Raw genomic sequence first — 72,089 nt, forward strand, 5'->3', positions numbered from 1 at the left:
AGTGTTGGATGGCGGTAAGCGCCAGGGTCCAAATCCCATTTTTTTTACCACCGGCCTGTTGGCGGTATAACTGCTGCTTTAACACCGACAGCCAGGGTGGTAATGAGGGCCATCGTCTTACTACGCCCTTTCCTCTGCATGAGCTATGAGCTGGTTGAACAATCTTTACTTTTATATGTCCCTGCAATGGATCTTTTTTTGATTATTTTATCAACATTTCTATATAAACAGAAAAATTAATGTGTTGTCATTTTTCCAGTAAAAGGTTTTAATCACTTATAAGGGAATATATACATGTATGCGCAACATTTCTTGTATTACCATTTTCTTTCAGTATGAGTAGATGTTTATTCTATTTATTCCAGGCACATTTGTTTAATCTTCTTATGTATCTGAATCTCTCTATATAACATTAATCAGGCTGGCTCTGTAGTAGCCTTCATCTTCATTTGAGATCCTTCTCAAGAACGTCTTTCCATTCTGCTTGAAAAATGTTCCTTTGGTCATTAACATTATAAATACTACTCTCATGTCCTGCTGTCACTAGCCTTTCTACCAACCATTCTGTGTTGGGGTATTACTGATGTCTTCCTTCTCCTTAAAATCTGCAGTTGATCTTTAAAGCACTTCTGAGTCCACCAAGCCTGTGGTGTACTTGTCTGTTCGTCACTAGTTGTGGTGGTGGTGGTTATACCAGGAATTGTCTATGGTCATTCTGTTGGAAGATATGCTGCACAGCATGAGGCACACTTATGCCATGTGCCCTACTTCATGCCATCCTCGGCTTCTACATATGTCCTGATGCATGCTCATTAAGCTTTGAGCGCAATGGGTTTCCTCTGTGGTTCACTGCTTGATGGTGCATCATGTGTCAATGTGTGCACGGTTGTTTTTCTTCTGTTCCTGGTTGATGTGTCTGATAATATAGCAAAAGCCATGCCACAAAAGGGCATCCGCTGTCATTTACAGGTGAGAGTGGGACTCGTGAGTAGTGAGAATATCATGCACTCAGGTGTGTAAGTACAGGATCTACTCACTAACCAATAAAGTAAAATCGTCGGTGCTACTAAATTCTCTACTGCCATTGACAGTGACAGTCCCATGCCAGGAATCGTGGTTGCATTTAGATCATGTAGTGAAGTGCAAAATGACAAGAGATGCCAACTGGATAATGAGCCTGGTAATAATATCCTCCTTCATTGAGAAGTTAGTGATGTCATAGACATCGTCATTTGTACTATATTTATCAGAGGAATGACAGTTGATGTGTAGCATGGGGCTTCAATGTTTTTTCCTTGTCCTGAAGACAAATGCAGATGCTTCTGTGATGCCAATTATGTGTTTGCTATTGGTGCCCACTGGTATAGAAATATAGGGCCTCATTATAACCCTGGTGGTCACAAGACCGCCAGGGTCAGGGTCAGACCGCGGCCAAAGTGGCGGTCCGACTGCGACATTTCTACTGTGGTAAAAGCGCCACGGTCAATCAATCAACCAATCATAGAATTTATAAAGTGCTCTACATACCTGTGAGGGTTTCAAGGCGCTGCTGCTACTGATCGAAGAGCCAGGTTTTGAGGAGTCTTCTGAAGGTGAGTAGATTTGGGTCTGCCGTAGGTTGGTCGGGAGGGTGTTCCAGGTCTTGGCGGCGAGGTCGGAGAAGGATCTGCTGCCGGAGGTCTTTCGTTGGATGCGGGGAACAACGGCGAGGGCGAGGTTTGCGGAGCAGAGCTGACAGGAGGGGGTGTAGAAGCTGAGTCTGTTGTTCACGTAGGCTGGTCCGGTGTTGTGGAGTGCCTTGTGAGCGTGGGTGAGGAGCTTGAATGTGATCCTCTTGTCTACGGGGAGCCAGTGAAGGTCTCTCAGGTGGTGGGTGATGTGCCTGCGGCGGGGTCCGTTGAGGATCAGTCGGGCAGAGGCGTTTTGGATGCGTTGGAGGCGTTGTAGGTTTTTTGCTGAGATACCTGTGTAGAGTGCGTTGCCGTAGTCTAGCCTGCTGCTGACGAGGGCCTGTGTTACTGTTCTTCTTGTTTCTGTCGGGATCCACTGGTAGATTCTACAGAGCATGGGAGGGTGTTGTAGCAGGAGGAGGAGACTGCGTTGACCTGTTTGGACATGGAGAGGGAGGAGTCAAGGACGAAGCCCAGGTTGCGTGCGTGGTCGGTCGGTGTCGGTGGGGTTCCCAGGGAGGTAGGCCACCAGGAGTCATCCCAGGCGGAGGGGGTGGGTCCGAGGATGAGGATCTCTGTCTTGTCCGAGTTCAGTTTCAGACGGCTGCTTCTCATCCATTTGGCGATGGCCTTCATTCCCTCCTGGAGGTTGGTTTTGGTGGTGCATGGGTCCTTGGTGAGGGAGAGGATGAGCTGGGTGTCGTCGGCGTAAGAGATGATGGTGAGGTCGTGTTGGCGGGCCACTTGTGTGAGGGGGCCCTTGTAGATGTTGAACAGCGTCGGGCTGAGGGATGAGCCCTGGGGATGCCTCAGATGATGTTGGTGGCTTCAGATCGGAAGGGAGGTAGGCGGACTCTCTGGGTTCTGCCGGAGAGGAAGGAGGTGATCCTGTCGAGGGCTTTTTCTTGTAGTCCGGTTTCATGGAGGCGTGTTTTCAGGATGCGGTGGCAGACTGTGTCGAAGGCGGCAGACAGGTCCAGGAGGATGAGAGCGGATGTTTCGCCGTTGTCCATTTGGCATCTGATGTCGTCTGTGGCTGCGAGGAGGGCGGTTTCAGTGCTGTGGTTTCGTCTGATGCTGGACTGGGAGGGGTCCAGGATGTCGTTGTCTTCGAAGTGAAGGGTTAGTTGCGTGTTGACGATTTTCTCGATGACCTTCGCCGGGAACAGGAGAAGGGATATGGGTCGGAAATTCTTGAGGTCCTTGGGGTCTGCCTTGGGCTTCTTGAGGAAGGCGCGGATTTCGGCGTGCTTCCAACTGTCCAGGAACGTCGCTGTTTTGAAGGAGATGTTGATGACCTTCTGCAGTTTGGGGGCAATAATAGCGTCAGCTTTGTTGTACACGTGGTGTGGGCATGGGTCTGACGGAGATCCTGAGTGGATGGAGTTCATGATCTTACATGTCTCTGTGTCGTTGACTTTGGTCCAGGAGGTCAGGCGGTTGGTGTGGGTGGTGTTTTCGGGCGTAGGGTCTGGCGTGGTCGTGGTGTTGAAGCTGTCGTGGATGTTGGTGATCTTCCGGTGGAAAAGTTGTACAGCGCGTCGCAGAGTTCTTGTGATGGAGGGATGTCGTTGACGTTGGCGCTGGGGTTGGAGAGTTCTTTCACGATGCTGAAGAGCTCTTTGCTGTCATGTGCGTTGTTATCCAGGCGCTCTTTGAAGTGTGAACTTTTGGCTAGTTTGATGAGTTGGTGATGCCTACGGGTGGCGTCTTTGTGGGCTGCAAGGCTGTCAGGTGTGCGTTCGAGGAGCCATTTTTAAAAAAGTTTCCGGCAGTGGCGCTTGGAGCTCGTCGGTGAACCAGGTGGCTTTTTTCCTGGCTTGGTTGTCGGTGGATTTCTTGAGTGGCGCGAGGGTGTTGGCGCAGTCGTTGATCCACTGTCTGAGGTTGTGGGCAGCGGCGTCTGGGCTGATGGGGTCAGAAGGAGGGTTCTGGGCGAGGGTGTTGGTTAGCTGGTCTTCAGTAGCTTTGCTCCAACAGCGACGGGATGGTTGTTGGGTGCGGTGGTGCTCGGTATGTTTCTTGAAGGTGAAGTGGATAAAGTGGTGGTCGGTCCAGTGGAGTTCGGTGGTGTGGTTGAAGGTGACGTGGGCGCTTGAGGAGAAGATGGGATCAAGCATGTGGCCGGCGATGTGGGTGTGGTGACGAGTTGTCTGAGGCCGAGGTTGGCGAGGTTGTCGATCAGAGAGGTGGAGTTGGCGTCGTTGTTGTTCTCAAGGTGGAAATTTAGGTCCTCGAGTAGGATGTAGTCCATGGAAGTGAGTGCGTGGGTGCTGGTGAGGTCGGCGATGGAGTCGCTGAAAGGTGCCCGTGTAATTCAGTTTCTAATGCATTCAATTTGTGGCACACTTTTGAGTGGCTCGTCACAGTATTCTCTTTCTGGGAGGGCCATAATCATATAAATGTGATAGTAAATGTAAGCATTTGTCTTGTGTTTCATTTGAGAAGATTGTGTAATTGACTGTAGTCTAAAAGTGCACTTTGCTTTCCATTAGTAAAGGTGACCTTCCTGCCACTTATTCTTGGGTGTTCCAACTCCTGTCTCTGCTATTTTAAAGCTATAGGTGCATGTTTATGATGCCCATAGTGCCACCTTGTGACACATTTGTGTCATTTTTGGATGTGATGTGGCGTTATGGTGGCATTTCCCACACGCCATATTTGCAAAGTGGCACCATGCAAGCATGGCGCCACTTTGTAAACCCTTGAGCCTTATTATGCCTGTGCCAGGCATAATGTATGCAAGGGGGGCGTACCCACACAGGGAGGCCCAGCCAAATGGTGCAGTGAAATTTACTAGTTTTCACTGCACCCTTTATGAATGTCTGCTTAAGGCAGGTGTTAAGATGACGCTCCCATTAAAAACAATGGGCCTCGGTGTACTTTGCTACATTTTTGCCATAATTTATGATGCTAATCTAGCAAAGCACCACATTAGCGCCATAAATTATGACGCTAATGTGGACACGCCTGCCATGATGCACTGTATTATAAATACAGCGCACACATGGTTTTGTTAGGGGGACGCAAAGGGGGTGCTAGAAAAGTGGCGCATCATGAATGATGTGCCGCTTTTCCATAAATATGCCCCATATTTGTTGTAGATATAGCCAGAGAAATCCTGAGGATAGATTTTAGATCAAAGTTTCTTGGAATATGTTGCTACCTTGAAACAAAAGGTCAAAATATAGTCAACAGTGATAAAACCTCATGGTTGCACAGGACACATTCAAGTAAAAGGTTGTGTTCGAATATCCCTCTGCACGCAAAGGAAAGGAAATAAAAATACCAGAAATTAAAAGGCAAAAAAACCTCAGGGTGCAAATACATGACTGCTTCACTTGAAAGGATAAATAGTTGGAAGGAAACAAAGATGTTCTTTGTGGTTTCTCTCCTGAAAACTACAAAAAAAAAGAGCAAATGGGGGTATTTTCCTAACATTCTAAAGTATGCATCAACAATTTTACACTGTGCTTAAAAATAAAAAAATGCAACTCAGCACACAGAAATATTTCACATACTCGTCCAGAATTCTCATTTGAAAACGAAGACTTCCCGCGCACCATTCTTAAAAGAAAAATGGTTTGTTAGGTAGAGAAATATTGACAAAGCAGCCCAGGTTACCAGTTTATTATAGTTAAAGAACTATTGCAAGCAAACTCTTCAATGCTAAATGAAATTAGGAATTTGTCATCGTCTCCTGACGCTGTTAATTCTCATTCCCCCCCGCCCAAGATTGGTGGTTTAAGGCTTAGCCACTTGCTTTATGCTGATGAGCTTGCATTGTTCAGTTATACTAAGATTGGCCTTCAACGATTGCTTAACCAACTCACATCTTATACTCCTGTGAATCAATTAGAAGCCAATTTGCTCAAAACTAAAGTGGTCTCCTTTGGAAGAAAAAAGCATTTGGAACCCAGTTGGTATTACAAGAGTAATAAACTCATTTCAGACCAGTCATAAATATTTAGGGGTGCATTTCGAATCTAGGGGTCGCTTTGTCAAGCATAAGAAGGAGATTGAATTTAAAGCTGTGGCATTGCAGGTGGCCTTTCCTAAATTTTTCAAAGTTTTAAAGGGCCTGAATCTCCTCCTTCTAATGGAAGTTATGAGAGCAAAGATTATCCCCTCATTGTCTTATGGTCAGGAACCTTTGTTGGGTAAAGGCTCTTGTTTATTAAATAGGCTGATAAACAAGATCTGTAAGAGAGTTTTCCATATATTGCATCTCGCTGCCCCCATGCAGGTGTGGTTGGAATTTGGGCTTCTGGATCAGCTGGCAGTTGGTGCTGGCACCTTTCTGAAGATTTGTCACAAGCTGCGTCGGGCCAAGGAAGGTAGCTTGTAGGCGGTTCTGTGGCAAGAATCAGTGCGTCGAACATGAAGGGGTCCCATTTAAATTGTTTGGTTGAATGTAAACGGTGATTGGAAGCGGATGACCTCTGGGTAAGCAACCCCCTATTCCTTGTTCAAACTTGGTGTCAAAAAGATCATACAGTTATACTCGTACCACTCGGATCGCTCCCTCCTTGCCAAACGTAAGCATGCCTGGTTGGTTATCAATTTCTTTAAGCCAGGCCCCCCATCTAGCTATTTCTCTTGCTCACACGGGTTTCGTTTGAATGGTGCCTTTATGGCCTTGAGGATGGGTGATTGTTTTTTTTTTAAACATTTACCCTTATGGTGGTCAACTCCGGGTGAGGGCTGATGTGCAGGGGTTGTGGTAACGTGGAAGAAACAATTGAACATGTGGTTTGTTTGTGTCCAGCTCTACTTAAGGAACATAGGGGGTTATTCCAACTTTGGAGGAAGTGGTAATCCGTCCCAAAAGTGACGGTAAAGTGACGGATATACCACCAGCCGTATTACGAGTCCATTATATCCTATGGAAGTCGTAATACGGCTGGTGGTAAATCCGTCACATTTGGGACGGATTACCACCTCCTCCAAAGTTGGAATAACCCCCATAGATCTTTGCTTTGGAGTAAGTGGAAGGAACTGGGGATCCGCTCCTATCGACAGGCCATTATTAAGTCCTTGGATCCTGCGAATTAAATGTTGAATGTGTTACTGACTAAATGTATGAAAATTTCCCAAACCAAATTTAGGGACACTGCGAGCAGTGGATAATTATGCTTGGAATTCTCACTGGCTCTTGCCTCTTTGGTTTGTAGTAATTTGTCAGGTTGCTGAGCTTCAATGTTGCACCTTGGGTTCTGATCCTTATTGATATCTAACTTAATGATCATTTAACGCACTAAAGCACTTTAGGGCTTTGAGCACTGTGAGCCCTTCTGTTTATTATGCAACATGTGGGGTTCTGGGCTGTTACAGTCCGGCCTTATTTTAAAAGGTTTGATATTTTATGTAGGAATGTTTCTTACTGTGGTATGTGCATTTAAATTATGGAGTTATTTTAGCACGCATTTAACATTCGATTGCAAATGTATTATTGACTGTTCTTCATTTAATTGTATTGGATTTTATTATCTGTACAATACATTATTCATTCACTCATTCCACTTAGGAATTCTGTTGCGCTTCAAACACTATTTCGCCCACTAGGTGATTGCAGTATCCTGTTGCCTCGTCTGGCATCTTTTTCTGCTGCAGAACATCTTCTCCTCCTCTGTTACAAAACATCAAGTTGCACTAACATGAAACTTGGTGATCGCACAACTTGAGAATTCATCAATACTGAACTCCCAAAGAAAATCATCCAAGGCTGCAAAGCCTACAGAACCGAGCTCCCAGAATGTACCTAAATTTATGAAGGAAATATCACATCAAAATGCTTTGAATTAATTGGTTTCCTTTTAGAGGCCTGGGGGTCACATGTTTTGCAGGACCTCTGATCTCAGTAAAGAAGACAAGTATGTTGTGTTCCCCTCACGCATTGGAAATTCAATCTTCCTTCTTTGTGTTTAAAGATTATGGGTCTGATTTATAGTTTGGCGGAGAGGGTAATCCATCACAGTGGTGATATAGTGTCCTCTCCTTCCAAAATGAAGTTCTGCCCACCTCGTTTGAAGTTGGGTGGAATTTATGTTAGAAATGGGGACTACTCTGTCTCCCCTGCTGATATATTCCTATGATGGCCGGATGGAGTAAGGGCTGTCCGAGTTTTATCCATTTGTCTGCCATCCTTTTAGAGTAGGCTGACAAATGGACAGCTTTTCCTTAAATGAGTTAGTAAGTGAAAGTAAAACCATTTTAATGACTCCCCAATGAGACGGTCATTGTTTTTAAAAAAAAAAAGAAAATCCTTCATTGGGATTTTGTTTTTGAAAATCAAACTGAAAGTGTGCTGTTTAAGACTATCACGTTGACAGAGTTGCATGGCACACTTTTAATGCATTGGCAGATGTAAGAGATGTCCGTTGAGCCAGCAGATAGCTCTAAATCCGGAGTGTGGATACTCTGTCAGGGTGACCGAGCATTTTACTCCATTGCCCTCATGTAATAAGCACTGCACTCAGTGATCTAAATCAGCCCCACTGTCTTCAGAATAGCATAGAGTCAGGCCACTCACATTAGCATATTAACCCCAGTGGGCAGCATTAAATGTTCCCAAAGTGCAAATGGGAGGGTGAGGTCTGTACCTTTTGTGAGGTTAATAGAAAGTAGAAAATGTAATGAAATGATAGTGGTAAAAGGCTGTTTCAACCACGGTACATGGTATGGATTCTATTTAAAGGTACATAGTAGGTGACATTTTGAAAAGTGTTAAATAGATGTGATATGCAACATCTATATCTAGAGGGACAGTGTGAGAGAATCATCTGTAACATTAATAATAAAATCACAAGCAAATCTAATTTGATTCCGGTCTAAATTATTGAATACTATATTAAAAATGTTAGGACATTTTCTGTGTCACATATGCACTAGCATTCTGTGTTCATATCTCATTAAGCAATATGCAGTCCTCAAAAATCCAGATTTTTTATTTTTCTAGAAAATGTAACAAGAGCTTTGCCATTTTTCAGTGGCATTTTTCATTATTTATCAGACATCAGAAAACTGGAGTAGCCCTAGTAACGAAAGATAGCTCAGGCATAAAAAATAGATATGCTTCTTCATTGTTTAGCCAGTTTCTACACTGGATGGGTGAGTGAAAAAATTTGAAAGTCAAGGACTGAGTGACTGAATAGATGAGATAGTGGATGAGAGCATAGATGAAACAGTGAGTTGGGCATGGATTGGAAAATGATTGGGTGAATGAATTTTGTTCGTAGACTGGAAGGTGATTTGATATTAACAGAGTAAGATGCAAGGAGTCTCTGCACCTTAGCCAGCCAACTATTGTTACAAGCCTTTATCCATATCTTTACTTGCATGTAGCTGGCAATGCATGCAAATAAATGCCCAAAATACGCCAAGAATTGTCACCACGATAGCAGGGCCACCAACATTGTAGACATAGGTTCCATCATGCATGCATAACATTACCTGCATTAATCCAGTGTTTGGAGCTCCTATGCCAAAGTCTCCCGTAGCATGCCAAGAATTCCCACCCTTGTGCTAGAGGAGGTGTTGGCTAAAAGTAGGCAACATTATGCCATGAATGCCGACGTTATTCTATGAATTAAAACCAATGAATTAAAACCATTATGTGAGGGCAAGTACTATACCACATGCAGACTCTATTATTCTCCCAGTATGCAATGGATCTACTAACATTATGCAAGTGGAAGCTTTATTCAAGAGTAGATGTGATTGTGACAAGTACCAGGAATCACCACCATTTTCACAGTGCCAGCATTTTGCTAGGAGTGGGCACCATCCTCCTGATATTTAGCCATCGATGCACACATTATGGAAACAATTATTACTATTATGTAAGAAAATGCCACCATATCACCAAGACCATGATCATGTCATGGGAATCCACAGTATGCAATGCATTAACCCCATTATTCCTGTGCCAACATTATACCTCCTTAAGAAACTTGATCATTAGTTGCCCATTAGATCTCCTGATCTGCTCCATCCCAAACTACAGTCTGTTCTGTTTATTTTTCTGATTCTTTTAGGAACTGTATACACCACTTGTATACGTCCACATGTAGGGAACTTGTATGGTGCACCTAGGCGCACTCCCGGTCCCCCTGTTTTTGTGATCTATTTAACATATATCTACATGTTCACAGAAATGGCAATGAAAAGTGACAAGTAGTACACATCATGATGTATCTGTATAGAGGACACACCCCTCTGACTTTCCCACCATCTCTCGACAGGGATCATATCATGATACAGTCCTACAAACGGATGGGTCCAAACACCTGTTTTGAATGGACTTGTGCTGTCTTCACTGGGTACACAAACTATGTAACACTCCTAGTTAGTGCATAAGCTGCACTTAAGACAGCTCAGAAACAAAGTGCAGTGCTGTTTGCATACTCTTACAGCTGATGTTGTGTGGAGCAATAAGTCACAGGTGATGAGTTATTGTCCCTTTGTTTGTATATGGATAGTATAAGGTCTGTCAAACCAAATACTATTCACATTGTAAATGGGCACTAAAGCCAATACAATTGATAAAGGAAAATTGATAAAGGCAAGATCAATTACAGTTTCAGCTATGTAAAGCAAACTCCAGTTATTCATTTAAAGACTGGTTTAAGGCCATCTCATGGACAATTGCACTGGCTCACGGTGGAGCTGAATGGCTACATTTATGCATTTGCAGTGAAAAAAGGGACATATTTATGACTTTTTGGCACAGGGCAGCACAGCTAGTCACCTTGCTATGCTGCCCTGTGTCAAAGGAAAAGGACAGGAATGTGCTGTATTTAAGCAATACTGTGCAGTCCTTTCCCACTGCTCTGGCCCCGTTTTGGCAGCCTAGTGCCAATGCAGGCACCCTTGCACCATGGTGCAAGGGTGCCTGCGTTGCATGTAGGATTGTTTTTGTGTAGGAAGGGGGCACCTTCCTGCACAAAAACAAGCCTGGGAGGCTTTTTCATCTTTCTATGGATGCAGCAGAATGCAGAACACATAGAAAGAGGAAAAAACAAGGAGAAATAAAGCTATTTCTCTTTGCTGCGCCTCCCCTGGGGAGGCATAAGGTTTTGGCACATCCTCAGGTTTATAAGGTCTTGTAAATCTGGAGATGCGTCAAAATCCATGCCATTGAAAGCCACGCAAAGTAGCTTTGTGCGACCTCATAGCTATGGGTTCAAGGTATGAGCTGCAGTTACATCACAAAAAGTGACGCATTTGCAGAGCAAAGGTCTCACATATGTATGCCCCAAAGTGTATACATTTGAGCCAGAATTTCTCTCCCTTTTACCATGGTTTTCATAAACCACAGCTCGGAAACAGAAAGGGGCAAGCCCTGCTCACTGTGTTTGATCTGAGCTGTCTGAAAAGTATGCACTAACATGGAGAAATTCTGGTGTTAATGTATGCTCTATGGACACTACAAATGCATGAAAGCAGATGGTCGGCTCTATGCTGAGCCAGAGCATCTGTGCATGATACGGCCCCTGTTGTGTGAAGTTCTGTCTGTTATTGATTGTTTTAGGGGGCTGTATCTACATGTATGGTTCACTCCATCAGAGTCACTAGAATACTGAAATTAACTAATGTTGTTTGGCAGCATTCCAAGCCCAGTGAGTCCGTGAAGAAGGGGCAGGAGCAAGCACAGATGTGTGCATGGTTAACTGCCTCTGTTGGGAGAGTTTTGAGAATGCATGGTAATAGCCTAATTCCCCACATGCTGTCGGGCATTAGCCTCTGTTATTTCACCTTCTCCTCACGGGATCACGTTTTTAGCCATGTCGAAAATTACAGTGGTGGGAATTGGCAGTGATCAGTTTCGTTAGCAGAATGTTTTAACTGCTCTTAATGCCCTCAGCAAAGGGCGATAACAATTATATGCAATACTGCTCATATATAATTCAGGTGAAAGTTGATTGATCTCTAACAGCATATTTGCCACTGAGATCCTTAGCTGCCCATCAATGTCTTCATGACTTCACCACACTTTTATCTATCCAATCACTCAAAGGTATCGATTTGAACATGAATCGTTTTTCATCATGTTCACAAACACACTTGTGATCTCCTTCGATCAAATCAACCTTGCTCTGTTTGTTCTTTGATGCTGTTGTCAGAGGTCCGCAGAGCGTTTCAAAATACGGGCTGCTTGTTTCAGTGCCGATATAATCTGCATCGAAAAAAGTGCATACCAGAGAAGTGTTGAAAAATACCAGCCATTTCAAAGAGTCGGGGTAAAGTCTCAAACACAATCAAAAATTCCATTTTAACAATTTGGAAAGATTCCATAATGCCACACACACACTGATTCCTTACAGGAGCCCAGGAACGAATTTAAACCTAGAACAAGCGCACTGATTTAGCAGGGCACATGAGAATGTTCCATGCTTGCGCATGTCACTGGGCCTCGGTTAGTTTAATCTGATGCGAGGCACAGATAACAGCGTGAGAGTAATGGAATCGTGTAGCTGGATTGCTAGAAATGGAGCCCTGGCCCTGATTAAAGGTTAGCCTTTTAAATTGCTCTTGCAAATTGAATAATTTCAGTCTCTTGAGATACGATTTTCATGTGTGGGGCCATAGTCTGCGTGCGACTCACTAAATATAGTTCTTATACTTAGATTCGGTTATTAGAGGTCCAACAACTTGCTTTTATGAAACGCACAATCGGTAATGATAGTTTGGAATATTAGCACAGAGGGACAACAATGTAAATATTGCAGACCCAACATTAGTCTTGGCATAGGGAAACGCCTCTTTTGATGGAAACTTTGGGTCTAGACTGGGTGTTGATGCAACGGGGAAGGCTCAGATTAGTTTCTGGGGGGTGTAGGTCTAGTACATGGGTACTCACAAACATTTCTTCGGGGGCCACAAAGAACTCTCTGTGGCTTGCCCGAGGGCCGCACCTATACCAGCAGGGAAGGGTTCGGGTGATGAAAGGTGGGGGGTGCCAAGCAGATGTGGACAACAAACCGAGCCGTTGCGTGACTTCTGTCTGCCACCAATGCTCTATTCTCATGCACCAAGAATTAAACTCAAAGCATAAACTTCTCATGTGAAACACAAGAGGAAAAGAGAGACTCATCTAATGGCTGAATTGCAAAATGTGAACCCAGAAAACCTGGCATCTGTCCTGGCTTCCCACTTGACCAAATTGTGTGATCCTCGGCAATTGATTAATTTCATTTTGCCTAATTTTTCTTCATTATTACATGAGAGTCCTTGAAATACACGAGTTCCAGATGTGCGCTGTACAATACCTTTTCTTGTGGTTTATTTAATAAACTATAATGTTGTTCCAGTTATATAACAACCAGGACTATGCACAAGGTGCACCTGACAAATTACTCTTCTTTTAATAATGCCATTGATTTCCGAATGTGGGCAGCATGATTGTTTTCAAGATCATATTTGAAAAATATCACTGCTAATAAATGTCTCTCAATGCAATGACATAACCTGATGTGCTAAGGAAAATCACTCGTGCATTTTAATAAAGCACACTTTTTTTAAGTTTGCAGAGAAGTTTATCATGTCTTTAAAACTAAAGGTGTTCCCAAAGATAAGTTGGCTAGGCCACCATCTTGGCTTCTTTCCTATTACTTTAGTTAACGTGTAAATAAATTAAATAAATTATGTGCATTTAACGGTTTTCTGAATGTTCCTTCTCTGTCATGTGTACAGCAGCCCAGTGCTGCCATTTACCAGGGGGCCACAATTAGAGGTCAAGAGGGCCGCATGCGGCCCCTGGGCCATACTTTGAGTATCCCTGCTCTAGTATGACAAGGAGGTAAGAGGTAGGCGAAGCCTTAAACATTCAAAAACCCGTGATGAACTGGATGTGCAGATAGCAGTTCTCCTGTCCGAAGAGGAACTCTGTGAATGGCTATATTGACTGGAGCAAATGTTTTGTGGTGCATGCAAAACTTAACATGGAAATATAGATGGTGAGGCAATGTGGAAAGAGTTATGAAAATAGGTAAATGTGACTTTAAAGCCCCGATTTAGAGATTGGTGACAGGGTACTTAGTTGCAAATGCAACAGAGTACACCGACCTGTCAAACCCTTGGTCGGCCCACATCATTTAGAGTTAGGTAGACCTTTAGTATTCCATTAATAAATATCACATTGTCTCCATTGATTGAAAGCTTCCTCTCATTGTATGAGGTCTTTAGTTTTCCATTTTTCAAAAACAAACTTCTGATAACGACCGCAGAACAAACTTTTAGTACTTTGAAAGGGACATCCATGACAGCAGTTCCTTTCAGTGAACAGAGATGATCGCTTGGGCAATGGTCATCTCTGAATTTGGAGGGTGGGTCCTTAGGATAGGGGAGGACATCACCTTCACCATCTTGACAGTTGCTACTCCACCCGCCAAACTCTAGACCAACTCTAAGTCGGATTTGCACCTATTGACTGAACACTCAACAGAGCTGAAGTTGTCAAGCATTTAATTTAATATCAATAATTACAGGACAATTGCATGCCAATGGGATGCTTTGTAACATTCTAAATTTGAAAGCTTCACCACTTTCCTTAAAGGAGAGTTGTGGAGCGTTCTGGCATCTCAATAGATGCAGTACTACCCTGTAGACTTTTTGATGGATGGATGAAGATGAATTAAGAGAATGCAAAAAACTGATAACTACATTTCACCAAGCTTCTGAGAAAACACAAGGCATGCTACTTGAGCCCATATTTATACTCTGTTTGTGCCGGATTTGCGTCATTTTGTTTTACGCAAATTCGGCGCAAGCTAAACTCCATATTTATACTTCGGCGCTAGACCCGCCCAGCGCCAAAGTTATGGAGCGTGAGTCATTTATTTGCATGTGAAAACCCATTGCGCTAATGACATGCAAGGTAGGCATTCCCGTGCAAAAAATTACTCTAAGGCATGTGCGCCTTATTTATCCTCCTGTGTCATTTTGATTCACAGGAGGAAGCGGGCCTTAAAAAATGGCGCCCAGCCAGATTTGCGCCGTTTTTTAACACCTGGTTCAGGTCAGGAGTTAAGGGACCTGTGGGCTCATTTCCATGGTCCCCGACCATGGAAGCAGTCCACAGGTGCCCTACCCTGCTCCCAGGGACAACCCCTGCCACCCTCGCCCACCCCTGGCAGACACCCATGGATGGGGGGACCCATCTACGTAAGTAGAGGTAAGTATATTTTTTTTTTAGGTGGCATGGGGGGCCTAACTTGCCCAATGGCCATGCCCAGGGGACGGAAGTCCCCTGGCATGTCCATTGGGCAGGAGGGCATGACTCCTGTCTTTGCTAAGACAGGAGTCATTTCCATGGGGGTTGTGCGGCAAAAAATGACACTAGTCAGGTTAGAGTCATTGTTTTTTACTCTAACCTGACTTGCACCATTCTTTGACGCACAACCCCCAGTCTTCCCTATGCCTCCGCTGCCCGGTTTGAGTCATTTATTTTGACGCTAACCAGGCCGCAGCGCCGGCTACCATCATTCCTTAAATGTGACGCCTGGCTGGTGCGTTGGAATGGCGGTAACCGGCGTTATACTTTTTGACGCAAACCTGCGCTCGTGCAGGTTTGCGTCAAAAAGTATAAATATGGGCCTTAGTGTTTTACCTCAAACTAAATTCTGTTGCCATTGCATCTTGCCTACTAGTAGACAAGAAAGCCAAACTGAAAGAATTGATGTCTGATGTACTCAGTGTGCTGAAATGTGAACTAAGAGTGTTAGGTTATTTAGGTAGTGGTGCCTGACAGGGCATTCTTTAGACAGATAGCCTTTGCAATGAAGGGTAGAAGTATTTTCAGATTTCCCAAGTGCTGGGGCTTTGGCGTCAACTAGGTAGGACACCCGGACAGCAAGGAAGTATAGAATAGCATTTTTTCCAGTGCTTGGTCCCATTCCTCTGAAAAGAAAGGGTGGGGACTAAATCTGTACATGTTAATAAACTTTTCACAGACCCAAAACCACAGAAACACAGAAAGAAGGCCAGACCTCAAGAGCCAAGCATAGAAGGAGCTCCCCTCTGACCTTTTGGTGGGAAGGGATCAGGTAGCTGTGTCAGCTGGGGGTGGGGCTGAGGCCCCAAGGGATTTTTTTTTATATATACTACATGCAGTCACAACCAGAATGTTGTACAGGAGGGTTGGTGCAGGAGTAGAGTGATAAGGTGGTATCTGGAATTGGGAGTCTTGGACATTTTAGCTGGCACACTGGACTAGAATGGGTCTTTCTAGGGGGAACGGTGTGGTGCTGGCTCCCTTATGCTTGTGAGGAACAGCAGAATGAATGGATCTGCTGTGGGACTATGGAGGGTTCCCCTGGGACCTTTGTGGACTAGCCTTTGACTCTTGTAACACTTTGGTGCCTTGCAAGCAACCAGGGGGCTGTGTGACCTGCAGAGTGTTGCAGGGAGGGTGCTCTGCTTGTTGACTGCGGAGGGGCAGTGGAAGACTCCCCCAAGCAGGAGGAGCCCAGGCAGAGAACAGGCTTTGATGAAGGGAGCAACAAAGATCAAGCACCCAAACAAAAGTACCATTTAGAGGTCAAGAGTCCTGAAGAAAATGCAATTAGAGAATTGAGCTGGCCTCAAGGAGAAAAATGGCACCAAGAATTAAGCTAGAGAAGACGTGTCCCCTGAAGGATCGGGCCGGAAACGAGAGCATAGAGATTTGCAGTACTTTACAAAAAAACGTCCATTGTGGGCAGGGAGCCCTGGGACTGGTGAAACCTTTGCAACCTTCTTTTTTTTAATTTACAGATATAGGGAGCTCTGTGTGGGACCCCTCCATAAATCCACTTTCAGCCCTGAGGACCCCATTGCACAGGGCCTGCCACACTAAAAAATCTGCCACAGAGACTCCATCCCACAGGACACACCACCGTACTCCCACATAGCTCCCAGTACCATTTTCTGGGGGGTGCGGGATACACTGTGTGCACAGCCCCCAGCTGCTTGAGGGCCAGGGGAAAGAATACTAGACCAGCTGTGCTATTATACACAACAGCTGTGCTGGCAGCGGGAGGCCCTGGCTGCCAGGAGTGAGCTCCCCATGTGGCTCCAGTGTGTGTACATAGTAGGTGCCTAATGAAGAAAAGGGGCACCTGGTCTTCAAAAAGCAGCAACTGCATTATAAGACCACTTAAACAAAAAAAAATGCAAAGTCAAAGCTTCCCGTCTGGGAAAATTAGGAAGAGACTAATATAATATTCATGACATCGGGCCTAGGTGAGCCATATAAGCCTCTGAGAAAGGACCTGCAGTTTGCATATTGACTGTTGTTGTGCCCCAGAAGAGTCAGGGGCACCACCAATGTTTTCAGAATGTCTTTGAGGGGGCAGCCAGACGTACAGTAGCCTCACCTAGATGTTTGTACAAAAATAACACTAAATCTCACAGGGGGAGTTTTGTGTGATCCCGGGAGATGTTTCCATTTGTTTTAGAGTGCTGTTGAAGCTTGTAGCTTGTACTTTTGCACACAGGCTCTGGAGTGCAGGGCCCCCCCAGGGGCCCCAGGACACCCGTTCCCGCCATCCTGTTCCTGGCTGTAAAAACCGCCAGAAACAGGCTGGCGGGAAGGGGGTCAGAATCACCATGGCGGCGCTGCTTGCAGCGCCGCCATGGCGGATTCGCCCAGCCGGGGGAAATCCGTCAGGAAACCGCCGGACCCGGTTTTCTGACCGCAGCGGTCAGAATGGGCAGGGAAGCACCGCCAGCCTGTTGGCGGTGCTTCCGTCACCCGCGGCCCTGTCGGTCTATGACCCCCAGGGTCGGAATGAGGGCCTTAGTCACTGCTTTTATCTTAGTCACTGTTTTACCTGGAATTGATGTAGGCTTGGTGAGGGGGTTGAATAATTTAACTGTTTACCTGATCGTAGGATGCTGTGTTTTGTTTTATTGTGGAATTCTAGTGCCTCTTTTTTTAAAATTCAGCACTGCTCATGGTGGCGGTCTACTTCCTGATATGCCTTCACTTCCCCGCTCCAGTGTTTTAGCAGTGGGCGGGGTGGTGGTTTGGTCTCTAGCTCCCTACGCTACTTATTTTGTGTAAAGGGGGTGCATGCAGTGGAGAGGAAGTTGCTCCTTTTTCGCTTTGTTTGCCAATTTTTTTAACTTTCGCTTTTTTCAAAAAACATTTAGGACCTCTGTTAGAAATGGAGTATTTGCTTGGCAGTCAGGTTACCCCCTGTCCAAGCAAGGACCCTCACTCTAGTCAGGGTAAAGGAGAATCACACTAAGTTAACCCCTGCTCACCCCCTTGGTAGCTTGGCACGCACAGGTTGGGTTAACTTCAGAGACCAGGCGAAAAGTAATTGTACCAACACACACAGTAATACAGTAAAAACCCCAGACACCAGGTGAGTATCTTAGTAAAGTGAGAATACAAGCTGATGTGCAAAGTCGGAGATTGCAGCATTACTGGATCCGAGGCGGCGTTGGTTCCGGTGCTGTAGGACAAAGGTGCAGAGGCATCACAGAGAGGCGTCGGGTCCTTGCTGCAGAGTGGTCGAGGTGAGGCGGCGGCGATGCGAAGCATTGAATCCACGCACTTCGGGTGGAAATGATATCCGGCGGTCGCGACGTGGTGCAGCGACTTCCACTAAGTCGTGAACTTCGGAAGGGCTGCAGTGATGTCGGGCCTGCGCGGGTCATCACACTCCAGCGTGGACCACAGAGTCGGTTGCAGGTAGCATCACGGGATTCAGCAGCGGCGGCGGTCTGGAGTTGTCCAAAGTAAATTTTCTTGGATTTTTGCCAGCTTCTCCTTTCAAGGGACCAGGGACTGAATGATTATATGACGGAACACCAAATTAAAAACAACTACTAACCTTAACAACGAGGTCGGAACACCGACCTCGTCCTTACTACTAATGATTTTACCACGAATGCCTTAACAACGATATTTCGTTGTAAAGGCATTCCTGATAAAATCATTAGCAATAGGCACCATTCACCCTACATCCCTCACCCCACCCCCCCAACCCCACCCCAAAACCTAAAACCCCCTGACCTCCACCCACTCCCCAAAATCAAAAACGCCCCACCCCCCCCAACCCCACCCCAAAACCTAAAACCCCCTGACCCCCCACCCCCTCCCCAAAACCAAAAACACCACACCCCCCCAACCCCACCCCAAAACCTAAAACCCCCTAACCCCCCACCCACTCCCCAAAACCAAAAACGCCCCAACCCCACCCCAAAACCTAAAACCCCCTGACCACCCACCCACTCCCCAAAACCAAAAACGCCCCACCCCCCCAACCCCACCCCAAAACCTAAAACCCCCTAACCCCCCACCCACTCCCCAAAACCAAAAACGCCCCACCCCCCAACCCCACCCCAAAACCTAAAACCCCCTGACCCCCCACCCCCACCCCAAAACCTAAACCCACCACTTACCTTCGCCAACTCCCTTCTTTGTACCTTAACCACGCATGTTCGTTGTTCAGAACATACGTAGTTAAGGCACAAAAATACAAAGTCGTGGTTAAAAAAAGCGTTGTTACGCTTTCGTTAACCACGACTTTCGTAATAAAAAAGTCGTAAAAAAGGATGTTTACCGGACTGAATAGGGCACCATGTGTCAGGGCAGGAGTCTCAGCACAGAGTCCAGGTGCTGGTAGGGGAAGTGTTTGATGGCCCTGAGACTTCAGAATAGGGAGGAAAGCTTAGTCCAAGCTCTTGGAGATCCTTCACAAGCAGGAATATACCACACAGTCCAGTCTTTGTCCCCTTTCACAAGCATAAGCAGCAACTGCAGGATAGCCCAGCAAGCACAGTCACAGGCAGGGGCAACACTTTTTCTCAGCTCTTCTCCTTGGCAGAGGTTCCTCTTGATTCCAGAACTGATCTAATTTTCAGGGGTTTTGGAGGCTCTTCTTATACCCCTTTCTGCCTTCGAAGTAGGCCTACTTCAAAGAGAAGTCTCTGTTGTTTTCAAGATCCTGCCTTACCCAGGCTAGGACCCAAACATAGACCACAGAATGGTTTAAGCAAGAAAATGCCTACTTTCTAAAAGTGGCATTTTCAAACACACAATCTAAAAAACAACTTTACTAAAAGATGTATTTTTAAATTGTGAGTTCAGAGACCCCAAACTCCACGTCTATCTGCTCCCAAAGGGAATCTATGCTTTAATAATATTTAAAGGCAGCCTCCATGTTAACCTATGAGAGAGACAGGCCTTACAACACTGAAAACCGAATTTGGCAGAATTTTACTGTTAGGACATGTCCGACCATTTTCATACACTGCACCCTGCCCATGGGGCTACCTGGGGCCTACCTTAGGGGTGCTTTAATTGTATAAAAAGGGAAGGTGTAGGCCTGGCAAGTGGGTACACTTGCCAAGTAGAATTGCAGTTTAAAATTGAACACAAAGACACTGCAGTGGCACGTCTGAGCCATGTTAACAGGCTACTAATGTGGGTGGCAGAACCAGTGCTGCAGGCCCACTAGTAGCATTTGATTTATATACCTTAGGCACCTCTAGTGCACTGTACTAGGGACTTACAAGTAAATCAATTATGTCAGTCATGGAAAGCTAATTTACACATACATTTTACATAGGGCACTTGCACTTTAGCACTGGATAGCAGTGATAAAGGGCCAGATGTAGGTAGGTTTCCTTTTGCGAGGTGCAAATTGCGAGTCCCAGCGACTCGCAATTTGCACCTCGCAAAAGGAAATGCAGAAAGGTGTCTCAGACACCTTCTGCGACTCGCTATGGGGTCGCAAAGACCCACCTCATAAATATTTATGAGGTGTGTCGCAGTATGCGACCCCATAGCGAGTATGGGCACTCACGCGGATGGTGGCCTGCTGGAGACAGCAGACCACCATGTCCGTGACTGCTTTTCAATAAAGCAGTTTTTTCTTTTCTCTTTGCAGCCCGTTTTCCTTAAAGGAAAACGAGCTGCAAATAGAAAAAATACCGAAACCTTTTAGTTTCAGTTTTTTTCAGAGTAGGCAGTGGTCCACAGGACCACTGCCTGCTCTGAAAAAATATTATTGTGAGCATTCACAATGGGGAAGGGGTCCCATGGGGACCCCTTCCCGTTTGCGAATGAGTTACCATCCACTTCAAGTGGATGGTAACTGCGAGTAGATTTGCGACCGCTTTCGTGGTCACAAATCAACTCTACATCGCAGTGCGACTCGCAAATAGGTAGGGAACACCCCTTCCTATTTGCGAGTCTGAAACACATTTTGCGAGTCGGTACCAACTCGCAAAATGTGTTTCAGCATCGCGTAGGGGCTTTTGCGTCTCGCAAACAGCGTTTTTCGCCGTTTGCGAGGCGCAAAAGCCTTCTTCCATCTGGCCCAAAGTGCCCAGAGTAAAATAAAAAGCAAAAACAGAGTGCAGCACACATCAACAACCTGGAAACAGAGGCAAAAAGTCAGGGGAGACCACGCCAAGGATGGCAAGTCAAAAAGCCTCATTATGAGTTTGACAGTCTTTTGACAAGACTGCTGCGGTGGCGGCCGCCAAAAGACTGCCATTTCACAACAGCGTTTCTTCCATGGCGGAAAACCATTGGCGATGCGAACTGCGGCAGTCCCAATTCACTTCTGTCAGAACACCACGGCCCATTGAATAGTTTGAATACCCCACGGCTGATACACATCCACACACCCAATACACCTACTTACTGCACCATATAACACACTCCTACACAACCCACAATCCTTTGCAATCAAAACGCCACCCACAGCCACTGAGAACCAACATCCCAGAGAGTTTAAATTAGCAAGAATAGACACCCATTTACACTTCACTACGCACCTATCATACACCTGCAAAACATACAAAACACACATATTAGTACCACACACAATACACAACACCTGTCACTCACATCACAGTACCTACATCTCACCATTTACCTAACTCTGCACCCTTTTACTTTGAACACAACCACACCGTTTTCACAACCACTACCATGTCTCCGCAAAAACACCCACGTTTCACTGATGAGGAGTTTAGGGTCATGGTGAATGAAATTGTCAGGGTAGAGCCACACCTGTTCGGAGCATAGGTCCAACAAACATCTATTGCCAGGAAAATGGAGTTGTGGCAAAGGGTACTCAACAGGGTGAATTCTGTAGGCAGTTATCCACCCACAAGGGAGGACATCAGGAAAAGGTGGAATGACCTCAGGGGGAAGGTCGGTTCCATGGCATCAAGGCACCAGCTTACGGTTTTGAAGACTGGCGGTGGGTCCCCACCTCCTCCCCCTACTTACACATCTTGGGAGGAGAAGGTCTTGGACATCCTGCATCCTGAGGGCCTGACAGGAATACCTGGGGATTGGAGTCGGGTAAGTACCAACAACATTCATGTCACCCAGTTGTCTAGTCCTGCATGCTGCCTCACCACCTAAACGCACCCCAATTAACACACCCACTACAACACTGTCCTAATCACCTAATAACCCTCTCTGGCATGCCGCGTGTCCACTAAAATCATCTAGCTCCACAGCCCTTGGAAATGCCACGTGAAGCACTGGCTAATTATAGCACTACAACCCCCAGAATTCTAAATCCCAACATAGTCAACACCAGTACACTGCACCAAATATTACTTGTCATGCATGTCAAACCAATATCCGATCTATCCCATCTTGATTGTACTAGTGTGAAACAGTACATGGTAATGACAGCAATGCAATGGCTCACTCACACTAACATCTCAAGCAAAACACAGCTATATCTGATTGTCCATATGTAATGGCCACAAAGCAAAGATCCCAAGCTAGTAATATACTCACCTGGTGTGGAACGTCTGATGGCTGAGTGGATGCACATGCAGTACATCCAGATACAGGTCAATTTCCATTGTAAACCCATATACTGTGTTCCAAAAAGGATAACAATGTGCATTCTACAGCTCTTATTTGTGCCAGCTGTCATGCCAGACATGTCCCTAGGTAACAGAGGTGAACAGCCATGTCAATTATCTGACTATATCAGATGCCAGCAGATGTGCAATCACTACCAACATGGTTTACCAGCATAAAACATGGTGTATGGAACTGAAGTAACAGAGTTTCATGTTGTATCCAAGGTACAAAGTGCATCAGCTGTCAACGTCATTGCTGGGGATCATGTCAAGGCACTGTCTGCATCTCACACAACTGCTACCATACCCCCATTTTAACCTGTACTCTGTGTTCCACTCCCTCCAGAGGTAGCCTTGCCATTGTCACCATGGAGAGGATACCAGAGACTGCCAATATCCCTCTAGATGAAGGCCCTAGTGAGGACAACACCCCTGAATGTCTGGCCACTGATGAATAACCTGGCCCATCTGGGACACCGTCAGCCTCTATTTGCAAATTTGACCCACAACATTACGTCTACTTCACATACCTTTCAGGCAGTTGAAGTACTGATTGAAAAGATATGCCCTAGAGTTTCATGCTTCATCTTCGTCTGGCATGAAGTCACTTTGGCAAATCTGCATTACCACCCACAGGTTCTGCTGGCTCCCCCTCATCTGGTATAAATGGTATCTGTCATCTCAGGGCAAAATTGTGGAGCATGCAGCAGCCAACTATTATTTGACATACCTTGTTAGGTGAGTAGAAGAGGGCTCCTACTGATCTGTCCAAGCACCTAAACCTTGACTTCAGGAGCCCAAAAGCCTACTCAACAACATGCCTTATCTTCCAGTGGTCCTCATTGTAGTGGACTTCCCCTGGTGTGGTTGGGTACCTCACTGGTGTCAACAACCAAGGGTAGTTAGGATAGCCAGAGACACATGTGAACAAACTGGTAGAACAACAAACAAATATATATGTGGGACATGCAACATTGTGATGGCAGGAGACATACTTTGCAAACACACATTTTAGTTGTAACTTATGAACCAGCCAGGCCCTCTCTGTGTGGAGTCGTGTCATCAGCAGTAGGGCACTGCTGTTTCACATGATGAAGGAATCATGGACTGATCCAGGATACATGGCATTGACTTGTGAAATGTACTGGTCTGCCAGATACACCACCTGAATGTTTATTGAGTGGTAGTTTTTGCTGTTTTTATACACCTGTTCATTGGCACTTGGGGGGAACCAAGGCTACATGGGTGCCATCTATGGCTCCAACCACATGTGGAATGTGTCCCATATCATAAAACTCTGCCTTCACATAGGCCAAATCTGCATGTTGGGGAAACCTTAAGTAGCTGTCCAGGTGTTTCAAAAGTGCACACAGTACACCCCTCAAAACCGGACTGAACATGGGCTGAGACATTGCTGCAGTTAGGGCCAATGTTTCCTGAAGAGACCCAGTGACCAGGAAGTGTAGCACTGACGAAACTTGAATGATGGGAGGTATACTCTAGGGATTGCGAATGACAGGCATCAGATCTGGCTTGAATTGATCACAAAGATCCATGATAGCATGACGATTCAGCTGATAGGTCTGGATAAAATGTCTCTCCTCCAAGGTAGGCAGGTCTACTAGAGGATGGTACACTGGTGGTTCTCGTACTCTCCCCAGGGCAGAAAAACTATGTGAAAAAATTGCAACATAGTATGTGACGTGCAGCATGCAGCTAGCTTGTAACGTCAGATACACAATTCACACATATCTGCTGCTGAAGTTGTTTACACACTCTATCTAAATTACAGCACATAGGTATGAACCTGATGACACCTTTCTTGAGGCACATTCTCCCACTTAACTATTGAACTTCACATACAGATTAATCTGTTTCTGTACATGGTTGGAAGTCCAACAGATTTGACCTTTCTTACACATATTGTTGCACATTATCTACGTTTTCTAGAAACCATGGGAACATCCGAGTATGTGTAAATTGCTAACACCACATGTCCTCCTGTAACACAGCATGTACTGCACAGATGCACAAATTGACAACTAAACATGAAGGCAGTACTTACAGTTGTACTGCACAATATGGGGTATAGTTAATGACGTGGATGATTAAACTCATCCATACATGTAATGTGCTTAAAATGGCAGTCGCCTGACCTACTGTACTGGACACATAGAAGTGACCTAAGTATGCCAGCGGAAGTCATCATGGTGGTAGGCGGTCACAACCACGGTGGAAATTGCCATTGATAGACATTGTTGACTTTGGTGGTCTTGGCGATGTCTGCTGGCGGTGACAGTACTGTATGTGGTGGACGTGACCACCATGTTCTGCAGTATTGCTCACTTAACTCCTCATGACACTGCTGCCAGCAAGACCTCCACTACCTGAGCTGCTGTGTACTGCCTCTGGGAGCTATCATGCCACATCCTGCAGGTGATAGGGTCCCAGCCTTCACCCCTGAGGAGCTGGAGATGGTCGTGGAGGAGGTCCTACCCCTGTATGAACAGCTATATGGTGCACCAGAGGAGCAGGTGTGTCCAATGCAACACCAATGTGTGATAGGTGTGTAAAGGATGGTGTATCTGAAATTGAAAGTAGTGAAGGTATTGATGCATGCACATGATGATTTGTAAATGAGTGTGAGTTGAGAGGATGGGAATTTTTGCCTACATGCTGTCACTAAGGTGTACTGTCCAGTACTACTGGTAGGGTGCATGTCGACATGTCTTTTTTCTTTTGTTTGTGTCATCCATGCAGGTCAACGCCCATCAGAAGAAGTGAATTTGGCGTGCCATTGCAAGGCAAGTATGGACCGTGGTGGTCCACAGCCGGCGGAGCACCCACTGTAGGAAGCGGTGGGAGGACCTTAGACGCTGGGCCCGGAAGACCGCTGAGGCCCAGCTGGGGATGTCCTCCCAAAGAAAGGGTGCCCGTCGGACCTTGACCCCCTCTAATTGCCCACATTTGGGCGATGGCCTACCCTGAGGCAGATGGGAATTTGAGGGTAGCACAGCATCCACAAGAGGGTGAGTACTGACAGAACCCATGTGCTTGCCTCTGATAGTTTAGTGTATGATGTTTAAGTATTGCAGCTTTGACAATGTGGTACGTGCTACAGATATGGTGACTACTAGGAAGACATGGTACTACAGTTGCCAACATACAAACACAGATGTGGCCACTGTATTGTGCAGAAGAACATGTTAATCACATTTGTCTACCAAATTGTATGACGCATGTGGAGTTGCACGTGACTAAGTCATATGTGTGACTCTACTCAGCCATACATATTTGTTACCTTCTGTTTTATCCTTCCCAAGACATTGACATGTCATTGTATTACATTGACATATATACAAATACCTTTTATCCTATTGTATTTGGTGTAGAGAAGGTAAGTGGCTAGGCTGCTGAACCCTTAGGCCATTTGTATTGCCCATGCTACATCGGCCTACACCATACCTATATGAGTGCAACTTATGCTACTTGCTGCGCACATCACGTGTCAATTCATACTTCGTGCCTGATTTGATATTGTAGCCTCTTTTTCCCCAGACTTACCTTTGCAAATCTGAGGCTTTTTGGACAATTTTGGTTATGGCTCTGCTTATTTCTGCCTGACCTATTGGTGTAGCAGGTGTTCCATTTCACATACACCTTTTGGTGTTGTGGGATATGTTTTCATTCAACTAGCTTGACCCTAACTGTATGTGTCATTCACGGGTACATTAGTAATCAGGTGTATACGTTTTAGTTCTGGAATTAGGTAGTGGGAATCAGATGCCTGGACCAGTTGTTAGTGATGTAGGTGTTCATATGTTGTCATGTAGAGGTTACTATTCAGCACTATTCAGCATGTTTGTTGGAATGGTATGAGCCCTTCATGCACATTGGTTGGTGTCCATTGTTTTGTTGGTGTAACTATGCTCCCTGTGGTTGTCTGTGGATGTATCCTGTATGCTAGTTAGGCCCCTATTGTAGTACATGGAATTGTTGTCTATGTGACAAGGTATCACATTAGTGGGTGCAGAAACTCCTAATGTATCTTTTCCTAGTATTTAGAAATGCCATTTTGTTATGCACACTTTATGGGACTGCCACATGTAGTATATTCATCAGAGGTGTATTCCTTAGTGTAAGTTGCATACAGAATGATCAGTTAGGCATGGGATTGTAAAGCAACCTGCTCTGTCGTATGTGAAGTGAGATGAGTTTACTTTCATAGAACATGAGTTTTGGTGATGGCCTGCACAAGTGTGGAGCAGGAGTAGGCATGACATTGTGTTATCAGTCAATTGCATTTCCTTAGACTGACTACTTGATGATGGACAGTGATTATCTGTATGGGGATAGATATTTGATGTAGCCAATCCATCTTCTGCATGATGCGTTTGAGTTACAGCTGAATTGATGGGATGGTGAAGTAGTGGTCAGATGGTTAGCTTATGTTGTGGCTGAAACTTTTGCCCTATGGGAAAGTTGGAAGCATGTTGTGACATGATGTAGACTCTGAATGGTTTCTAACTGGGGCTGTCTTTGCAAGAGATGTTTTGTTACTGTTGTGCATGTTGTAATGTATGTGTGAAGAATGTGATGACCCTCTCTCTCTCTCTCTTTCTGTGCATCAGCATCAGAAGGTGAAGGAGACGGGCCACAGCCGAGTAGGAAAGTTTATGGCCACAGGACCTGGAGTGCTGAGACCACTGACACCTGGTGCCCAGTGGCCCGGAGGGTGAGGGGAGTGCCACGGGGAGAGGGGGAGGGACAGGATCCACATCTTCTTCATTGGAATCTGCCTCCAGTGGACACTCCTTGGTGGTAGTGGACCCATCTGGGACCACCCCAGCACCATCTCTGTAAAAAAAAAACCTTACTACTACCACCCTCCCTGTAGCTCCCCACTCAGTTGGCCATGCTCACTCACCCAAAAGGGTGGATGTCTCCTTTGTCACAGGCACCTCTGCCACTGCCCCTGTCAGCACTGCTGCCCTCAGTGAGGAGGCTATTGACCTCCTGAGATTGATCTCCTTGGGTCAGTCGACCATCGTGAATGCCATCCAGGGACTGGCAACTCAAGTCCAACAGTGTAATGCGTTCCTGGACGGCATTCACTGTGCACTGGCTGGCCATCAGGGATCCTTTCAGACTCTGGCCTCCACACTGATGCCAACCAGTAACCATTTGTCTTCCCTCCCCCCTTCACCTTCCTTTTCTCAATCCCAAACTCCTCTTCCCCAACCCAGCCAAAGCACACAAATAGACAATCATGCATCCACGGCAACACCCAAGGGTAGCTCAGACAACCAAAAGCCAAAAGACAAACCACGGGCATGCACACAAGCAACATACACCTGCACACACATCAACAGTCACTACCTGCCCTGACAACCACACCACCCCCCAGCATCACAGACATAACACATGACACACCTGCAGACACCACACCAACATTCACAGATCCAGCCACTAGAGCTATCTTACCCACAGACAGCACCACAGCAGACTCTCAGACATCCGCCCCAATCACCAGACCTGCAGATATTCACAACCACTGACATTCGTACATGCATCACATCCACCATGCCTGCAGTCACAACCCCAACAGACAGTCACTCACCACGGCATCCCCAGCACCTCCACACCCCTCTGTCCCGTACACATAAATGCCCTCACTTACCCACCCACCCAACAGACAGCCACCACCCTCAAGCATACCTCCCACAAACACACACCCACAATGACCACACTGACATGTCAGATAACTACTCCCTCACCCTCCACTCCCAAAGCCCCTTCTGATGACTGTCCCAGTGTGTCTAAAAAAGTGTTCCTTTCATGTTTTGACCTTTTCCCTACTCCTTTTCCTCCCTCCCCGTGAGACCCCTAAATATTCAGTTTCCCTCCCTTGGCCTATCCCTTCCACTTCCAAACCCTCCCCTGCCTCCTGTAAGTATCCATGCCCCTCCCCCGCCAAGAAGTCTACCCCTCCCTAAGCTTAGACCTAGACCTCCTCCCCAAAGCCCAATCCCAAAGGACCCCCTCCCAAGCCTAAGTCCAAACCTCCTCCTCCACCCCCCCTATAATTCCTGAGGTGCCTGCCTGGGACCTCAAGCCTGGTATTGACTTTCAAAAGAATTGTGAGAAATTAAAGGCGAGATTTTTACACTTTAGCTTCCTTTCTTCCTCTCTTTCTCTTACTCTCCGTATAATGCAGGGAAAATCTTTTTTAATATTATATAGAAAAGTACACTGTTCCAAAAGACAACAAACCTATTTACTATATAGGAAAACAGGGGCGAAGAAAGTCAGGGATATAATTAATATCAGGAGAGCCCTCAAGCACCCAATAGGGTGACAGGTTTCATCATTGGGCTATCTCCTCGTCAGACCGGTGCTGCAATGTCTGGCGGACCACCCAAAGATTGGGATGGTACTCAACCGAAGGCAATTTGCCAGGTGGAGGTCTGGAACGAAAACTGACTAAGAGTATAGAGAAGGGTGTGCGAGTGAAGGAGAGTGTAAGCAAGATAAAATTAGCTCTGAGCCTAAAACATCACTTTAATGAATCAGAGGAAAGGTTCAGGCCAAGATTTTTGAATAGCCATGTGCTCACCAAACCTGCCATTCTTTCATTCATTCATTGATTCAATCAATCATAAAAAGCATTACATTGGACTGAGAATGCTTTAATTGCAACATGAATGCAATGATATCTGGTTTGTTGATATATTCTGAAATGCTTTATTGACAGCCTCAAGGTTAACATTAAGTGAAGACAGGCCCATCCCTACTGAAGTCAATGTTGTTGCATTGTGTTATGCCATATTTCTGGTTTTACTAATGTGGTGACACGCTGACAAAGCCAGTTGACCTGCCTTATTGATAATGACAATCCCTTATATTGTGATATTGTATCCAATATAGGTGGGGAGAATAGTGATTATGGGCTCAGGGCTTACTGGGGGTGTGAATTATCCTGAGGTCATCTCCCAAAGTATTTCAAACTACCTATTTGTAGATATTTTAATACATGCGTAGTGTTTACTAGTTTGTGTAATAAAGTACTTTTGTTTTTTATATGAAAACACTGACTAAACAATGATTTATTGAGTGCTGTTGTTTACCAGCAGGCTGGGGTACTAGCCCACACCTCCTCACCTGAACTGCTCTATTTTTGCTGCCCTGAGAGAGTCAAATGCTATAACGGCCTACAAGAGAAAGTTGCAGACGTATTATTTGTGAAGGACTCACGTCCTTCACATCTAATAACCCAGTCTCTTACAAATGGCATTTCAGGGAATTATTACAGTACTACGCGGGGAAGGGCAGGTCTGTGCCTTGAGTAGGCAGTCTATCCAAGAGTTTGGATACATTGAGAGCAGAGGTAAAGGACACAAAAGAGAAAGTGGTGTGAACTGGAATTGTAGACCACTAGTGTTAAGGAGTAAGAAGAAACAGGTGTGGGATAATAAAAGAAGGGGGAGACGGTGTTAGTGCCAAATGGTATAGTTTTAATTTTAGGGGTGGAATTGTTAATGCTGAATTTATTAATTAATATTCATGAATTCTGAGTGTTGAATTTGCATAGAAAATTAATTAACGTAGAGAGAGAAATAAATCACGCATTTGAAGTTGCGACTACCTGAGTGGCCACCAATGTTCACAAAGTGTACTTATTAATAGCTTATTAAAATGAAATGTTGAGTTTATGTTTTATTAATGTAGTAGTATATCATATTAAGGGTTATGTATTATGTATTAGATTTATTAATCAAAGGTCCTAACTTAGCGAGGTCGTGGGCCTAGTTGCACGGCCTCATATCAAGCTGCATTTATTAATCAACTTATAAAATGGCTGCTAAGAAAATTTAATTGTGATTTTCCAGGGTGCTGACCAAGTGCTCCTAGCATGTCTTTCTCATGAGAACTGCTTGATAGAAAATGATGTACTAGCTAGGATCCAATGTTTAATGTAATGTGTGTAAGACTGACCTTCCCAGGAGAAGACAATGGATGCCCTGACTGGAGTACAAGCTGCAACAATATTGATACCTGACAATCCAAACTATGGAACAGGAGGAGAGGAACCAATCATCGACATGTGAACTGTGCACTAGTGAGATTGTAGATTTGGGGTTTTATTTTAGTTGGACTAAATGCAAACATGCGATTCTTTGACCAATAAGGACGTGGGAAGTAGTTTTAGGAAATCTAACTTAGCCAGACTGCACTGAGAAGAGAGAGGCCCTTCTCCCCATTCTTTCTTGAGTGTTTAGCTATTCTTTTCCGAACTGCCTGAACAGACTTTGCATTTGCTGAACTTTAATGCTGAATCCTGATGCCTGGCTGACCGAACTGATGTCCTATTGACAAAGACTGTCACAGCTTGCTGAATCATTTTGAGGACAGGTATAAAGACAGTGTTACTGATTGATATGTCTATTTGCTGTTGTTTCTAGGTACTAACCGCTACTTTTGATAGAGCCATAGTTAGGCATTTTTCAAAATTTGTGTCATAAAGAAATTTTGCATGAAACTCAAACATGCTATTCTAATCTGATGTTAGTTAGGGTTCTCACTGATTATATTCACTACATGTAATGACAGTTGATGTCTTTTCTTTGCTGAATCTAAATGTATGTAATTTTGTTTGCGCAGTTATTCTTGCTATTAATTTGTACAGTAACCTTAGAATGTGCAGTGGCTCAAGCTTTGATTAGATTGCGAATCTTTCACCACTTTGGGCAGCCAGTGTTGTTTTTGTATGTTTTTCATTTGATTTTAAGTCTAAGCTACGTGACATTAGCTTTGTTAATATAGGGAAATAAACATTTTAACTTTTACATAAAGGTGTGGTTATTCATGGCCGTAAGGTCATGGTGTATGGAAATTACCGACGCCTATTGATTGTTGATGTCATTGATTGTTATGATTATTGATTTGTATTAGTATGGGGTTCATGGTGGGAAAAATGCAAAGTGGAGTCAAATGGTCAATCGGCCTATTTGCGTCTCCTTGTAAGTTTACTTATTAAAGTCTGGCACGCTAACAGAGATGGTAGCAGAGATTGATGGTTAGTCTCCTGAAGAGCTCATCATAGAGGCCAGGTACATGGTTATTCACCTTAAGAGCCCATCATAGAGGTGTGGTACATGGTTTGTCTTCTTAAGAGCCATCATGCAGTGTGTAGGTAGGTGGTAGAGTATTTGTCCCACAGATTGTAAGCGAGAAATAACAAGTGGCCTCAGAGATGATAGTAGGGTAAGGGTTAGTATCCTACAGAGAGTAAAGTAATTTGCAGATTGCGTGAGACTGGATGAAATTTTGGATTTTTCAGATTTGATGATACAAAGTGGAAAGAAAATGTGCCCCTAAGTACTTAAAATGACTTTCTCAGAATCTTGGAGCCTGCCAAAGGTTGTTTGAGGATGTTCTTGGCATTTGAGTGACAGTGTGAATGAAGTAGGTTTTGCGCTTGCACAGCTTATGCAAATCACAGGTGAATTGAGATGTTTGTGAGGGTTTAGGGAGTTTGCATACTCCAAATGAAGTTGTAGAAGGAGTGTGCATACTCCAAATTGTGACAGTAGGGACGTCGCCAAACTTCACATGTGTGTGGCGCTTTGTGCTAAAAAATTGTCCACGTGGTTGTTGGTATACGGACCTTGCATGGTCTAAGACTCCGGAGTGTATTGAAAAGCATATGAGAAACTTGGATTTTGTTGTAATTTGTCTGGTTCAATAGGTCAATCGGGCGTGGTTGACAAGTCAAAGTGTGAGTCAAATTGAGTGAAGGAAATTTTCGACTGAAATCTGGTGAGTCCTATGTGCACCAGGACAGACCCACTGATCAGTTGAGAGTGAAATTTGCGTAACAAATTTTGCTTGCAAATCAAGGAAACTGAGAAAGCAGAAGTAGCTGTTAGAGCGAAACGCCATCAGTAAAAAATGTGTAAAGTTTCTGAAGCAATTGAGTTACCTTACCTGTAGTAAACTGACAAATTGGTTTTGATTTTGTTTAGTGCTCGCAACATTTTTGTATTAGTACTGTGTGAATCTGAGATTGAGAGGACAAGCCACAAGACTTTGTCAGCTGCAGTACGTGTGAGTTTGACGTCATTGCAGCCGCACTGGAATAGGTTGGTTAGTGAGAAGGGTTGCACACGGATTGGCAGCTGTCTGTGAAGCGCAATTGGTTGAGAAGGTGGGTGAAGAGAATTCTGGGATTAAACCTCACTTCCTGATTTGATTTAGCATAACATAAAGGTCACAAAAATGAAAATGTTCAACATTTTAAAAAGTGCGTTAAGGGGAGATACGTGCATTACAACCCGTATAGGGGCTATTGAACCGCTAGAAGGTATACCAACTTACATTGTAATTGAAGAAAAGGGTGCTGCGCCATCTCTTTGGCTGAAACGGTGGTGCAAGGTGACAGAGAAAGATGGGAGATTTTTGTTTCCTGCCCATGGTCCTGGACTGTTCTCAACTCATGTGACATCCATATTACACGACATGGACCTTGAGGCATTGTCCTATGTGGATGATATTTACCTCACAGATGATGGCCTCATACAACATTTAAGATTGGTATCCCGCGTTGTTGTAGGCTTCGCCAAAATCGGCTACAAATTGAACTTAAAAAAAAACAAAAATAGCTTTTCCCAGTGTCCTGTTTCTGGGATACAAGTTGTCGGATGAAGGCAAAAGCCTGGCGCCCCAATTCTTAGAAAAATGCGCACAACTACAACCACCAAATAGAATAAAAAAGCTCTAATCACTGTTGGGCTTCCTGAATTTTGGCAGAATTTATATTACAGATTATGCACAATGATTAAGTGATTATATGACCTAATACGACCTGAGTTTACCAGCAAACTCTGGACAGTCGAACACACAAGCATTCTCAAAGCACTACAAAAAGACATGCTTGAAGCAAAACATTTTCACACAAGGGGCAACAAAAAACATTTGGTCATCGGGTGATTGTTGGTGCCATTGGTTTCACCTATGTGACTTTCAATGAGGGTGAGACCATCCCAGTTGCATATAAATCACACCTATATTCTACAGCTGAACAATACTTTGCTCCCACTGAGAAAATTCTCACTGCTGTTCAGATGGCGGTCCATAAAGAGAGACTTCTGGCCCAAGGGAAACACATTATTGTTGTATCCTCAGTCCCAGTCCTTGAGGCTGTCACCAAAGTGAACGTTCCAAACGCTAAAGCATTACATTCACGTTGGATACAATGGGCAATGTCTCTGACGCCCACTGATGTTGATTATGTGTTTGATTCCAAATTACAGGCCCAAAAAATCCTACAATATGAACTTGAATATCCAGTCCCAGCAAATACATTACCTATTGAACAATACAAAACAATCTTGTACACCGATGGTTCAGCACAACTCGCTATAGGCACCAAACACCAATATTCAGATGCCTGCGCAGTCATGAGTGGGTATTTGAAGGATGGCAAGTTCAATCCAGAAAAAAACATACACACAGACTCTAGGGGACTGTCCAGCACAACTTGCAGAGCTTAGGGCTCGGGTGATGGCACTGGAACATACGGATCCTGAGCAGATAACTCTGTCTGTGATTCGTTCTACTGTGTCCAGTCCTTCAATGAATACTTGTATTACTGGCAACAAAATGAGTTCAGAGATTCAAAAGGAAATATCATAAAACGCAGATGTCTGTGGGGGAAGGTAGTGGATCTGAAGGAGAAACTACCTAATGTCCATGTTGTGCATATACTAGGACACCAATGTGTTGGAATGCACATTGAAGGCAATACTTTGGCTGATGAAGCAGCAAAGTCTGCAGTTGCAATGGCTTCGGTCGCAGCAGTAACACGCTCTAGAACAAGAGTGGGTGATGAAACATTAGCAGCTATAGGAGCGATGGCTGAGGGCACACCTATGACCAAAGCCTATCCCACTAAATAGTCCTACCGGATGGGAGGAATGTTTGATGCACAAGTAAAAATTCCAGGCGTGGGGGTCCGAGTGATTCACGCATGAGGGAGATGCACATGCTGGTGTGGCCGCTACAATTTCAATATTACAATCACGCTATTAGTGGCCAGGTCTTTACAAACAGGCCAAGACGTATGTCCTTTGTTGTGACATCTGCCTACAAATGAAGGCCTCTAGTGTTAATCTGCCACAACAGACATCCCTCTTAATTTCCAACAAACCATTACAATGTGTGGACTTGGACGACTGTGGTCCCCTGACACCAGACAGTGCATACAAATACATTTTAGTTGCTGTAGACTCGTGCTCTGGATTTCTATGGGTGTGGCCACAACGCTCGGCTGACGCTCAAACTGTTATTAAAGATTTGCAAGTTGTTGTCAGTACATATGCCGTTGCAGCTTTCTATTCAGTCCGGAGCCCTGCTTTTGCCTCAAGGGCTCACAGGGATACCATGACTTCATTAGGGGACCAACTAAATTACTTGTCTCCATTTCATCCCGAGGGAAATAGTGTAATGGACTGACGAAACCGTGATCTAAAGCAATCCTTAACATCAGTATTAGGCACAGGTCGTAGTTGGCTTACACATCTATATGGAGTTCAGAGAGCACTTAATAATCTGCCTAGAAGGACCTTGGGAGGGCGTACGTCATATGAGTGCCAGTTTGGAACTCAAATGTATGTTCCAGATCTTGATGGTCCTGGCATGGAGGTGGCAGATACACCTTTTGACTTAAATGAATGTCACTGTCTTCCAGGAGTTACAACAATTCCGTGATGACAACGCATCTGCCAGTGCTGCCTCCTCTGGAATTAGGGATGTACCAGTAACATCTTCCAGCTAGATTCCCAAGCTGAGGGATCTAGTACATGAAAAAATTGCTGTGAAAAATGAGCTTGGTCCTTCTTATTGTGCACCTGTCCCAGTCCTGGGAATACACTGTACCAGAACTGTTATTCTACCACCGCTGCCTGGTTCAAAAGAGAACCGCTTTGTCTCAATTGACAATGTCAAACTACACCATGTGGCTAATCCTGCACAGCTGATCTAGGGGACTCCAAGATAGTACCCGAATCCCTCCCACTACCAGCGAGGACCTTCCCCTACAAGTCATCATCAACAATACTGATACCTCTCCGAGCTTGGGGAGGGTGGAAAATGAGCTGTCATTGGTTCCACTGAAGATTACCACTTCATTGATTTCTGCTAATATGGAGAAACCCTCTACAAATTCCACACAAACGGATGTTGTAACATACTACACATCACTGAGGGAATCTTCAGCAGTTTCTCCTCTTCCAAATACACCACCAGCATTTATTTGTACAGATGATAGTTACTTCATTGATGCTGACGACTTTTCTTCAGACCCATCCACCTCAACTGAGACTGAACTGTCAAGTGCACGTAAGCTAATACATTGGCTAAAAATTAACTATCTCACTCGTCCATGGAACTATTTATGGTTGTCGCTGACTGTGGTTGCCTTTTTTCTTTGGATTGGGTTCGTCATTGTTTTCTTTCTTCTTATACATGGTCATTACCTTCCTGATCGTTCTACAGTTGGACTATTGGATGTGTTTTTAAAACCACAGCAGTGCCAATTCCTGATGGGATTGTATGGGATAAAGGCTTATTTGATAAATATGGTCCTACAGAGATCATTCAAATTCCTTATGTGTTCAACCTTTCAATGACTGATATAATGACACCTGGGGTGATTTCTGATGATTGGGATGTAAAAACAGTTGATACTATGATGTCTGATCTACAGTATTATACAGTTTTTGAAAATGATGATGTATACCAATTTAAAGGAAATTATGCAGATATGTTCTGTAATAATCATTATAGACATAATTTCAGTCACAGAGCTAGTATCCTAAAACTGTTTTTAAATATGCACAAAGGGAACATTGCCCGACTCCGCCATTAGGCAGCTCAAAAACGTATACTGAAAAGTTTGCATATTTTTCTGGACACAATGCTGAGTCATAATATTTCAAATTGCCAGTGATGGAAGATTTCTGTGTATTATTGACTGATACAAAATTGATATATTCTGACTACTTAGTTTACCAATTCACCATAGAAGGTTATGAACATTGGGTTAATTCAATTGATTTGAAAAGTGTTTGGGGAACACAAATTTGGCAAATTAGAGGTACAGAAGCTTTATTTAAAGCTTGTATGATACTTGTTCAGATGATATTCTTAAATGAAAAAGTACAAAAAATGAGCTGTTTAGGCTTAGCAAATATTAAAAAATTTAATGCGGCCAGTATTCCCGTCCCTGCTAAATTTAACAAATGGCAAAAGTATATAAATGCATCTGAAGACCAGCTTAATAAATGGGTACCAAATGGAACATATAACACATCATTATCACATCATGGTGGGTGGTTATTGTGGCATGTAGACACCAATGGGTGCCATATGCGTTTTGTAAACTCCTCTGGGGTTTTAAAACTAATAGGCCGGACCCTCACTACATATCCTTAGAGCACTCGGGTATTTGTGACAACATATAATGTAGGAAAACTATGGCAGCAATGGATGCAGGTCTCCTCACTAGATGCTGTTAAAAAACATCTTGGTCTCCAGTCCAATAACACAGATTTACATGACTCCCTGTTAGGCCCAAGAAGACAGCACAGGAAATGCTTCATATATGAAACATACAATGAAATTTGTAAACTTTCCCAACAAGAAGCGGCTGCCTGGTTAAGGCAAATACATCAGGCAAACTTATAGAAAGCATTAGCCGTTGTAGATAATGGAATAAACACCTTATCTGAGCGCATTTACACCCTAAATAGCATTGTGTCCTCTGCAATAGATATAGTACAGAGTGATGTGTTGTTTCTGCAACATGGACAAAGTCAGCTATGATCAATCGTGCAGTAAGGTTGGACACTACAAACACTGAAGGCAGCTCGCGTCCCCTGTCAACATGTGAGCGTGAGGGAGATTTTTTCAAAATTTCATTTAACGTGACAGCAACAAATGGTGGCTAAGAAGAAAGCAACACATATCATGTTGAGAATAGAGAAATTAGAAAAATTGTCTTTCGTTGTGGCTGACGTACCCTCTGCAGAATAGTTAATACATGGGGTTTTTAATCTGCCTATTTCAACACTTCAAATTACACACTGCTTGAAACACATTCCGGTAGGCAGATATGAAAGGCTGGGAGATAATTACATACATGAGGTGTGGGAGCTTCCCTTTTCATACAAATGTTTCAATGACAGAGGTCGTTGAACGGCAGTGAATGCGAGACTTCTGTGAGCCATTCAATGGTTTGTCCTTGCACGATGGTTTGTAATGCCTCTGCAGCAAACGTAGTCTATTATTTGAAGGGAGTCCCGGTATCCTTAATTAGATCTGCGTTCCAGGTGCTCTCCAATGGCAGCTATGTGCTTCTTAACAGTGAGAGCTGTTGTGGAATGCAAGCCGGAATACCTTATGTCTTTTCCGTCTCCAAAATTGTTACATGTTGCGGGAATGTCCTTTTTCTCCCAGACAATTCAAAGGAGTACGAGACATCTGGCCCCATTTTGCTACTTCTGATGTTACTTTTGACAAGTTGAGCAGACTTAAGGCCTTATAGTTTCAAAAACATGTGGCATTTACATCAGCCCGCAAGACCTATGTGCTTCAAGTTGCGAGGTCATTGGCGGAGATCCAGTCCCTTTTAAATGCTAACTTTCTGAGACACTTTGGTGAACTTGTGGGACGAATATTCACTGCGTCTAGTACTAGTGGAATAGCCCACTTTTTTAAGGCTATTGGTTCATGTTTCGCTAACACCTTCTCCTCTATATTTGGTATAATACCTTAAGCCATACATTCACTTTTTTCAAGTGTTTTCGGGGGATTCCCTATCACTTTGGCTTTAATTGGTGGCATTCTGCTGTTGCTACTTTTTCTGCACAATGACTGTCCCTTCACAGCAAGGAGGACGGAAATCGCTACCACCAGCGCAACTGTGTCGTGAACGCATGATGAAGTATTTCGGAACACCTCTCCTGCAACAGCTGGAGTGTGACTGGTCTTGGTCATTCCAACTGATTTTGGATTGTGTGCAGTTCGTGTTTCGATGTGTCTGGTGCCTATTTGAATGTGCACTGGCAGCATTTACTTTCATTGGATGCTGATCTGTTGATGTTCTCGATGGGGGCTCATCATCAGACATGCGCATTGAGGGTGCGTTTGCTACGGGAAGCCGTGTATGAGTTGCCCTTTGTGGATTCAGTGACTGTTAACTCTATAGTGGGCATGACACGGAATGCTGCTGCCTTGGCTAAAGCTCAGGCTCTGGAACACAAGTGCTCTGTGGTCTTCCCTGGACATGACTTGGATATTTTGTCACCTGCCAAAGTTGATCGTCTCCTGGAATCCATTGTCCTGGATATAACTGGTGAGGTCTAAAATGTCTTTGACTTTTGAAATTTGGTTCCATGTGCCACGTAGTGGTCTTTGAAATTGCCCTTTCCTATGGCTTGTGTTTGTGTCATAATGACTTAGTTGCTTAGATTTAGGGTTTTTATGCCTCATTTTCGCTTTAGCTTTGAACCACCTTTGACCAGCAAGGGGAGGGTATTGTATAGCTTTTTTAGCCATGTTCTGAGCATGTTGTTTTAGCTAACTAGGCCTGCAGCTGTGCACTTCAGACCGTTTACATTTTATTTAGCGTTGCTTTATTTTTCTAGCAATAGCTACATTTGCTGTGCTGTTTTCTTTTCTCTATCTCGTTGTTCTTTTGCCTAGGAAAGCATCACATTCTTAGCAGAACATTTATTTCACTTTGTGCTTTCTTCAAGGCTACAGTCAGATAGGATTGCCAACAAACGTGGTATGCTGTGTCTCCAGCATTCACAGAAACACACAACACTCATAAGTGGGGACCATTTCTTTGAATGTCAGCTGTTTTGTTATAAAACACCCCTAAGTCCCAGACATTTTAGAGGGAGATTCCAGCCAGATGACCATGAATGTATGCTGATTGCTGCAAGCTTCGCAACAGCTACATGCTTAGATGGCCGAGTCCTGAACCAGATGAGGACGGTGTCTCTTTGGACCTCAGGGCTCTTCTTCAGGTATGAGGGATGATGTTCTCCCGGGGGGAAACCTGAAGGGCAGATTAGGCTTAGTATACTTTGCTAATACTTAGCGTAGGTGAGGGGCTATAGTTCCACTCCCCCGTTCAGACAGCATGGTAGGACTGTTTTTGTGTTTTACATTTTCAGCACATGCCTGCTACTATTGTTTTCTATAATTCTTATTATTGCTATGCACCTACTTCTATCTAAGATGCAGTTATTTTAATAAATGCTTATTTAAATATATTCTGCCTCTGTTGTCTTTGCCTGAGTGAGATCTTGGTAACCGAGTGAACGTGATGCGATCTGTTGTACCACGATTCCCTGGGGAGTCTATTTTACCATGAGCTTGGTTGCCACAATCATCTCGGTCAGAGTTGGGGCGCTACTAGTTAGCTGGGAAAAACCCAGATTAGGCCGTCAGGTGTCACCTGGTCTGGAATTGTACTCAGTACCCACAATCCAGGCGATCCTACCGCCCAAATCCAGTAGCCTCCTTACCCTAATGAGAACATACGTGACAGGTTGACACAGGAGTTACACGCTCTACAGTAAGAACTGCAGAAGTTCTGAACCTGCCCCTTTCAGGAAAGACAGTCCAGATAGTAGGAATAGCGAATCAGTATTTGACCAACCCAATTACAGAACCAGTTCAAGTTAAAACTGGCAACTTTAAAGGATTTCACAAGTTTGTAGTCTGTGATTCAAGTCCGGTATCCCTACTGGGAAGATACTTGCTATGTAAAACCAGGTGTTTGATTATTTATTCAAATGATGGAATCGAGATACAGATGAACAGTGATAATAAGGATGACCCAGCTCCAGAGACTGAGTGTGAGACTATAAATGAGGAGTACCCCTTATTGATTTCTTTTCAGTGTTCACAGTGAAGGAGCTTCCTCCTGATTTACAGGGAATGATTAAACAGAAAGTGTGGGATTTGACAGGGAATGAGATTGGTCTGATAAAGGAGGCTGAGCCACTTAAAGTTCCTGTAAAGCCGAACGCAATTTTTCCTCAGATTCCCAGTACCACGTGCCACAGGATATCCTTCTGAAGGTTGCTCACATAATTGCAGAATTTGCAAATCAAGGGGTGGTTAAAGAAGTGTTCAGCAGACTATGTAATTCACCAATAATGGGATTGAAAAAGCCCTGTGGGAAAGTTCGAATCATCCAAGACTTGAGAAAAATAAATGACATTGTGATCAAAAAAGCCCTGTGGTGCCAAATCCAGCAGTGATTATGTTTCAGATTCCATGTGATACTGAGTGGTTCACTGTCATAGACTTGTCACAAGCCTTCTTTTCTGTGCCTCTTCAGGATGATAGCCAATTTAAATTTTGTTTCAAATGTTTGGGGTCGTGTTTACTATTGGTGTAGAATTCCCCAAGGGTTTTCTGAGTCACCTTCCACTTTCAATCAGATCTTAAAAAATAATTTGGAGTCATTGGATTTGCCTTTCCAATCGACCTTGGTACAGCACATTGATGATTTGTTGATTGCATCCAAAACAAAGGAAGAATGCAAGAGTGAAACGATTGCCTTATTGAATAATTTGGGAAGGAATGGTCATAAAGTGTCACCACTCAAATTACGGTACTGTCAGAAAGAAGTGAAATACTTGGGTCACTAGATTGAGAAGGGATCAAGGAAAATATCCAGAGGAAGGGTCTCAGCCATATTTCAGATGAGTCCCCCAGCCACACAGAGATGTCAGGATGTGTTTTTAGGGATGGTAGGCTACTGTCGCGAATGGATTCCCAATTTTCCATTCATTTTCAAACCCTTGCAGAAGCTGACTGACAAAGAGGTCACCGATCCCCTAGTATTAGATCAGGCTTGCATAAAAGTGTTTTCTGAATTGAGAGAGAGTCTGTGCAAAGCTTCAGCTTTGGGTATGCCTGGCTGCACTAAGTCTTTCACGTTGTTTTGTCATGAGCGTGATGCATGTTCATTGTATGTCTTGATGCAGGTTCATGGAGGTGGAAACCACCCAGTAGCATATTTTTCAGATACTTTGGACCCAGTTGCAGCAGCTATACCAGGCTGTCTGCATGCAGTTGCAGTGGTTGGATAGAGCCTCACACAGTGTGAAGGCATTGTGATGGGACTTCCTTTGGTTATTATGGTCCCTCACTCCATTCAGATCGTACTTACAAAAACGAAAACCCAGTACCTGACAGGTGCTATATTGACCTGTTATGAGACAAGTATTTTGGGGTCACCAAATGTGTCATTGAAAAGATGTACAGTGCTTAACCCCGCAACCTTACTTCAAAATTAAAATGTTGAAATTGAAAAGGTGGAAGGTATTGAGTATGATTGTCTTGAGGAAACTATTTTGTGTACTGAACCGTGACCTGATATTAGAGACACCCGATTTGAAGAAAATGACCAAATTATCTTTGTTGATGGTTCCTGTCTTAGAGACAACACAGGGATATGCTGTGTGCACAATTTCCAGTATAGTGGAAGCGTCTTAGCTTTAAGGAGTGTATTCTGCACAAGAAGCGGAACAGGTAGCCTTAACTAGAGTGTGCCATGTTTCTGCTTAGCTTAAAGTTATCATCTATACGCATAGCCAGTATGGATTTGGAATAGTCCATGACTTTAGCCAGTTGTGGTCACAGAGAGGTTTCATAGCCTCTTCTGGATCACCAGTGGGAAATGGTGAGAGAATTAAAGATTTGTTGCAAGTTATCCAAATGCCTGAAAAGATTGCCATAGTGAAATGCAGTGCACATCTGAAATTGCAAGATTTTGTGTCAATGAGAAACAGATATGCGGTTTTGCCCATTGAGCTGTATATCGTTCAAAGGTAAGTGGGAATTGTTACCTGAAGAATTTGAAACATGTGCAAGTTTTGCATTGCATGTAATAGATGCATTGGAAGAATTGAGAACACCGCAGAATAATGTTGACAGAGAGGAAAAACGATCATGGAGAAAAACTAAATGTGTTCAGCGACAGGATGAACTGTGGGTTTCAGAAGAGGGTCAATTGGTTTTGCCGAACAGTTTGTTGTCTCAAATGGCTAGGTATTATCATGGTCAAACAAATGTTGGGAGGGATGCCATGATTCGCTTTTTTAAGCATAATTGGTTCAATCCCAAGCTTTAGACAAGTTGCTAAAGCAGTTTGCCATTGTTGTGTCATTTGTCAGCAAATGAATGTAGGGAAAGGGACTGTGCGTTAATTTGAGCCACATTGGGAGAACAGGAGGTCCATTTAGCAGAATGCAAATGGATTTCATTGAGATGCCTGTGTGTGGAGGTTTGAGATATGTGTTGGTGATTTTCTACATCTTTAGTCATTGGATTGAAGTATATTCTACATGAAGAAATGACAGCCTCACAGTAGCGAAACTAATGCGTAGGGAACTGATGACACGTTTTGGGTTTCCAATCTCTTTAGACTCAGATAGGGGAAGTCACTTCAACAATGAAGTAATTAAATTATTAAGTGCAGCCTTAAACATTGAGCCAAAGTTGCATTGTAGTTACCGCCCTGAAGCATCAGGATTAGTGGAACAGATGAAGGGTACCTTGAAATCAAGAGTGGCAAAAATGTATGCGTCTACGAATCTGAAATGGCCAGGCGAACTACCTTCGATTTTGATGACAATGAGAAATGCACCGACAGGAAGACAGAATTGTCAACGCACTAAATCCTCATGGGCAGAGCAATGAGGTTGCCAGCAGTTCCTGCAAATGCTCTTGTGAACATAACAGATGATATGGTGTTGGACTACTGCAAAGGTCTGGGTTAGCTCTTTGTCTCAGCAAGTGGAAGCCACCACACTGCCACCGATCCAAAATTAAGGACACACCCTGAGAGCCAGTGACTGGGTGGTGGTCCGGAAACACGGAAGGAAAACGTGTTTGGAACCTGGTGGAAAGGCCCTTACCAAGTAGTTCTGATCACTACCACAGCTGTGAAGTGCACTGCAGTTCCGAACTGGATCCATGCAAGCCACACAAAAAAAGTGGCATATCCTTTGGACAATGAAGAGGAGTTGTTGAGAGTACCAACAACGGCCAGACAAACCTCAGAGCCGGAAAGAGAAGAAAGAAGAACTAAGATGAGATCTGAGCACGTTGAGAATGGTTCTGTCACTCCTGTGAGAGACGAAAGAGAAGACCTGCAGGAGAGTGACAGTGAGCCAATCTCAATTGAGGCAGCAGGAGAGTCTAGTCAGAGGAGGACTCTCCCAGAAGTAGACGATTTTGAGAGACAAACAGAGCAAACAGACTGTGCTGCATTCTGCATAGAAAGAGCAAAATGTCAGCCTTGATTGCTTAAGTGCAGGAAGGTATCCCTTCCTGCACATAAACAATCATTTCAAAATGACGCTTTGACGTGTGTGAACATTTGTACCATGCGAATTTCAGAGTGCAGGTGTGGAATGGTGCATGCAATGCACAGGTCCAGTTGTTTCTTTGTGTTGGGCCTAAGCATTATTAGAGGACTAGACATGAAGGGCAGGTGGTGTGCTGGCCCATGCTCCATGAAAATGTAAGTGAGAGAAGCATGGTTGTCAATAGGCCAAGACAAAATTTAAGTTACACGATTTGGAAAATTCACTTTTTTAATGCAAAATTCGGCAATTATGTCACGTTGTATATTTATGCACTGTTCACAGTGAAAATGTAGAATGAGGCCCCGAAACAATGCAAATGACAGGATCAGAGTGGCTTTTGTTTACAGTGCTTATGTTTTTTTGTATTATTATTCTACAGCAAAATGCATGCAAAAACACATTTCTTGCTAAAATATAGAATATTTTCGCTTAACTTTCTCGAAATTTCACAGAAGTACTCAAAACAAATTAGGCAAATATCACACATCCATCTAGTCTCTTACAAATTCATCGGATCCTGGCACCCATTCCTTGTTCTCTACATGCAAGAGAAGCAACCTTTCAAGGCCCTCAAAAATTGCTTAAAGTTATATCTAGAGAAAGGCTGAAGCACTGCAGCTTTCGTAACTGTCCTTATTGGCAAAAACCCATGAAGTGGATCTGTGTCCGGCTTGGGTCCCCTTCTACTGATCATCTTCCCGACTCTAATTCCCTACCGGTGGGCCAAGAAAATTTCAGACAAAGATTGCATTCACTTTGAAACCCAGAATAGGTTTGTGGCTACTTTAGTCTCATAATAATAATTTTTATAAGAAACCTCAGACAGCAATTCTTCAATTTCTAAGCACGGTAAGTAACTCGCTTCTTGTTGTTTGTACTCATCATTCAACCGCATTTTTCATTAGAATTCTGTAAAATACTTGTAATAATAAATGTAGCTAGGTATTTCCTCTGATATTTAGATCCTTCTCTACGGTGATGCTGTTTAAGGTAATACTATGAAAATAAATTGTGCTAAGCTGTCCTGTGATAAAAAAAAATAAAAAATGGGGATAAAGCGTTCTGTGTCTGCTCAATGCAAAATCTTCGAGTGCTCAGTGTGACAGTATCGAGATAATTTAAATGAAAATGTACAAAATGCTTAAAATTACTTTGCAGAAATTCCTTCCAGGATTTTTCATAGAATAGTTTTAAAACCAAAAAAGAATGCGTATTGGACAAGTATCAGATCGTCGATGACAATCAGGTGGTCAGCCCCCCTCTTAGGTTACACTCAGGGTCAACTGGCATCTCCTTCAAAGAAAAGACGGTGTCCTTAATCTTAAAAGCAAGGATTTTATATAATGTATTTCGAATCCTTTAAATAAACAGATTAAAGACCTACTTGAAATAGAAGAAGACATTTGCCCTCCTAAATACACATTTGTGCTTTTCCTGCATCCGAGGACTCTTGTCAACAGATTAAAGGATTTGGTGAAAGACTTTTCAGCATTTACGTGTGAAAGGATTATGAAACCTCTGCATCCAACCAAAATCTGCTTATTCAAGAGTTGGAACTCGGTTCACCAACTAGCACAGTGTCACATACTCTATTTATCAGAATATGCATAACAGGTAAGAGTCTTTGAAGAGTCAAACTAATTTGAATTGTGTGATTCCCAACAACAATCTGGGACTCAGCATATAAACTGAACCCCCGAAGTGCTAATTTAAATCATGGGAACAGGTCACAATCCGTTTTTGACCTGCATCATTTCATGCCCTTGGTAGTAAATATGACAGTGTTTGTTGCAATCACCATTTACGAATCTAATTTGAAAACAGGTTTGTCCAAGTAGTAATGTGTAACAAGAATATTTTGGGGCATATTTAAGAAAAGTGGTGCTTCACACAGTGCAGCGCCACTTTCCTTGCACCCTTTAACGCCCCCCACCTCCACCATGTGTGCGCTGTATTTAATATTCGGTGCACTATGGCACAGGTTAGGGGGCAGCAGCGTAATCTTTTGGGGCGCTATCCTGCGGAGTACATGGGGCCCGTTGCATTCAATAGCATGCCCCCTTTTAACTCCTGCTCTGAGCAGGCATTAAAGTACCAAGAAAAATGATGCAAGGAAATCTATTAGATGCCTGGTGCAGTCATAATGTAGCACAAAGGGTTACAAAGTGGTTCAATGCATGCATTGCGCCACTTTGTAAATAGGGAACAGAGTTTTTGACCTTCTAACAACACATAAGCGTAAAAAAAAAAGACGCTAATGTGGCATTAGAAAGGTGCGGGGGCTCTTAAATATGCCTATTTGTGTTGTTTTTTCTGTGCTGTATTATTGCATTTTCTTTATTTTGTATTGTACTGTGGTGTTTGTGTTACATTCTGGTTCGATTGTTTTGTTGTGTAGTGCCCTTTATGTTTATATTGTGTTGTTAGTTGGCTTTGTGTCCCTGTACCTCTTTTATCATAGTTGAAGAAATCTCAGGATGTTGTCACTCTTTGGTGGATAAACAAACATTGGGTAATTTTCCCTCTCTAAATCAGAAGTTTACACCCAAACGACTGATTAAATGAATGGTAGGCCGATTCCATTCCTTAGCAGCAATTTTCATTACTGTCAATTCGAGGACCAGATAGACTAAGATGTGTGATCATAGGGCATGCCCAGTTGTGTAGTTTCAACGTGACTGATTATATCAATCAAACAGTTAACCGGAAGCAGCAGTATTTCACCATCATTGGCGCTGGTAAAAGGTTGCTTTTCATGGAACTTTAACAGAGAATAAGAAAACACAACTTCAAAATAACATAGCAGACCACCAAGGCAACACAACAAAATGTTACAGCCAAAACACAGACACAACACAACAACATACAGAACAACACAAAATGACAGCAAAACTTATCACCACAATTCAGCACAAACAGACAACACAACAATACAGCACAAAATAACACAACAATACAACACAGGACAACAAAACAGACAACCAGAAAAGATCACAACACAACATATCATCAATTTTGCCATCACATTATAATACAGTAGCAACATAAATTACAGTTCTGCTACTACAATAGCACTGCAGCAAAGCACTAGCACAACACAATGCATCACAAAACAGAACACTATTATTCAAGAAACTGCTAGCATCACCAGGTGAACACACACCAAAATAAACAATACACAAAACAACATAAATCACAATGCAAAAACACCACACAACTATCTTGTTCTTCTGTTTCCTGGTGCTGCTTTTTTTTTGTTGATAGTCTGCTGCTGTATTGTGTTAGGTAATTCTGATGTGTGTTTTGCTGTGGTACTGCTGTGTGGTGTTGTGTTACATCTGTGCCAGCAGCTTACCCGAGCTGGCAGGAGAAGGGAAGATGGTGCCTTACTATGCAACCAAAGAATACAAAAAAGTGAGAGATGGAATGCTTGAATTAATCTCTGTCACTGGTATATACTCGAGGCCACACAACACTCTGGGGGTTATTCTAACTTTGGAGGAGGTGTTAATCCGTCCCAAAAGTGACGGAAAAGTGATGGATTTACCACCAGCCGTATTACGAGTCCATTATATCCTATGGAACTCGTAATACGGCTGGTGGTATATCCGTCACTTTACTGTCACTTTTGGGACGGATTAACACTCCTCCAAAGTTAGAATAACCCCCTCTATCTTTATTTTGCACATCATGTCATCTCAGTTTGGACCCAGCTATATGCAATTCAGTCTTGACCTTGCTCCAGTCAGAACAGCCCAAACTGCCAAGCCAGATCCTCCCAACACAAGCAACCAAAGACTGGTTTCTCCATACCTATGGGCTCATCACCTGGGTACAGCTTGGATCCTGTGACACAGTGTGCATGGGACCCCCATTTGAGCACACCCATCCCACTTAGGGCGACACACGAACGCACACAAAAAAGTGATGTCCGGATTGCTCAAATTAATCTCAACCACTCATAATTACTCAGGGTCACACCTCAATCTATTGTTATTTTGCAAGCCATGTTGCCTCAGTTTGGACCCACCTATATGCAAATCAGTCTTGACCCTTCTCCAATCAGATTAATCCAGCCTGAACTGGCAAGCCAGGTCCTCCCTGAACTGGAACACAATCAACTCAGGACCGGTTTGCCCTGTTTATGGGCTCAGTACTGAGGTACAGCTTGGTTCCAGTGACACAATGTGAATGAAACCCATGTCTGGGCTTAGGGTGACACACTAAACTATACAAAAAAGGGATGGATGGAATGCTTGAATTAATCTCTGCCACTGGTGATTACTCAGGCCGCATCATAATCCATTGTTATTTTGCACACCACATCACCTCAGTATGAACACAGATATATGCAAATCAGTCTTGACCCTGCTCAATTGGAACAGTCCATCTTGAACTACCAAACTAGTTCCTCCCTGAGCAGGAATACAAGCAACCCAGGATCAATTGTGCCCATGTTATGGACCCATCAGCTAGGTATAGCTTGGTTCCAGTCACACAATGTGCATGTGACCCACATCTGGGCATACCTGTCCCACTTAACTCTGGCACTTGTACAAGCTGACCACCAGATTTGCAGTGAGGAGACCACCACAGAGCTGGTGAGCTCCCCACCAGACCCATTACAGAGTTTTCACTATGCAGATAAGCAGAAAACAAGAATTCCACTGGTCAGCCCAGAAGAAACTGTTGCGGCATTGGTCTTTGCTCCACATGGAGCCAAGGCCAATGCCATTGCAAGGGGGGGGGGCAGCACCATCGGAATGTGCATTGCAGACAGTGCACATTCCAATGGTGCTGGTCAGGGGGGGCTCTAGCACTGGCTTTCCACCAGCCTTTCCATGTCAGGGTCCCCGCCATGGAAAGGCTGGCAGAAAGCTGAGTTGTAATTAGCCATGTAGTGCTGTCCAGCTCCGCCCTGGCTGAGTACAACTCTGACCATCGTCACCCCATCGGAAACCTTGTTCCTGTCAGACATGGCGGTCCCCTGGCTTTTACAGTTGTTGTGGTTCGACCATCACTGCGTGGATGCCGGTCCTTGGACCACCAGCCTCATAATGAGATCCTCTGTGTCTGCACGTAGTATCTAAAGAAAAACAAACCATACCAGAGTCGGAATTCTGAAAAAATTCATGCTCTTCAACTGGTCCTTGCAGGCTGATGAAAATGTGAAAGACATACCAAAAACAAATTTGTATAGGAAAATTTCTAATCCCTATCAGAAAAGGAATTCACTTATACTAAAAGGAAAGCTTATAGGCATAGTAAGAAAGCTGTGAGATTCGTAGCTCTCAACTTGATATAAAAGGAGGCCAAATCAATTTGCCTGTGACATATGAATCCTAAGGTCATTTGCATCCCAAATGAAAGTAATAAAAGAATTGTCATATTTTTTCCCAGTCCACCGTTCCTTGGAGAGGAATTCAGAGAATCCCCCAAAGAAAACTTCAAGGATTAACTATCCCTGCCATGCCTTTTTGCAGAGCTATGAGAAAAGCTTGACCAGAAAAATCCTAACAAAATGATTGCTGACGCCTTTCAGTCTTCACTAATGGAAAACTTCCAGGAGAAGATAGCTTCCCTGTGGATTTTTTAAAAGTCATTGACACATTGTCTGTTCTGTTACCTAGAAAAGTCTTCTGAGAAGCTGATAAGCCCCTGAAACAGGAGCTGTCTAAATCAAATTCAACAAGGTTTACATTTCTTTAATCCCAAAGCCAGACAGGGAATTCTGTTCTGCACTAATTACAGTCCTATTTCTATGTGTAACTGTGACATCAAGATAGTTACCAAATTCTGGCTACTATGCTCAGGAAGGTTATTCTAGTGTTCGAACATTAGAGTGGAGTAGATTTTGGACCTGGATTGTCTTCTAGGAAATCTTTCTGTGACATTAAGTTAAAACACTGTGATACAAAAATATTGCAGCAAAAATATTTAGGACAAAAAAGTCTACTTTGCAAATTTATTGTATAGAGCAGAGTAATATCAACTATAGGAATATCGTTGACAAAAATATTGAAAATACATTGATAAGTATATATATTTAAAAGTGGATAGCACTGTGCTGATCCAATGCTTAAAAACTTTGCTTGCTAGATAAACAGACATTTGAGGTGAGCAAATCTAGAGTGTCGCTGGTGTTGCAGGGTGCTCCTTACTAGAGCTGCTCTCCACCTAAACTTGGGAACTACCCAGAGTTCTCTATTCTCTTTTTTTGCATAATTTATGCAGCACTCTAACCCTGAAAGGGATTTGTTTTGATTTATACTGGGTGCTCCCTTGTGTCTGGACAAAGCTAAACCTCTCTGATGAGCTCTAATGAGAGCGAAACATGTGTCAAGGGTTGCTTTTACTCATTCCAGGTTGGCTTGGATGGTATTTTACCAGTCCAAAGCTGTAATACTGTGCCTGGAGTGGTAAATGGCTTTTGTCATTTTACAGCTCGGCAAGGTTGACACTGTATCAAACCTATGCTTAAAGACTTTGCTGTACAAATGGCAAAAGACTTTGTCACTATCTAGCTCGGCGTGGATAGCACTGTGCTGATCCAATGCTTAAAAACTTTGCTAGATAAACAGACATTTGAGGTGAGCAAATCTAGAGTGCTGCTGGTGTTGCAGGGTGCTCCTTACTAGAGCTGCTCTCCACCTAAACTTGGGAACTACCCAGAGTTCTCTATTCTCTTTTTTTGCATAATTTATGTGGCACTCTAACCCTGAAAGGGATTTGTTTTGACTTATACTGGGTGCTCCCTTGTGTCTGGACAAAGCTAAACCTCTTTGATGAGCTCTAATGAGAGTGAAACACGTGTCAGGGGTTGCTTTTACTCATTCCAGGTTGGCTTGGATGGTATTTTACCAGTCCAAAGCTGTAATACTGTGCCTGGAGTGGTAAATGGCTTTTGTCATTTTACAGCTCGGCAAGGTTGACACTGTATCAAACCTATGCTTAAAGACTTTGCTGTACAAATGGCAAAAGACTTTGTCACTATCTAGCTCGGCGTGGATAGCACTGTGCTGATCCAATGCTTAAAAACTTTGCTAGATAAACAGACATTTGAGGTGAGCAAATCTAGAGTGTCGCTGGTATTGCAGGGTGCTCCTTACTAGAGCTGCTCTCCACCTAAACTTGGGAACTACCCAGATTTCTCTATTCTCTTTTTTTGCATAATTTATGTGGCACTCTAACCCTGAAAGGGATTTGTTTTGATTTAAAAGTATTCAGTATTAAATTAACACAAACAATAATTAACTTTAAAGAAAATCACATTAAAAAGATCTATACATAATATAAACAAATAAGCATTAATTTAATAACTTAAAAAATACAGAGATCATCAGCACCCTTTCTTGCAAGATAAAGGACTGTGTGACTCTGTTCAGCTGACACCCGCTTTGCCCCGGTGCATGGCAGTGGTCCCCCTCCCTAAGCCTTGATAGGCCCCTGGGACCCCATCCCCTGGGACAGCAGCTTTTTTAAAAAGGGAGTGGGCCAGCCTCCCCAAGCCTTTTATGGCCCTGTGAACCCCATCACCCAGTGCCTGCCATCAATATAGATGGGTGCGAAGGTACTCACCTGAGGCCCCACAAACAAGATGCTGGGGCTGTTTTCAGTTTTATCCTCTTGGGAAGGAGCAATATGTGTTCTGCTTGCCTGGAAACAGAACATAAAATCGGCTCTCAGGCAACAGAAACATTTTAAAAACTCCTGCTGGCTGGGAGCAGATTTAAAAATCCTACAAGCTGGGAGAATTAAAAATGCTCCCATCAGACGTGAGCAAAGAAATGCATCCTTGCCCATTGCTAGTGCAGGAAGGGAAACTACTGTGTCCTGGAGGTGGGCTGGCCCCAAGGAATCAGGAACTGGGGGTCTTTTTAAAGCTTGGGGAGGAAGGGCATGCAGCCCCTGACCTTTTGTGTACATTGCAGCCCCATGGAGATGGGTACCATGGGGACTAATTAGGCTCAGGGAGGGGGCCGCTTACCCTTGTCCTGATTTAATTACTCGGCCCCAAGGGATGGGGTCCCCGGTGCCTTTTTGGGTTTCGGGATGGAGGCCATTTGACCCCACTCCTCTTTAAAGCATTTTGATCCTGGGGGAATGGGTTACCTACGGCCTTGTTAGGTTGGTGGGGGCATGCTTCCCTCCTCTTTATTAAAATGGTGGCCACTGGGGATGAGGTCCCTGGGACCTTTTTAGGCTTGGAGAACGGGGTCACACACACCCTCCCCTTAGCTACCACCTGTGCCACACCTCCCCAGGTCTGGCTCACCCTGGGGGGTATTTTTTGGAAAGGCACAGCCTCTGCTGTTTTTTTTTTACTTTTTCTGCGGATTTGCAAATCCTCTGTGAATTAATGCTGAAATTAAAAAAAAAATGTCTGTCCACAGGCAGGATCTCTCTGGGACCCAACTACCAGGCCTAAGGGGTCAGGGTAATAATAAATTAGCACTTTTTTGAAAGCTTTTGTGGAGAATCATCAAAAAAGCTGCAAAGGAATTAGCAACACTTTAAAAGCATTCACTATGGATTTCCTAAAGGAACACAATCCTAACTATACCTTACCGGTGGTGACTGCCACTGGGTAATGTGTGTGTGTGTGGTGTGTGTGTGTGTGTGTGTGCGTGTGTGTGCGTGTGTGTGTGTGTGTGTGCGCATGTGTGTGCATGTGTGTGCACACGCACCCGTGTGTGTGCGTGTATGCATGTGCGTGTGCAAGTATGCATGTGCATGTGTAAATATATATATATATATATTTATATATATATATATATACATACATATACATATACCTATACTTATATATATATATAAAACCTACTCGCAGTCGCCAGTAGGTAATTATAGTTAGGACCATGTTTCCATAGAAAAAGCATTTTTGAACTTGCCTATATCTTTGGCACCGTTTGACGAATATTTTCCCAAAAAAGTGCTCTGGTTATTCTTGTTGCGCACAGAGTTTTGGGGTGATCCGTCAAGCATGGGCTGAGAAAAAGGGGGTGAGTCAAAAAAGTTGTGTTTCCCATGGTAATTCTCATAGGACGTTTGAACACGACAACAGCCCAAGCCGCTGAATGGAATTACACCAAATATGTCAGAGAGCTAGCTTTCAGTACACAGATTGTGCTTTTGGTTATTTAGTGTAAATCCATTCAGCAGGTTACTTGAAATTAAGGAAAGTCAAAATTTGTATATCTCTGGGCAAGAATAAATCACAAATTGTCTTGAATGCCCATGCAAATAGATGCACTGTATTTGGTTGCAACAACCTGACCTGAAAGTTGTGGCTGCCATTTTATGTTACGGGAGAGGGTTCCAGGGCTGAAAATAGAAATGATAAGTAGTTTAAGAGGTCAGAATGCAGGTACCCTGACCTCAGGGGTGTGATACAGGGGTGGTTAAGGGTCAAATTATGAGTTTAAAATTATTTTTCGACACCATTCGCAATCTTCATGAATATCTTCATATATTCTAGGATAGTTGAGGATATGCAAAAAAAAGTTTAAAAAACATTCACAGACTCATTCATACACTAATTAATTCACTCAGACCTGCCCTTAGAGACTCACGCGCCTACTCAGAAACTCATGCACTCACTAAGACCCACACATAGACTCACACATCCACTTTCAGACCCACTCAGACATTCATTCACCCACTCACAGATCCACTGACAGAGACAGGCCCTGTGGCCAACCCCCAGTGTGCACGGCCAAAGGCCCTGAACGGGGTTGGATGGTTATAAGGGCTTGGCTGCAGGCCCTGCAGCCAACCACCGCTGTGCAAGGCTATGCGTGGTGGTGGTTGGATTAACGTATAGTAAATAAAATTACTTTACTTTAAAAAAACAGAAATTCACTGAAAAAACAAAGGTTACAGGGATGTTATAGTTAGGTTCTGAATTTACTCTACATATTATATCATTAATGACATATTCTATTGCATCTTTGATACTAGCACTGCAACATTTGCAATAAACAGCTCTCACTTATTGGAAACTAAGGTTTTCTCTATTTCTGCAGGCAGGGAAACAGAGGAAACTGTTACTCTCACAGAGAGGGAGCTGCATGTTTAGCAGCTCCCTCTCTGTGACACCAATGCCGTGGTGGTGAGCTGGCTGGGACCAGAGGGACCTTGAGGCTCCCCTCATGATCCTCTACCATTTTGACTGGGTGTCCTCGAGCACAGTCAGGTGACATGGCTGGTCTCTAGGGGATGATGTCCCGGGGCTGAGATCAGTCTGGGGGAGCAATACTGGGCCAGAGAGAGGGCAACATGGCCCCCTCCCCTTGCTGTAATTGACTGGACCCCAAGAGGAGGGGCACTCAGGGTCAAAATCAGCCCAGGGTGGGTGGCAGCACAGCTCGTTCCCCTTTTACTATTTGGCCAAGCCCTTGAGGATGGGGTCACCCAGCACTGAAATTGGCCAAAGGAGGGGGCTTCTGGCCCTCTCCCCTTGCATAATTTGGCCAGGCCTCAGGGGATGGGTCCCCTGGGCCAAAAGTATCCAAGGAAGGGGGGCATGTGGCTCTCCTCCCCTTTTAGAAATGGGGTAGGTCCCAGGGATGGGGTTCCCAGGGCTATATTTTGCCCATGGAGGGGGGGAATTATCCCCCCTCCTGGCCTGCATGCAAAAGACGGGTGGGACACAGAGCCTGGCTACAGGCCATGCCCTGTAGCCTACTACACACTGAGCATGGCTGAAGGTCATGCAAGGCACAGGGTAGGTAACTGAGGAGAATTGAAAAAAAAGTAGACATTCAATTTAAAGTAACTATAATTCACCCCCTAAGGTAAATATAACTCACACCTTTGCCATGCACAGCTAATAACTCCACATATTATATGATTGATGAGATCTTGTATGGCATCTTTGATATTATCACTGCAACATTTGCAATAAAATCTTTGATAAGAAAATTTGCATGGCAAGGACGCGAGTTATAGTGACCATAGGCGGCGAGTTATGGTTACTTGAAAGAACTCTAACTATTACTGCTGAATTTTCTATGACTAAGGGCCAGATGTAGGAAGGTCTGAATTTGCGATTCGGATGCCGAACGGTGTCTCAGACACCGTCTGCGACGCGCTATGGGGTCGCAAAGACCCACCTCATCAATAGTAATGAGGTGGGTCGCATTTTGCGACCCCATAGCGAGTCCCTGCACTCACAGGGATGGTGGCCTGCTGAAGTCAGCAGACCTCCATGTCTGTGACTGCTTTTTCAATTAAGCAGTTTTTTTTCATTTTGCAGCCCGTTTTCCTTAAAGGAAAACGAGTTGCAAAATGAAAAAAATGACGAAACCATTTGGTTTAGTTTTTTCAGTGTAGGCAGTGGTCCATTGGACCACTGCCTGCTCTGAAAAAACTTTAATGCCCACATTCACAACGGGGAAGGGGTCCCATGGGGACCCCTTCCCTTTTGCGAATGAGTTACCACCAGTGTGACACTGGTGGTAACTGCGAGTTGCTTTGCGACCGCATTCGCGGTCACAAAGCAATTCTGAATTGCGATGCGAGTCGCAAATAGGAAGGGAACACCCCTTCCTATTTGCGAGTCGCATTCACAAATTGTGAGTCGGTACCGACTCGCAATTTGTGAATGAGCATCGCGTTAGGCTGTTTGCATGGCGCAAACTACGATTTTCGCAGTCTGCACCAGGCAAACGGCTATCTACATCTGGCCCTTAGTGTTGTAGTTTGCGCAATATTGTTTGGAGGCGTTTCTTTGACAAATGTGCGGTATATTCATTTGTTTATATTTTGGGAACATTTGTTTTGATTTTCAGCCTACTCAGGTATTGTCAGAGCGGTCTGCAACTGCTGTAGATGTTACCATCTTATCCTATGTGTTGTTTGGTTGCCATCGCCTGTGCCTTTCTCTGCCTCTCATGTATTTGGTTTCATTATTGATCACTATCTTTATTACTGTTAATGCGTTCTATTCTTCTCTTATGGGTCTCCTTTAGTGTCCACAGTAAGACTTTTGATTGAACAACACCATTTCAATACGGCCGCCATGATTCTTTATAGTTTTGTAATTGTGGGAAAGGGCTTCTGTCCCTTTTCGATTTTCACAGCCTGCCGGATTTTGGCATCCCGGCATTTAAATAACACACGCTATAGCCGCGTGCAATATGGAAAGCAGTCTGGGTCGTTCTATCGAGTTGCCTGGATACCATTTTTTAAGTGTCATCTAAGGTAAGTGTCTTAGTTGCAGGTGGCATTGTGAGCATAGTCTATACAGCCTATAACGCTGCAATTGAAAACGTCCATTCAGAAGTCTGAAGTGTCTTCTTTCTTGTAGTGTTAGCGGTACGGCCCCCCCGACCCACACAAGTTGTTGGTTGTTTACTTTGTAACATTCCGGAAAGTATCAGGTAGGCATGCAGAGTTTTGCGTGCTTAATTTCTTTAGGCTTTATAGATATGGTGCATGGGATGAAGGTCTTTCTAAATTCACTATATCACAAGATCTCTGGAATAGTATTTCGATAAATCACCTTATTGGTATTGCTTTTGGAGATGGGATTCCACACTCACTGGAATGTTTTTTTCACACGGGAACACACTTGTATAATGCCCTTTGGAATATGTTATATAACTGATATAGATATATTTATGTTTTAAATGTATGTATAAATTGAAAGATATGGCACTATGCCCAAACCTGATGTAGTGCTCTGATGAAGGTGGCTGTTAGTATTGTGATTCAATCTGAAGGTGTAAGCCCACCGAAACGCGCGTCTGCAAGGATGATGATCCACGAATACAGGGATGAGTATTATTGATCCAATTTTCACTCCAAGGACAAGCCGGATTGAGCTACATTTGTTAGAACTTGCTTGCATATTATTGGCATTTGCCGTTTGGACATTAAGAACTGTATTGATTGAAAAGAACAACTTCAGAGCGAATAGCTGGAGATAATGTGGAGATCAACTATATATCAGTTTGATATCTAAACAGTGTTTATGCGATATATACAATATTTTTGAGTAAGGATATGTGATATTTGATGTGCAGACTGTGTACTGAGATATTATGATGCATGAAATGTTTTGTTGGTCCGGTGTCTTGGTGCTGTATTTATGTGTGTCTTTTGTTTGGTTGGTCTTTGTTTGTCTATCTTGGTATCTGTGGGCTTGAGCTGTTAGGGTGGTTTTTGAAAAGGGGGGTTTTGTTCTATTTTAGAATGTTATGATTTTGAATATCAATGTATATATACATATATTTTTTTGTTGTTGCATAAATTAAAAAAAAAAAAATTGGAATGCCAGATATGATGTTTTACTGAGATGAAGTCGACTTATTGAATGAATAGGAGAGTGATGTATGTTTTACTTACTGCTGTAGATGTGACAATATGTATACTGTCTAACTATGCAATGTGTGTTAATGCCGGCAGTTCCTGTTGTCAACTACTGTGATCAAGGCTACGGCTGAAACACGTTGTTATGGATAATCTTGGGTAAACAAATAATGTATTGCATCTTGTTGGTGTCCTTGGCATCCTTGATGTATGGATGTGAGTTGGTGATGTATATATATATCCCAGGTGTGGAAATATTACATGAACAGGAAGCACCATTCAATATACTCATGGAATAAATTCAACACTTAACACCAAATAAGTACAGACAAGTGGGCCTTCAGCAGAACCAATTGTATAATAGAGAAGCAGATGCAGAGTGAGAATTCTCTATCATGATGAGGTACATCTCTGCCACACCTTACTCAGCGCAAAAAAAGAAAAAGGAAACCAAGAAAAAGAAGAGGAAAAAGAAAAAGAAAAAGGAAAAGAGGGGAATAAATGAGGGAAGTAGTAATAGATGTAAGTATCATGAAGCAAGCCTCAGATAAATATATAATACATGTAAGGCAATTTAATAATCAAGATAGCTTATCTAAATCCACAATAATATACAGAGCCATCATATCTTACTACTGGCAAACCCAGAACACATCTGTAGTCATTCGAGAGACCACCGCTTCTTCTGCACACTGGCAACATGTCTATTTCAATGGTAAGAAGGTCTATTCTTAATTAGCCTACATAGACTTCCACATCCTCATCTTCGTTAGGGTTTAAGGGATTTTTCATCTCTAAATTAAGAATATATCTGGATTCCAATTTTCTCAATTGTTTAATTCTGTTATCCTCATTTATGCTCCTGCAGGCCCTGTCAATTACAAAGAATGTCAGCTTGGATACATTCTGTTGCTGCATTGATGAGAAATGTCTTGCTGCTGGGTAGTTGGTATCCACATTCTAGATGGCTTCATGATGCTCAAAAATATTTTTTTTTAAAGTGGAAAGGTAGTACTCCTCATATACATGAGATCATTGAAGCTCAGTAAAATCATAGGCAGAAATCTATCATGAAAGAGAAAAGAAAATGTATTAACATGATACGGGGACAGTAGATTTGAGAAGTTCAAGAGTCCATATTGTGGAACTTGAATACAATCTTTTATTCTTGCAAACCACAATGGCCTATTGAGGTCTTTCAATAAATGTCTAAGCAAATTCCAACACATGGTCATTTCTCAAACATTACAGTTAAAGTTCCAATTGCAATTTCAAAATATCCATACATAAGATCCAATGAACAGACAAATAAAGTAGTAACAAAATAATGGCCTACGTCACCACATGGTGACATTGGGGACTTCCCACTTTAATAAACATTACGTGCACAGGAAAATAGATGTCTTAATATGTATTGCTTAAGCTAGCATGCAATAGTACATCACTAGTGCTGTTTTCTTTGCAAGCCCTGCATCACAGCGCATTTCAAGAATAAAATGAGAAAACAATAACATGGTTCATCAGGGTTATGAAGTTCAACAAGAGACCTTTTTATCATTGAGTATCACAGAGCTGAGCAAGACAAGATAGATTCTATGCTAAAAAGATAAAATACAATTCTACAAAATTACAGGGACATATTAGTACATATTTCCAAAATCTGATATACAAGTGAGAAACTGTTTATTGTACTTGCTATGGCCTGTAGGTGACACATATTCACTGGTATTAGTAATATATTTACATGCCTTGCATTGCCCACATTTGAAAGAGTCTTTAGATTTTCTAGCCATATGTCTCCTCTATTGTCCCTGGCATAATAACTGTGAGTCAAAACATCTCCTAGAGATCTACCTATTCTAAGTGTAATGGAGAATCTAGTGGGTAAACCCAGGTGTATAACCACCGTTCTAAGGATTTCCCAATGTTTGCACATAATGGTCCTTATTCTGTGAGATGACCTATTGTAGATGGTGATAAGGCATATGCAATCATTACCCTGTTATTTTATTATTTGGAAATAAAAATTGTGGCAAATACCTGTTGGGCTAAACAGCTGTTCTGTGACTTCATTCATTGATACAGTCAACAACCACAGATGTTAGTTAATTTTGTTCTTCTCCCTGTTTGTTGTTACAATGTTTTGAAACACTAAAGCAAGTTGCTTCCTCCAAGTTCCCTTCCTTTACCCGTTTTACAATGCTGGTTATTTTTGTTCCCCAATAAACAAATCCAAACAAATGTAAAAAGTTTTGAAAAAACCCATAGCAAAAAAAAAAATGGTTCTTGTTAGAACCAACTCATCTGGTTAAAGGAAGAGCTAACTATATTTTGTTATGCCATTATGGGGGTTATTCTAACTTTGGAGGAGGTGTCAATCCGTCCCAAAAGTGACGGTAAAGTGACGGATATACCACCAGCCGTATTACGAGTTCCATAGGATATAATGGACTCGTAATACGGCTGGTGGTAAATCCGTCACTTTTCCGTCACTTTTGGGACGGATTAACACCTCCTCCAAAGTTAGAATAACCCCCTATGTGTTTTAGTATTTCTAAGTGGCTGTGTGGGTTTGTGAGAGGCTGTAAGGGTGTGTGAGTGGGTATGTGAGTGTCTGTATCAGTGTGTGAGCAGGTGCATGAGTGGCTGTATCAGTGTCTGACTGGATGTATGAGTGGCTGTATCGGTGTGTGAGCGGGTGTTTGATTTGCTGTGTGGGTGTGTAAGTATGTGTGAGTGGCTGCATGGGTGTGTACACAGGTTTGTGAGTGCGTCTATGGCTGTGTGAGTGGGCTTATGAGTGTCATTGAGGGTGTCTTAGTGGGTGTGTGAGTAACTGTATGGGTGGGTGTCGAGTGTTTCTATAGGTGTGTGACTGGGTGTCTGGATGTGTGAGTAGGGTTATGAGTGTCAGTGTGTGACTGGGCTATATCTGTGTGTGAGTGGGTGTGTGAGTTGCTGTAACAGTGTGTGAGTGGTTGTGTGAGTGTCTATGTGAGTGTGTGAGTAGGTGTGTGAGTGTCTGAGTGAGCATGTTAGGGGGTATGTGACTTGCTGTATAAGTGTATGAGTGGGTGTGTGAGTTGTTGTATTGGTGCAAAAGTCAGTGTATAAGTGGCTGTGTGGGTGTGTGAATGGGTTTGTGAGTGTCTGTGTGGCTGTCAGTGGATGCGTGAGAGTCTGTGTTATTGTCTCAGTGGGCGAGTGAGTGGATGTATGGGTGTTTGAGTGGGTTTCTAACTGTCTTTGTGGGTGAATGAATGGGTATGTGAGTGACTGTGTGAGTGTCTGTATTAGTGCATGATTGGGTGCATGAGTGCCTGTATCAGTGTTTGTGACTAGGTGTGTCAATGGCTGTACCAGGTTGCAAATGGACGTGTTAATGGCTATATCTGTGTATCAGTGGATGTATAAGAGTCTGTGTGGGTGGATTATTCAGAGTGTGAGTGGCAGCATGGGTGTGAGATTGGGTGTCTGAGTGTCTCTGTGGGAGTGGGTGTGTGTAAGTGGTTGTGTGAGTGTCTATCAGTGTGTGAGTGGGGGTGTGAGTAGCTGGATCAGTGTGCGAGTGTGTGTGAGAGTAGCTATATAGGAGTATCAGTGTGTGTCTGACTGTGCAAGTGGGTATATGTTTCTTTAATTGTAGTCTGGAATACCCTGACAATGTAATCTTATGGAACAACACTGACATACCTAATTAGTAAACCACATTACTGTAAGAAAGTGCCTCTTTTGACATGGTCACCTCCCTTCCTTACTTTTCGCCTGGTTTCTGGTACAATTTTGAATGAAAGTGCACTGTGTCCCTGCTAAAGAGGCTCCTAGTGCCAGATCTCTTTCCCTAAAGCTGCACAGTTGTTTTTCCCAGCTGGCAAACCTATAGTTGCCAACGTAAGTCTCTAGTAAATGGTACCACTGATACCTATGGCTTGCAGTACTGAAGGAAGGCCCCTGAGGGCTGCAGCCCAGATTGTCCTTCATGGACCCTCTAACTAAGTGCACACAGTGCTACTTTTACAGGCTGTGTGTCTTGGTGAAGTCCTAACATGAAAACGTGATATGGCACACAGCCTGTGTTCCCTGTCCTCTGCACACTGCATGCAATAGATGTAAATCACCCCTTGGCAGGTCATCCAGGCCTAAAGGCAGGATGCATGCTATTACATGTGAGGGCATATCTGCATGAGCAGCTATGCCCCTACTATATCTCTGTTGATTCTCAGACATAGTAAGGGAACAGTGCAGCCATTTTAAGTACATGTGCTGGACACTGGTCATTACGCGTTTACCAGCTACATGATGTCTTCATTGTCAATAGAGATGTTCAGCATCAAATACCTTGTATAAATATAACCTCACTGAATCAAGTGACCGATTCATTAATGCATGCATTCAAGGGGCACCTTAGAGGGCCCCATGGAAAACCTACCAACTCCAAGTGTGGGCACTGACTTGTCAAAACCAGTACAGGCCCCTTAAGACAGAGATCTGGCTCCCTGAGGTGAGAGCCAATGTCCTTGAGGGCTCAGAACAAAGGCTTGCTCTGGGAAGGTGTGACCTCCTATTCCAGACAGGATGGACATTCCATGGTGAGAAGCTTCAAAGCCCTTGCCACCTTTGAAATGTGATCCAGAACTCTCTAAATAGTGGAGAAGGCTGACCCCTAGATCCTGACTCCACAAATGGTGGTAGGACTGACATGAAAATTAGGTAAATTAGGAGGAGTGCCTACTTCGTGCCAGTCCCATCCGTACGGAGGATGAGCTGAAGTAGACACTGTGTTTTAAATTCCTCCATCTTACATGTAAGGAATTAGGCCAATAGGGTTAGGGCTATGCCACTTCCCAAAGGACGTGTTCATAAGAAGGGTGTAGTCACCCTAAAGGTGAGTAGTGCCTTGACTACCATCAGGCACTTCCTGTAATGCCCCTAAATACAGTATTTAGGTGGCACCCCAGAACCCTTGAATCATATTCCTGTTGACCTAAGAAGAGTCAGACACCACAGAAGTCACCCAGCAGAGAAGGCTGAAGACACCAACTGACTTGACCCCTGCCCTACCGGCCTGTTTGCAGCCTTCATAGAACCTTTGCCCAGAAGGTGACTGTCCTGTAGCCCAGGAAGCTCCAAAGACTTGGGAGGACTGCCTGCCTCCAATAAAGAACAATAACTCTTGTGGATAGCGGACCTGTCCAAAAGAAACATCTCCAAAGAAGAAAGAAATCTGCCTGAGGATCCACAAAACTGCCACCTGGATCCACCTCTGCACCCGACACCCACCGCCTGAGTCCAAGTGGCCCACCAGTCCATGGAAGATTCCCTGAGTGCTTCTGACCCAGAATCAATCGTGGCCTGACCCCTGCCAGACTCCACAGCAACACCTGCAGCGTTTAAATCCAAGGGCTCCACAAGACTGTAAGCTGCTTCTGATGCCAAAAGACACCCCTTCACCCAGATCCCCGGGGCCTCGAGGAGCTAGACCATTGGTGTCCCTATGATCCTTGGCCTCTTAACTTACTTGGGCAACTGTGGGTTGACCCCTCCCGGCCTCCTGACCAGAGCCTGCAGCTCGTTTCTGAAAGTGATCTCCTGCTTTGACTAACATTAAGTGCCCAACACTGTATTGACACACTGCACCTGGCCACCCCTGTGCCCCCCAAGTGCTTGCCTCAACCTCCAGAGACCAACCTCTGACACCACCTGTACTTACCTGGGAGCAACGCATCGTCAGTCCCCCCCAGTCTCCATTAACTAACATTGGACTCCAACTTCAACCTTGGCACCCAGCCGTCCCGTGGCGCTATTGGTGCACTCTGAACCTTGCACGGTGCTAACCTGAAACCCTGAAGACTAGGTTTCTAAGGTGTGTACCTTCCTGAGAAACTGTATTCTTGTTTTCCTTCGATAAGTTAACATTGAAGTCTCTGAAAATTGTACTGTGTCGATTTTTGAAACAGCAAAGTATTTTTAATAAAAAATCTTCTTACCTTATAATGAAGCTTATATATATAAAATCAACTGTTATTATTCTCAATTGGTCTCAGATTTATTCTTTGAGTGTGTGTCTCATTTCTTGCCTCTGTGAATACAGCACATGCTTAATACGACTCCTTGATAAGCCTAATTGCTCGCCCACACTTCCACAAAAAAGAGCACTAGACCTATAAGTTTCTGCCTCTGCAAACCTTTGGGGATCCACTGGACCCTCTGCACAGCATAGTTCATTTTAGTGCATTGTATAGAGAGCCAGCTTCCTACAATTACTCCAATAGATGGTGCTTATCAACTACATAAAAAAATGAATATGAATTAGTATTAAACAATTTATAAAATAATTTATTAAACCTAGAAATGTTAACAATGCATAACTTCATAACAGATGTTGCAAGAATCACATCTCTGAGGAAAGGCCTGTATTGTGCTATGTGTTCTGCATTCACCTGTTCTCATGTCATTCCACTGAGTAACTGTGTACTGTGAATCTTTGGCTCTCCTTCCTATTGCTTGTGACAATCATGTTCATTAGCTTTTGGTAACTGTTTACAGAGTAGAGTTTTGCCCATGACAGATGGCAGCTACAGTGTTTTGTGATGTATTTTCTGAGACTGGTGATGTATTAGTGACATCTGTTGTGGCCTGTGTAGTTGGCAATCTACACTGGGCACGGCAGCTATGAACTGCATTTGTACTCTGTGTGCCATACTTCCCTACTATCCTGATGGAAGTCTCTGCCATGGTCTTTTTGCAGGTAGAATAAGTGGAGATACTCTGGTGTGTGCCTGGACTAGTGACTCCCTACATCTGCCCTGGAATATGTCTGCTGTACTCTGTCTCCTGCAGGGGAGGCCTCCCTTAGCTGTCCATCACACTGCCTGTTGGATTAGAAGGTCATACCCACATAACATTTTGTTGCCCAAACTTATCTATTTGTACAAATAAAGACACATATGCCGTTGATGTGATCTACAGTGACAAGCAGGTGATGAGTGGGATCATGACGAATGAAATTATCAGAGTAGGTGGCACAACTGTAGGTAGCACAGGTCCAGTGTCCAAGGGCCATGGGAAAATGAAGATCTGTCTCAGAACAGTCAACATGGTGTCTTAGTGGCACACAAGGGAGAGACATCAGGAGAGGGTCACTTCCTGGTGGTGGGTTTGGTCTTGACATCTGCTCCAGCCGGATGTCTGGATGGATGTCCACATTTGTGGGGTGGGGGTTTCAGCTATGGAGGGAGGGGTGCCAGAGGCCTGTTGTTTCTCTGGCAGGGCCTCCATCCTTCTGGCTGCCGCAGATGTTGAAGGCTCAGATTTTATGTGGCTAGTGGAAGGGGCCTGCTGGTGGGTGAAGGAACACGCAGGGTGGTGTTAATGTCCCTGAGCACCCCTGCAATGGAGACCATGGTAGCACTGTGGGCCTGCCACTGATGCAGGACCTTCTTGTGGTATTCTCTCTGCAGCCTTTGGTTTTCCCCCAAAATTTTAATGATCTGGCCCATCCTGTCCTGGGATTGATGGTATGCTCCCAGGACTTGGGTGATGGCTTCCTGGTCTGGTGACTGCTTTGGGTGCCCTTTCCTCTGGCCCACGGATTCCCTCCCACACCCCCTGGTCCCCTGTTTCTGTCCCCCGGCACGGTGTGCCCACTCCCTGTGTCACCAGGACCTTGATTGTTTTGGGTGTGAGGGGTTGACTCAGGTCCCTATACTGTGGGGCACACTATTGATTGAACAGTCCTCGGGACACAGGTTTGGGGACAAAGGGTTGGCTGTGATACTGGTGCCACAGGGTGGGTGGGGTTGATGTGGGCGGGGTGAGGCAGGGAGTGGTAAACTCACTAGGGGTCCCAGATTGGCCAGGTGGGTTGGCACTGTCCAGACATCCAGTGGCATTACCCTCACTGAGGCGTTCATCCTGATGAGGGCTGGCAGACTCTGGTACCGTCTCCATGGTGGCACTGGCACTGGGTACCTGTGGATGGAATGAGAGAGGGTTAAATTATGGAAGGGTGAATTGTTATCACTTTCTCTGTATACTTGACTTGATTCCCAGCAATGGCAATGACAGGTGCAGCACTGCTAGCATAGTTTGTCGATAGTGGATTTTGACATATATACCATGCTCCATAGGGGTATCGGTCGATCTGACTTGGTATCTTTTGCTCTGTGGGTAGGTTGTATTCCTGTGTGATGGTTCACATGACAGGTGTGCCCTGTTAGCAGGTAGTAATTCAGGCTTGCTAGATGTGAGTGGGTATGACTGTACATTGCAGTATGGTGTCCAAGTGGGAGGAGGGTATATGTTTATGCAGGATTGCTTGCCCTGTCTGTGCATGTTGTGCATGGAGTATTCCTTCTTAGTTTCAAGCCAATGATCCATTTCAGGGGTGTTGATCTGGATAAGTGGCCCTCAGGTTTGGTGACAATGCTGTGTCTGTGTTTTGGAGTTGTTTGGGATTGTGGTGTGCCATTGCATTGGTGTCATTGCCATGTAGGGGTCCTCAATTGAAGCATCCAGTTGGTGTAGCTGGTGCAATAGATATACATGCAAGAGTTGTGCTGTGAAGTGGACATTGTAGCTTTTCATGTAGATGGGCTAATGAACTTGGGAGTCATATTGATTGAGGTTGGCAGTGCTATCCGTCCACTTAGCAGGGACTGTGTGGGCATTGGGGCTAGGTGGTGGTGTGGCATGCAGGAGAGGGCCATTAGGTGATTAGGCGGGAGGAGTAGTGGAAGATAGGATGAATTGGGGAGTGATTGGGTTGTGAGGATGCATGTTGGACCAGATGTTTTGTGCCAGGGGAGTGTTAGTAACTTACCAGAGTCCAGTCCTCTGGGTATTCCAGTCAGGCCCTCTGGATGCAGGACGTCCAAGACCTTCTCCTCCCCGATGTGAACTCTGGGGAGGAGGTGGGAGACCCAATAGGTTGTTCCAACTCTTCCTGATGTCCTCCCTTGTGCGTGGGTGGTTGTTCACTGAGTTGACCATGTCGACTGTTCTCTGACATAACTCCATTTTCGTGGCAATGGATGTTTGCTGTACTTGTGCTCCAAGCAGTTGTGGCTCTACCCTGACAATTTCATAGATCATGACCCTCAACTCATCATCTGTGAAGTGTGGGTGCTTTTGATGTGACATGGTTGTTGTGTTGTGGATGAGGATGGTTGTTGTGTGTGTAAGGGTGCAGTGTAGTTTTCCTGGTGGGGTGGGGGTGTTTGTGTGTGTGTGTGATGGTTGGTTATGGTGTTTGTGTGCAATAGAGATGTGTGTTTGCTTTGTGCTCATAGTGGCCATCGGCTCGCTTAAATGAAACTGTTTTACTTTTCAGTTTATATGGCAAGAAAAGTTTGGTTAGGAGTTTACAACTCTAATAGCTTTAACTCGCATAAATGTGAGACCCATTACATTGCAAATGCTTGTTTATAATTTCTCACTTAGAGCTGAGGATCCATCATGAATTCTCAAAACAAAAACATAGTTTCAATACAAAACAGCAGCACATTTTGGCTCAGCAATCGATCCGCAGATCCATTCCCAACCAACAACACTTATTTAAAGTAACAAAACATTGAATACAGTGGGTGTGTGCTGGGGTGTGTGTGTGTGAGTGTATGGGTCTGTGAGTGGGTGTTTGCTTGGGTGCGTGAGTCTATAAATTGGTGCATGAGTGGTTGTGTAGGTGTTTGAATGGGTGTGTGACTGCTTGTGTGGGTGTGTAAGTGGGTGTGTGAGTGGCTGCGTAGGTGTGTGAGTTGGTGAGTGGGTGTGTAAGTAACTGTATGGGTGTGTGAGTGGGCATTTGGGTATTTAAGTGGGTGTGTGAGAGGTTTTGTGGGTGTGTGGGTGCTTTTGTAGGTCTGTAAGATAGTGTGTGAGTGGCTGAATAGGTTTGTGAGTGGGTATGTCAATGGCTGTATGGGTCTATGAGGATGTGTGTGAGTGGCTGTATGGGTCAGCCATAGGGTGTATGAGTGGTTGTGCAGATGTGTGAGTGGGTGAATGGATGTGTGAGTAACTGTATGGGTCTGTGAGTGGGTGTGTGAGTGGTTGTATAGGTCTGTGAGTAACATGTGAATGGCTGTATGGGTCTTTGAGTGGATGTGTGAGGGGCTGTATGAGTCTGTGAGAGGACGTGTGATGTGTCTGTGAGTGGGTTTGTGAGTGTTTGTATTGGTCAGTGAGCAGGTGTGTGAGTGGCTGTATGGGTGAGTGAGTGGATGAGTGAGTGGCTGTATGGGTCAGTGAGTGGGTGTGTAAGAGTCTATGGTGGTCATTACAACCTCTGTGGTATTTTAAGAAGACGGCAGAGGGACCGCCGTGCGGAAGACCGCCAGTAGTGGCGGTTTGCCGCTCTGCGTATTATGATCGTTGGCTGCTCTCTGTCGTTTTTCCGACGGAGAGCCGCCAACAGCCATACTTGTGGGCAGCGGGGAAGTGGAGGTTGCTCCACCTCCACCGCCACGCCAACAGAACACCGCCGAGCTAATCACGTCCTGTGATTCTGCACGGCGGTGTTCTGTTGGCGGTGTGGTGTTGGCGGAGCCGCCCCCATGGCTCCCATCCCCTCCCGGAGGATCGACGGAACAGGTAAGTCGATCATCCGTTAGGGGAGGGGGGTGGGGGGGCATTGTGTGTTGTGTGGGTGCATGGGGGTGTGCGTCTGTGTATGTAGGGGGGTGTGTGAGTACGTGTATGCTTGCGGGGTTGTTGCGTGTTTCGGAAATGTGTGCATGAATGTGGGTGTCTGACTGTGTGTGTGGATGTTGGCATATAGGTCGGTGTGTGTGCGTGTATGTGTGTTGGTGGTGCCTGCGTGCGTGTCGGGTGTGTATGTGTAAGGTAATGTCGGGGGTCGGGGTGGGGAGGGGGTCCCTGCCACCTTTGGGGGGTGGCAGGGGTGGTGGGGGGTGTAGGGAAGGGAGTCGGGGTGGGGATGGGGGGTGGGAGAGACCCCTATCAGTGCTAGGGAAGGAATTCCCTGGCACTGATAGTGCTTACCGCCATGGATTTCATGGCGGTTCCTACCGCTGGAAATCCACAGCGGTAAGCCGGGTCACAATACCGGCTGCGGTATTGTCACGGCCACCGGGCTGGAGACCCAGGTCTCCAGCCCTGCGGGCGGAACGGGGAAGCGGCGGATGACCATGGCGGTAACCGCCATGGTCATAATACTAAAAAAAAGACCGCCAGCCTGTTGGCGGTCTTACCGCCGCTTTAACACCGTCCGACAGGGTTGTAATGACCCCCTATGTGTCAGTGAATGGGGATGTGAGTGGCTGTATGGACAAGTGAGTGGGTATATGAGTGGTTGTATGTGTTGCTGAGTGGTTGCGTGTGTGTCAATATTAGTCTGTGAGTGTGAATGTTAATGTCTATACAGAGTTGTGAGTGGCTGGATCGGTGTCTCAGTGGGAATGTGAGTGGCTGTATGGGTATGTGAGTTGGTGTGTGAGTGATTGTATGGGTCTGTTAGTGGATGTCTGAGTGCCTCTATGGGTGTGAGTGGGTTGTGAAGTGGCTATATGGGTCACTGAGTGGGCGTGAGGTGGCTTGATGGGTCTGTGAGTGGGTATGCAAGTATATATGTGGGTCAATGAGAGGGTGTGCAAGTGCCTGTGTGAGTAGGGTGTGAGTGGTTGTATGGATCTGTGACTGGATATGTGAGTGGCTGTATGGGTGTTTTAGTGGGTATGTGAATAGCTACATTGGGTCAGTGAGTGGGTGTTTCAGTGGCTGGTTGAATATTTGAGTAGCTATGTGAGAAGCTTTATGGGTGTGTGAGTGAATGTGAAGGTGGCTGTATGGGTGTGTCAGTGGGTGTATCAGTGGCTGTGTAGGACTTTGAGTGGGTGTGTGAGCATGTGAATGGGTGTGTAAGTGGGTGTGTGAGTGACTGTATGGCTGTGTGAGTGGCAGTATGAGTGGGTGTATGGATGTCTGAGTAGGTATGTGAGTGGTTGTGTGTGGGTATAAACTTGTCTTTCAGTGGGACTGTGAGTGGGGGATGTTTCTTTTTTTATTCAGCACTGTATCTGGGGATCTGTCTTGAATTTATACTGGCACCACACTGAGTGCTGTGATGGATCTGGGGATCAATGCACCTGTAAAAAAAACATTTTCTTGCAATTTCTTGGCCATCAGTGTTCCCTCAGTGACCACTCTACAACACCCATGGGGCCAGGGTAACTCTACTCTAACCCCTTTTATAACTTTAGACTTTCATCTTGAGGCCCCAGGACCATTTCCCAATAGATAAAATGGTGGCTGCAACTGTCCTGTGAGGTTGTGGCCAGTCAATCACAGCATTGCTGTTGGTGCATGGATTTGCAGATCTACCCTGTGGGTCCATGATGGATCAGTGTCCCTAGATATCAATAAATCTTTTCTCTTAATAACTCCAGAGAGATACACTACCTTAAACAACAGCAGCATCCACAGACGCACAACACCATCACTTACACAACATCCACGCACCTCAAACAACACACACCAATACCTCCCCTCACACATCACAACAGACACCACCTCACACATCACCCACACCACATCATGGCACCTCAACAACACTTCAGGTTCTCTGAGGAGGAGCTTAGGGTCATGGTGGAGGAAATCGTCCGGGTAGAGCCACAGCTGTTCGGATCACAGGTGCAGCAGACATCCATTGCAAGGAAGATGGAGCTATGGCACAGAATTGTCAACAGGGTCAACACAGTGGGACAGCATCCAAGAACACGGGATGACATCAGGAAGAGGTGGAACGACCTTACGGGGGAAGGTGCTTTCCGTGGTCTCCAGACACTAGATTGCAGTACAGAGGACTTGCGGTGGACCCCCACTTCCTCCCCTACAACTAACAACATGGGAGGAGCAAGTCTTGGCAATTCTGCATCCTGAGGGCCTCGCAGGAGTAGCAGGAGGACTGAACTCTGGTAAGGCAAATCTTTACTACCTTATCCCCCACCACCCAACCTGCATGCCGTCACATACCCCACCCTTACACTCACACCCATCACCCCAACAACCCACAGATACCCCACCAACACAACCCACACATCCCAAAAACAAGCCCCGAATGTAACACCAATGCATGGACCTCTATTACCAAAGCATGTCCAGTACAGATACCCACACAGACCCCAAACCAACTATCACACAAGGACCAAGCCAAGAATGCAAGCACTGGAGTAGAGGGTCACCACCCATTGCACACAATGGCACACACAGATACAATAATTTTGCTTTTACAACCCAGCAGGACCCCTACCCAACGTCACAGGACAGGAGGTGCCAGACATATCCAGTCCCCCCACAGAAGAGACCCACAGTGATGACAGCAGATCTGCACGCCTGGATCAAGATGACCAGCCCGGCCCATCAGGGACCTTGGGACAGTTGGTTCTCCTGACACAGTCACAAGCCACCACAGAGCCTCCCCCCTCAGGAAACACCACCACAGCACCCACCCAGCAGGCCCATCCCTCTGTCCCGAGGACATGTCAAGCAGCAGTGTGTCCACCACTACAGGGAACCCAGGCAACCCCACAAACCCAAGATAATCAGAGACCTGGGGGCAGTGGCAGTGGGCACACAGTTCAGGGGACAGAGGTACAGGACAACAGGGAAGCTGGGAGGACTGCTGTGCGACGGGGGAGGACAGGCCCAGGGAACCCACTCTCCATGAGGCACTCTCAAACATCATGGGAGCTTACCATCATTCCCAGGAGACGATGGCAACGGTACTGGCCAAGTTTCAGGAGACCCAGCGGCTGCAGGAAGAACACTACCTTGGGATCAGGGAGGACTTGAAGTCCATTAACAACACCCTGGTCACCATTGCAGGGGTGTTGCAAGACGTTGTCAACACCAGGAGGGACACAGTGGCACAACAAGGGGCCCCTGACACTAGCCTGGACGATGAACAGCCCTCCACCTCCGCCGGCGCTAGTGGACAGGAGGCACCGCCACAGGAACACGACACCAGCACCCCACCCCCTGCAGATCGAGAACCACCCAGCAACAGTCTCTGAGATCCAGGAACAAGACAGAGAACATTGCCAAGACCCCCGCCAGGAAATGAGACCCCCCTGAATGTCACCCTTCTGTCCCACTATGTCACCCTGTCCATCCTTAAACTGCCATTGCTCCACTTCCTACGCCCCTTTGGACAATGCACCTGTGAAACAAATAGAGTGGGCTCCGCCATGAACATTCCTCCACCATCCCCCAGCCCATTTTACAACTCCCTCCACTTATTTGCGCAGAAATAAACACACTTCAATCACAAAACAATCTGGAGTCAGTCTGTGCTTTCACAAATGTTTAATTGCAATAACCATGGAATATAGCAATGGCAATTTACTTGTGCACATAACAGTGTAACACATCTGTAGGCCAGGAGGAAACATAGCAGAGGGCACAAAGTGGGACCCAGATCTGTGAAATGGAAAGCCAAAGTGGCAAGTCAGGGTCCATACACTGAGTGAAAATGACAGACTTATGCTAGCTCCAACAATTGTATGAGATGTGGGAGGCAGTGACATCTTTTTACCTGTGTCTCACTGGAAGTATTGCATGATTATGTTGTTTTGGTTGTCAATACCCTCTTCTTCTGCCTCCTCTTCTTCACTGTCCACAGGCTCCACAGCTGCCACAAGACAACCATCTGGCCCATCCTCCTGCAGAAAAGGCACCTGCTGTTGCAAAGCCAGGTTGTGCAGCATACAGCAGGCCATGATGATCTGGCACACCTTCTTTGGTGAGTAGTAGAGGGATCCATCTGTCAGATGGAGGCACCAGAATCTGGCCTTCA

Source organism: Pleurodeles waltl, chromosome 5 (assembly GCF_031143425.1).
Source record: "Pleurodeles waltl isolate 20211129_DDA chromosome 5, aPleWal1.hap1.20221129, whole genome shotgun sequence".
Classification (NCBI taxonomy): domain Eukaryota; kingdom Metazoa; phylum Chordata; class Amphibia; order Caudata; family Salamandridae; genus Pleurodeles; species Pleurodeles waltl.